Genomic DNA, 72,089 nt, shown 5'->3' on the forward strand with positions numbered 1-72,089 from the left:
ACTAACCAACGAGGATATATAAATGGTGCAACAAGCTAATCCATACACTTCAAAACCAAATAACCTCCAAGCCTAGACCTATTTGTATAAAAGGGAAACATACTCTTCACCATAGCGATGGAGACCTCTCTAACAATCTGTGTATACTTCACAGTGCCAGTGACACTGTGAGAAAGAGAAGAGTAAAAAGTCTCAATACTAATTTCATCATATGGGTTGTATGCCTCTATCGTCTAAATCATATGGCATAACTCAACTCTCATAGAAACAATTTTCTCCCTATTAGGGAGAGTGGTAGAAGCCAAAAGTGTAGAATCAAGAAACTCTACAGCATGAGATAATCTAGCAACTGTATCTCTAAATAAATGTTGTCTCTCCTTAGAGGATGATGTAGGTCTACATGTTGTACCTGACTCAACACTATGACCCCCTCCCTGAACACTAGCCTCCTTTGAGGATGTAGGTGCACCACTAGTACCAGATGTCATAATGATATGCAAAGAAGATCTATGCCGATAAATGCAGAGTTAAGATATATGTAAGTACATATAAAATTGAAAATCTAATTTAATTTAAAAGGTGTATAAAGTTGAATGTAACTAAAAAATATAGGTCATTGTTTTATTTAACACATTTGTTAAATATATATCAACTTGATGTGTCTAGCTCATATATGTGAACAAAAAATATGCACATGTGTATGTGTGATAAAAAACTAATTTGAAATTAAGTCAACTTTCTTCTACCTAATTTTTGACTACATGTTAAAGTACATAGGTTTACTATGTTAATGCTTTCTAAAATGTAACTAATTTTTAGCTATCTTGAGGTCTGAACAAGATTTTTAAGTTTCATGTACATGTATGTTGAATTATAGTTTCCAAGTTTTCTAAATTTGAAATTGGTTAAATTTTAAGTTTTCAAGTTTGAACAACTATCTAAGTTATTATAGTTTAGTTCTACCTAATGTTTCACTGCATGTTAACTTTATCTATATAGGTTTCTACTATGTTAATTTTTTCTCAAATGTAATTAATTTAGTTATCTAGGTCTCAACTTGAGTTTTCTATGTTTGATGTAAAATCTACATTTATGAAATTAAGTAAATACTTAATTAAAAAATACTATATAGCTCTTTATCTAACATATGATCTAACTATATTAAAAAAATTAACTAATCTAAATAATCAACTACTAAAACACTTAAAATAATATTAATTTGATTACTAAAACACTTTAAAATAATTAATTTGATTACTAAAACACTTAAAAAACAATTAATTTAATTACTAAAATACTTAAAATACAATTAATTTAAGTAATACTCATGGTTGTGCAAAGATTTGGGATGGAAGATTGTCACAAAGTGTTAAGTGAATGCCGCCTTTGTCAAGGCTCTTTAAGCAATGATGTTGGGGTGATATTAGAGTGGATGCAAAACTCCATTAATGGGTCTTAAATATATCTTTATATATGTATTACTGATACTCTAAGATGTATGTGGGCATGTTTTGGAAGAGGGCAGCCAGCTCATCTCACATGTTAATTTTGTAGTAGAATTTATAGATAGTCTAAGGCCATCACTCTATTATCAAATTTATATTATGTTCTCCTTTTTTTCTTAATGTTGGGTATATTTTGTTGTTACAATACTTGGAGGATTCCACTCCAGTATTGTGTTTGGTCTATCATTTTGTACATTTTTTAGATATATCATATCTGTTTATCATTGAATATTTTGCCTAAATATAAACTGTAAGATCGTAATTCCAATGCAGCATTCACCTGAGTTTTTGGTTCTGCAGCTTTTTGTCTCCATTCCTCTCAAATTGCCTGCACCAAACCCTGCATGGAATTATCCGAACTCTGTACAATTGAAGCTTTGGCATTATCGGTGGTCACAAGCATAACTATGACTGATTTTTATGATTTATCTATGCTCATCATACCTACATAAATGCTTACCTTGTTATAAAAGACGGCATGCTAGGTTAGCTTCCTCCTGAGCTTTACTTAAGGTAGGGTGTTAGAGTAATTATTTGTTTCTCTTATTAATTTATAGATCATGTGTATTTAATTAATCAAGTTCTTTATTACTCTAGTTACTTAAGCTTTCTCTTAGGTGCATATAATTAATATTTTATATTAATTATAATGTGCAAACCTAGTTTTCTTTCCCTTTAGGGTTTCATTCACCATTAAGGTTGAACTTTTGTACTTTTTGTTTTCATAACTTGGAATACAATTTTGCTCTCACACCATTGAGATTTTCCAAACTCTATTTTTTTCCTTTTCTGGCTTCTCTTCAGTACAGGTTATTTGCATGGAGGTGTTTTTTGTGATCTATGAAGTTGGTTTTCATAACTTCTACATGTGTAACATGCATGTATATATAATTTTAAAAAAATTAAATCTGTGTGTGTGGGTGTGTGTGTGTGTGCACGCACACGTGTGTCTCTCTAGACATAATCTATACATGTATATATTCTATAAGTAGATCAAGAACACACTAAAAGTATGTACATATGTACCTACAAATTCATGTTGTTTAAGTGCGCACTTTATACATGCTCTTGCTCCATCGTGCTCCCCTTTTCCATGTCCACTTTCAAAGCAATTCCACAAAAAACTAACATTGCTTCTAGCAAGTTGCATGGCTAACCAATTAAATCCTTTTGCAGATTTAAGTTGTCTTGTGAGTTCATGAAATGAGATTATTAAAAATAAAAATATATAGAAATCAAATTGAAATATGTGTACAAATCAATATAAGTTTTGAATTTAAAGTTAAATAAAAATGTACACATACATACACTAACCTACACAACCACCAGACCAGATCCATTGCTCTGAAACATTTATTCGACAATTTCTAAGATCTTGAGAGATCATTGCAAAAAATGAGCAACATAGCTCCTATCATGAACTCTATCATCACTAATATAGAAATGAACCTCCTTGATGATAATGTGTTCATTTTTCTCCGAACTTTCTATCTCATCCACCTCAAATTTTGCATGTCTATAAACCACTTGCACAAATATTGCAACTTGTTCAAAATGAAAATATTTTCCTTGAAGCTCTGTTTGAGGTGAAAATGTATAGTTCTCAGAGAAATCTACAACTAGAATACAACCAAGTGGAAAACAATTTTTTGAATCACAAAATTGTCTAGCTTGCCATCGTGCACCGTGACAATGTTGGATATGTAGATATATCAATGGACGAAACTTGTTCGCAAACTCATCATACCGCATTTCACTCTCCTTCAATACATTTTTTTTGGATTCAACTCCTGTCTTATTTTGGTATGTCTCATATTCATATCTCATGCATGAAACTGTTGTTGATTCATCAATATTCTCAATTTGCGATGGAAATTTAGATAAATCTCCATAATCTGGACATTGATTTATGATGCACTATACTTTGAACTCATCTAAATCTTCTAGTATATCACACAACATAGACTTCACAAATTGTGACGTACTGCTAAGGATGACCAAATTTGGATCAAGTACTGCCATAACTTTTTTTTATGATTACAAGTGTAGACCAAATTCAATATGGTTTTGACAACACCAAGTTTACGTTTCTTATTTATGCATACAAAGGAAGGATGTAGGCTCTCAAACATTCTCTAACATATTTTCACATTTGAAATTTTTTGCTTGAATATTTGAAATAATTCACTTTGTGTTATATCTATAAAATGTTTTGGATGTTCAATTTTTACCCCTGTCTCTTGATCTTTAATTTGTAGAGTATCATGTCTATTGGAAGAAACACGAGACAATGTGGTCCCAAATTCAATAATCTATATTTTTTTATATCTTCAAAAATTCTGCCTTTTCGAGGAGCTCTGCAAATATTCACCCAAATATTCTCAATGTTTTCATCTAACATATTTCTCCTCCTAATGTATCTCTGAATAGTTCTAGATATATGTAGTAAATCAAAAATTGCACGTACTTGTTTTCTATGTGTTAACTTTCTACTAGATATAATAGTCATCAACGCTCTATTTGTAGCACTCAAATCACCTCCTCGAGTTGTGTTGTCAATTTTGTTATAAGCAGTTTGCAAATTTTTAACTATTGTTTTATTAACATTATGTGCATGGTTTTTCCTGTTATCAACACCCAACAACTCCAAAACAGGCCTCATATATTTTCTCCTAAATAACTTGACAAATAATTGTGTCTTTCCAAATATACTTTTGTTTTTGAAATATTCATCCCACATGTTTTGACAATGCTTTTTAATAGTGTTCTCTTTTGCCATTTTTGTAGATGGAATTCGACTATAAAATAGGTCCTCATCCATATCCATCAAATTTCCTACACCTAATAATATGTTTCTATCATTAAAACTATCAATTTGTTCATCTTCATGAATCTCGTCCTCTTCATGAATCTCATCTTCTTCATTAACTTCAATAGGTTGGTTTTGATTATGTTTTGTATGACCCTTCATTTTGTCATCTCTTATTCTGTCGTATTTCCTTGATCTAGCCTTTTTATTACCTATTCAATACTTTGACGATCCTTTAATTTAGATTCCACTAGAAATATATTTCAATACTTCAATATAGAGTACATAAAAATAACTAGGTGAAAAAAAATACCTTATTGACGATCCTTTGTAATTGTCATTAAACTCTATGAAACAATTGATAAACACGACTTCAAAAAAATATTTATTTTTGAAAATGCTCCTTTAAATTTTGCAATTTATTGTGCAATTATTATAAATTGAAATTAAAAGAAAATTATTTTATATGAAACCACCAATGTAACCAGTAGCGATGTTTTGGGGCCGATAAGGGTTACGGCCAAAACCGTTACAGCCAAAAGAGTTGCGGTCGAAAGGGGTTTGGTCATAACTGTCTATGTGTCATCCTAAGTGGCAGCCACACAAACAAAAGATGCAATTTCTCGAAACTTTTCACTTTCAATACTAATTTCTCCATACAAAATGAAGTTTTTCTAAAAACTAAAAATACCCTTTTGAAGAGCTTGGAGTCAAGATTATGTTCATATAAATTTTGTGGCATTTTGATTATTTTAAATATGTTATATTTATAAAATATTACGAGTAGGTCTTTTAAAATTCAACAAAATGTTTGTTCAAAAAAAGGAAAAAAATAGTAAATCATGTTCAAAAAATAAAAACTTTATGTGTACCTCTACAGGAGAGAGTCATCTTCAAGAATATGTAATATTTTTTTTTTAAATGTGTATATTTGATAGAAAAAGTTTGGCGGGGAAAAAAACTGTCAATTTCTGACAAGTTCGACTTTGAACACTTATAACTTGAAACATATAAGTTTAAAATCTTTTTTTGTCCTCTAGGTATACAAGTCCACTATAACATAGTTTAAATTAGACCAACATATGATCATTTGCATATATTTGTTTGGTGCGAAGGAAACTGTATATTTTCAACATTTTAAAATAATTTAAAAATAGACTTAAATTTTTTTTTAAATGATAAAAATTTCACTCAATTAAAAAATAAAAAATTATAGGCATAAACTTCATCCAATTTTACACATTTCATTAGTTTACATCATCTTCAAATTTTAAACACAAATGTCCCTTTTCTGTCATTAAATTTGAACAGTTTAAATTTTGATATCATTTTCCTTTATAAAAGGGTGACACAGGTTTGTGCTTTTACCCTTAAGTCTAAGTAAACCCACAAAGGATCAAGAACAAGAAGGAACCAAGACTGGTAGGAAGTAATGATGATGTTATGAAGATGTTTTCATTGATGTCAAGGCATAAGAAGGAACCAAGATTGGTAGGAAGTAATGATGATGTTATGAAGATGTTTTCATTGATGTCAAGGCACAAAAAGGAACCAAGACTAGTAGGAAGTAATGGCCAAAAAGGCACATTAATCTTATAGGTGTGACTCTAGTTCACAGGGGTGATCAAAGAAAGATGAAGTACAAGCCTAGTAGAGGCAATGACAAAGGAGATCCACTTAGATGGAATTATGCTAAGTGAAGAGAGAATCTGTTGAAGGATGTCAAGCAGAAAGAATGTCAGATCAACTAGTGACTATGAAAGATGGCTTGGCCAAGTTAGCAAGAAAAACATGAAGCAAGATACCAATGACTGCGATGTCACCAAGTGGTTAGAACTGCACTCATCATTGCACTTAATGGTGATGGGGTTGACATATCAAGGAACGGTGGAAAGAATTCAAATTTGAATTCTTTCCAACAAAAGAAAGTCATCGAAGACACAAGACACCCATGACTCCTATACAAACGTACTACATCTAACAAGAGTGACGCACTACTGCAACGAGATTGTTGATTGATTAGCCAAAGAGTCAAGATAAGTGTAATCTAAAAGTGTGAAGAAAGTGACAAAGTGAGGGAAGATCTTACACCTAAGAATGTGTTGAGTATAATCTAGTGAGCCAAAACAACACAAGTGTGATCATGTGCGAGAGTGAGCAGAGCCAAGTCCACAAGTGATCGTGTATGAAGTTGATTAGCCAAGAGAAGATGGAGCATAGTTCCAAATGTGTCAGAATGGCTGAAGAGGGATCTATTTCCAAGCTAAGTGTAGTAGCTATTTTATTAGATCAATCCCTATTGTTTACTAATCTCTATAACAGAAAATCTCATTGAGAGTGGACCCTAATAGGGTTCTTGCATCAAATTCCCTAACAAGGTGACACATTAACTTGTGTTCCAAAGTCCTTTGACAGGGTTGCTCCTAATAGGGCAAGATTTTTATAGGCCTCATCAAAATCCCTTAACAATGTCTTTGTAATCTTTTAACACAGATAAGATTGACCAGGCGCACTTTAGGAGAGTGCAAGCTTTGTGAGGATCGACTTACACACTGTAGTTTTTACCCTAGCCAGATTTCCATGAGATAAATATTGTGTTATGTGTTGCTATGTTCATGTTCATTGTTTTTACTTAACTCTAACTAGTTAAGTTGTAGCAAGCACAAACCTGTAGACTAGTGTGAAGTGTGATATAAGCAAAAAAGTTGAAACTAGTATAGTATATTAATTCACCCCCCTCCCCCTCTCAGTATACTAATTTGTGTTTCGGCCAATTGTATTATCAGTTGATAAACTGATGTGGGCAAGAATAAAAATACAATTGTTAAAATACTTGATAAAGTAGTTAAGTATGGTATCTTAGTTCCTATTAAAGTGTAATCAATTGTCTAATGAAGAGGATAAAAGAAAGTTAGAGAAATGAGTTATTGATCAATTGATAAATTTTAGTAGAACCTTGGTTGAAATTGAAGATCAATTACTTGAGCATTGATATGGTATATTGGAGGAGAGATCGATTGCTTTAGACAAAAATTGGAAGATTAGTGAAGCATCACTACCTATAATGCTCCATTTAATCACTATTGATGAGATATGTAACATGTTGGAGCAAGCTAAAAGAAGAATAAGTATTTTCACAATTGAGAAGCAAAGGAAGTTACCGCAAAATTGATGATGTTATACATAGAATGATTGGGGAAGTTAGACCAGATGTTCCAAGGAAGAAAGAGCCAAGAACTAAGAGGAACAAAGACAATAAATTTGTTGATGATCAATTCTTTCACAGTTAGAGAATCAAATTTGTTTATAGCTAGAATCCTTGTTACAATTCATTCACATGAGGATATCAATTTTGAGATGAATGAGCTCAAAGATGTAGAAATTAATAAAGGCCAATCTTTAATTGACCCTATAAATATTGATTCTAGACCATAAAGTAATGTGCCTAATGTATTAGACAATTTGAGATCCATTTTAGTCATTTTAAATTGTCATTTTCAACTCAATGAAGTAGTATCTAATTCACCTTCTGCTAAAACCTTTTCAATCAAATATGAGCTTGAACCAAGTGGGTCCACTTTCCTTGGTGTAATCAAAGGATATAGCTCTATTTCCTAGTTCGCATAAATAAAGTCAGGAACACATTATCCAACATTATAACTACTATCAACAATCATAATTAATCTTACATATAAACAAGATTTATTGGAAGAATAACACAACACATGAGCATAACACATTGCCTGAGAAATTGTATGTCATCTCTAAGTCCTATAAGTCTGAGCATACAATAAGAATCACCAACCAACAAATGACAAAATCACAATGAAGATAAGTGCAAGCATCCATGTTAGATCTCTTAAGATCATTACTCACTTTCAACTGAGAAATGTTGTCCTTGCTCAAACTTAGATGCAATGTGTGTAACCTCAATTGGATAGTCAACTGTGTAGTGGTTTGGGGCAACCTCTTAACACCGAGTTGCAACAAAATTTTCATTGGATTTGGGATTAGGGCAATCAATGACCACGTGCCTAATGGTGTAACATCACCAACAACAAACGTGTAGTTCTTTGCTGGTACATGAGAAACCTAATTTGGTCATCCACACTGGGCTTTAATTTTGTGGTAGATCCTTTTATATGTTTAAATCTACCAAAATATATGTAAATGTTGTGGATGAAATATGGAGTAATTGTCAATATCCAAATGTAACCTAATGCATCACCAATCACCTCAAAACAAGAATCACTACAATAATGTAGTGGGAGATGTTGAACCCAGACCAAATTGAATATAGAATGATTCTACAGAAAGATCAAAAAATGGTCACAGTTTGACCAAAAGATATTGTTCCCATGCCTTTAGATTGTGGAGAATTGCATTACAGTCCTCAATATGATCACAAGACACAATTGAGAAGCCACTAACACAAGGATAAATTTCTAAGATTTCCTTCAAAATAAGCTTCTGGATATTAGTGATCCATTGATATATAGCAAAAAGAGAATGTCAAAAAATTAAGTGAACAAGAAAGTCATACAAGCCTTGGTCGATTAGCATCACCATTGTTGAGTTCCTTGCGTTATCTTTAAATATCAAGTATTCCCCAAGCTTTTCAAAAGAAATGATCACATAAGACTTTAGATACTATATCAACACAAATCCAGATCATATAGTAAATTTAAGATACTGTTAGATTACTTGAATAATTATATTGATGTGCTCTATAAAAACTTTAAAATAAAAACATCCTAAGAAAACAATCTTTTTACATATTGTTTTTAATACTTACATTATAGAAATTATTCAAATTTGATACTAATTATACTTGATAAAACAAATAAGAATTTATATCTATAAATGCAAGATAACTTTCCATTCTCCAACCATAGTAAAGAGATCCACTAAAGGACTAAAGGCGATGGGATGTCAACATCGGTCTTAATATGTACCTTTCTAAGATTAGGCAATCCAATCTTCCTTCGAATGGAAGAATTATTCAAAAATAAATATCTCGAGAAGGATAGATAAGTTCAAATAATGGAAGACATTATGACGTAGATAGAGATGAGGAAAATAACAATCCAATGAATACAAATTATTTAGGTGGATGACTTTATTAATTGAAAGGCGTATAAAAGAGAAATATTAGTTTTCCCATATTCAATGTGATTTTAGAGAAATTACTAAGAGTACAAATCTTAAATAAAAGAGTAAGGCACAAAACATAAAGCAGGTATATATGTACATCAATATATTTAAAAATATTGATGGTTATGGTACAATCCTTATTTTACTTTATTGATTTATGTGCGTCTGGTGTTTTATTATTAAATGATAATAATAAATTATTTAATTTAGGTTTGATTCTATTTGTACTTTTTAAAAATTTATATGTAAAATATCAATTATGTTTATATATATATATATATATATATATTAATTAACTTATTTGGTAGTCACGAATTGATTGGCTTGTGAGAATATTTAAATTGTGTGCTATATTTATGGAGGAAAAAATTTATTTTATTTTAAACATTGAAATGAGAGAGCATAGGTCATTTATAATCCATTGCACAAGCCTACCTCATACTTCAATATGTAGGAGACATCTGATTGCACTTCCAATATTAGTTGTACAAACCCTATCTCTCATACATTTGAATTCGTGACTTCTCTTACAAGAACACAAGTTTCTCACCATCTAGAGTTGGAGTATTTAAATTGTATGCTATGTTTATGAAGGATGAACTTTATTTTATTTTGAACATTGAAATGGCATAGCACATAGGTCATTTATAATCCATTATACAAGACTACCTCATACTTAAATATCTAGGAGACATGTTATTGCACCTCTAATATAAGGTGTGCAAACCCTATCTCCTATACATTTTAACTCGTGACCTCTCTTACAAGAACACAAGTTTCCCACCATCTAAAGTTGAGTATTGAATCATTGTTTTAGCTTTTTTTAACATTCAAAGAATATGATATTAACATTATTTCATCACTTATGCTTCTTCCAATGTGTATAGCACCACTTATGCTCAGATCCTAGTTGAGGTCAACATCTCCAAAGGTCTCTCAGCGAAGATTTGTTTGGCCTCTCTAATTGGATCTTGGATCCAGTGTCTTGATTACGAAGGTATCCCTTTTCGATGCAGGAAGTGCCACAAGACCGGTCACCTTGCTGCTCCTCTGAAAAACCTAGACAGAAGAAGTCTCCTTGGTGGAAGAATGTGTCGAATGATCATTACACTATCCTCAAAGCCCCCTCTGTTGGGGATGGTGACTCTCCTTAGGACTCTTTGGTGGCTGCCATGACTATTGTCTCAAATGGCTCTCTTGTGGCCCCTTCTTTGGAGACCTCCTCTGTTCTACCCTTGTCTACGAATGTCTCCCTTGCAGATGATTCTTCGGTGAAGGAGTTTGTTGTTCCTCGTGGTCCTATTGGGGGCCAGGACCCTGTTCCTTCTCTTGGCCCCGCCCTTGTTCTGGACTTTCCTCCTGTTTCAGTGGGGGGCCAACTGGCTTTGGGTTCTTCTAGGGAGATTGTTGTTTTCTCGAATTCTCTTGGGTTCCATTGTTTTGTTTCTTCTAGAGATCGGATTGCTGAAGCAACTAAGGTGGAGGATAGTTGGAATCCAGTAAAAAGAAAGAAAACTAGGCCATCTGCTCCTTAAAAATGAATCTTCGATCATGCAAGGGAGGCTCTAAATCAAAGGGCAAATCGTGATGTATCTGGCCCTGCCTCCTAGCTGGATCTTCTCTTTTGGCTGGTGACTGGCTTTTTGTCACCATGGTTACCCTTAGATTGGGGGGTGACTAGTTCTGCATTTATTTATTGTACCTTTTGTTTATGCACTCATTGAAAACTTTAGGCTTGTACAAGGTTTCAAGATCCCTTCAAACCCTGTTTTAGTTAATCAAAAACATTATTTCATCACCCTAGGATAGTACTGTTTGGTCGATTGCTATTCTTATTGTGCTTATATTAATGCTTTTAATATAAGGTGTACAACCCCTCCCCACTACAGATTTGAACATTTGACCTCTTACAAGAGCACAAGTTCTCTACCATCGACAATTGGCAAAGTATCAATTCATTTTTCACTTTCTGTATCATTCAAAGAATATGATATTAACATTATTTCATCATCCTAGGGAAAACAATTTGGATTATTGTCATCCTTCATCTTTGCTCCAGGCCTTTAAATCTATTCATCTCAAGGTTTGATGAATGGAGAAACTAACCTTGCCTAGTTTTTGTGTGTGCGTGTCATCATTTACAATTTGATGAAGCAAATTATGTCATGCCCTTACACATCAACAACAATGATTTTAAGTGATTGTCACTATTTTTGCACCAATAGACTCAACAAGACTTTGCATAAAAGCATGCAAATCAAAAGCCAACTAATGTTGTCAATCTTCAAATGTATAGCTATGGAAATAGCATGCAAATAAGCTCAAAATGTAAAATCATAAAGTTCACCCCACATGCAATATTCTGATATGTGCAGTTCTCTACCACTGAGTGGAACTTCGCTTCTTTGTGTAATGTGGAATACTATTGGTTATTGTCGTGACCGGCACTCATTGTATTCTCTAATAGCCACGGTGAATTGTAACTCCTTGCATGTGTGCCATACAGTGCCCATTGCTTATTTTACTACACTTGAACTCCAAATTTAACATTAATCTAAATTGCAAAAAGTATAAAACATATAGTTACAATGAAAATTGACACCAATTGATTTAAACTTGAAAAGGATGCCATCTGTGCAGTCCAATGTGGTCTTCAGCTGACAAAGAACTACATATTTAACTTTGATCTACATTACACATTATATAACACCATAACGTTAAAATGCCAAAAATAATACAACGATTGATTTCAGCATAAAAGGTGCCACACATGCAGTAACATACAGCCATTCAATTTATCACCAGCTCCTGATTATGGTTTCGTGAGTTATATGTTACAGCACATTGCATTTTTATGTTGTGAAATCCATTCTTTAATTTTTTGCGACTTTAATGTAATTTTGTACTACCAACCTCATGTGTCAGTCACCTTGTTTGACAATTTGATGACATAATTCTTTATGATACAAGTAAAGATCGAGCACATTTTCTGTATTACAGAAAAGTTAAATATGAGAAATGCCAAAATACATAATGTTCAGTAGAATCCAACTCCACTAAATAATGAGACATGCACTGATAGGCCATACAATTCACCTTCTATGTAAAATTATTTTGCGAGGCCCATTTAGATATAGCCTAAAATTTGATAAAATCTGGCGAATTTGCATGGCACCTGATGTAGATTCAGGTTTCTCAAAATTGACCTCAAGAAGGCAACTTCTAGAGGTGTATTAAAAAGATTAAATCATTAACCAATTTTTTTCATATCTACTACAAAATTACATTGGCTTTACAACAAATAAAAGAATGCATAGATTGAGAGGACAAAATTAGAAAATTCTCTCTGCACTAAGTCTCATGCCAAGCCAACTTCCTAAAAATACATTTGATATATTCCCGAATAAAATATTCTAGTCGGCCACAGTTAGGGGTCAGAACGATCTTGGTGCTTGAAACTTGAAATGCGGCAGACGACCTTAGACATAAAGCAAACATTAACAAATCAGGAGAATGTGTTGCTATAAAGGATTTCCCAAAACATGCACCAAGTTCTCCTATACACTAATGTACATACCAGGCATATCACTGAGAGAAGCAACAAAGATATGATACGATAATTCCAATTTTCTCCTCATGCTCATCATGAAATATCTATAGGGTACAAAGCAACACCGTTGCGAGCAGCTTGAATGCGACCCCATCTACCTAACCGAGGCTCCTGTTTAAGAAATTTCCAATTAGATAATTAGTGCTTGCTCTAACTGTTGATTTTAATGATTGATAAAACAACTTGAATTGTAATATATGAAGGAATCCGTACAGAATTCAAAATGAAAAGATATGCAGATGAATGTGAAAAATTGTACATTTAGCATTGGTTTGTAGCTATAAATCAACAAGCAAGGAAGCAAAAGTATAGGAGCAAATAGGATTTATTGAAACCAGAGCCCTCCCTTTCCCAAAGACATGTAACACCATATCCAGTACATTTAGTTTGGATATGTATTAACTTGTTAAATGTATTGGATATAGTATCACCAAAAAAATCAAGCCATGAACTAATTAACAATAGTGCAATGCAGTCTTTTATAACAAGGTAAGCATTTAAGTAGGTACAATGAGCATAGATAAATCAAAAAAATCAGTCATAATTATGCTTGTGACCACCGATAATGCTAAAGCTTGAAATGTACAGAGTTCGGATAATTCCATGCAGGGTCTGGTGCAGGCAATTTTAGAGGAATGGAGACAAAAAGCTGCAGAACCAAAAACTCAGGTGAATGCTGCATTGGAATTACGATCTTACAGTTTCTATTTAAGCAAAATATTCAATGATAAACAGATATGATATATCTAAAAAATGTACAAAATGATAGACCAAACGCAATACTGGAGTGGAATCCTCCAAGTATTGTAACAACAAAATATACTCAACATTAAGAAAAAAAGGAGAACAGAATATAAATTTGATAATAGAGTGATGGCCTTAGACTACCTATAAATTCTACTACAAAATTAACATGTGAGATGAGCTGGCTACCCTCTTCCAAAACATGCCCACATACATCTTAGAGTATCAGTAATACATATATAAAGATATATTTAAGACCCATTAATGGAGTTTTGCATCCACTCTAATATCACCCCAACATCATTGCTTAAAGAGCCTTGACAAAGGCGGCATTCACTTAACACTTTGTGACAATCTTCCATCCCAAAACTTTGCACAGCCATGAGTACTACTCCCTTGCACTAATTACAAAAAACAAGTTGCAATGAAAGATGTCCCAATAGAAATGTGGTTAAATTAGCATATAAAGGTAGAATCATATAAAGCGATTGGGAAGCATGAAACTATTGGAAGTAACCTAGAACCCTAATAAAAACACTTATATATTGTATGCAGAACTTCGCAGAGAATTATGTATCCTCTTTGCCATAAGTCACAACATGAATGAATGCATGTCTCAAGGTTCACCTTTTTAAGCTTATTATTTGAGTCTGTAAGACATGATTAAACTCTCCTTTCGAAACAGTGCAACAACTTAAGGACAATGAATTAGTGAACAGTAACCAGCCAGGAAGAATGGCACACATTAAAGCAATTTAAGCATAAGAAGAAGTTTCGTGCAGTAAAACTGAAACACAAAATAGTAATGCGTAATAGAGGAGTATATGTCCGTCAATGGAAGGGTGGTTTTTAGGCCTTATTTCTAGATCTGAAATCCTTTGACCTCTTTGCCGTTTCAAATTTCTTGTAGTGTTACTTTTAATATTTTATTGATCTGTGTTAGTATTTCTTTATTTAGTTATTAAATTTTATTTTTATTTCTATTGAATTGACCCACAAATCAGTCAGCAACCTTGGTTAAAAGCCAGCAACAATTCTTTCCAGCATATAATCTGATAGAAACTTATCTTCAAAATCAGACACGGTAGCTGAATGCAGAACATTAATTGAACCTTTGTGCAGATGCACAAGGCAATTGCAAGCATTTCTATCATTGGTTAAAATGAAGCTTCTGTACAGTAATACTTACAAATGTTTAACAGGATAAACTCAACCTTAATGTGTATTGATTTCAGCATCTGTGTAATTAGTAGACACGTATTAAAGAGCTCAGGAAATATTGAACTCAACCGCAGTGTTTTCAGAATTACAAATTTTATGGTAAGATTGTCAGTGTAGCATAAAACTTCCAAAAGATTCTACAAAAAAAAATGGTTTGACGGTGAAATGTTTGCAAATTAATGATAGACTACTTAATTTGGTACAAGCAGTTCTATGTCTTGTCTGAGATGCATGAGTTGATTTCTAGCACCACAATGCACAACATGGAAAAAAATTATCCTGTTTTTTGAGACAATTTGGTATGTATTGCCATCTCACATCAGAGTTAGGCAGTGAAAATGTCTTAAGGTTGTTCGATCCCAGTGATCTCTGCCCTTTTTTTTTTCTGGCATTGGTACTAACCAGTAATTGCTATTGGTGTGTGATGGGTACGCCAAAGAGGAGTGGAAGGTGAAATGGGGAAAATTTTGGTCTATTTTTGACATACGTTTTTGATGTATTATCAAAGTTATTGAAAACATGCTAAATACTGGAAATCTCAATACTCAATCTGGTCTTGATCTTCAATAGAGTTCTGTAATGACTGTCATTGCAGAGAAGCTCAACTTTTTCCATTTTCTTTCACATTTCTGATCTTTTCACAGTGGAGCATAGTTTGCACAAATGCAACCAGTACAGTGTGCAAGCTGCTTCCAGAGTCATGGGGCTTTATGTGTCTTGTGCACACACACCAGATGATCACACTCCAAACCGAAGTGTTAATAATGTTAACCTGATCACCTACAGGTCTGATAGTACATACCATAAATGTTCTTCTCAATATAATATATCTCTAAATTAGCATTTTATATAGGACTCTAAGGGCCAGAGACTTCTTAGGAAACAAGATTATAATGTTTAACCAAACTAACAATTAGTTTGTTAAGTGCTATTAATTATATCTTCATGAATCGCCGACTAGGAAGGAGTTTGATTAGTGCTCATTTAGGAAACGTTATGTCCCTCTAAGGGACATATCCTTTAGAAAGGATATATAGTAGGTTGTAAATGCAGTTTATATGGCACACAGTTACAGCAGTCTGCTCCTCCAAGCATTTTACATCCAGCGTATTCTAAATCAGAGATATTCTAATTCAATCAAGATCGATTGTAGAGTACTGGATCTGCATTTAGGATAAGTGTTAAATTCCTCAACAATCTGAATATTCATAATATTTAGAAGACCATTCTCAGCAATTCAAGACTGAACTAATAGTCTGATCCAAAGAACAAAGAATTAGCAGAAACTTTACATGGTATCAGAGCCAAGTTATCGGTTCTAGGGCTCTGCAAAACTCAGTTATCAAACTTCATATATATTTAGTAGCTTTCTCCTATCTTCAGTGGCATACACAATCAGACTTGAGGACAAGTTTGATGGAAAAGAACACTTTGAAGCCTGGAAATTCAGAATCTTGATGATTCTTGAAGAGAACAATGTTAAACAATTCGTTGACGGAGGATCCAAACAACCCCCAGTTGAACCTCACAAATCTATATGGCGAAAAGAAAATAGAAAAGCTATTCAAATCATCTTGGATGGAGTTAAAAATGATATTGTACCTATGCTTAAAAAACATCAAACTGCCTTTGATATGATGAACGTATTACAAAATGCATATGAAATAAAAAATGCAACCAGGGTTCTTGCACTAAAAAGGCAACTAAATCACATTCAAATAAAGAAAGGAGAATCGATAAATTCTTATTTCCTAAGAGTTTCCGGCATTAGAGATGAACTATCAAGCATAGGAACCATCATTAGTGACACAAAATTAATACTTATGGCTATACATGGATTGCCAGATTCATGGGAGACATTCGCACAAAGAATAAGTGCGAGAGATCAGCTTCTGGACTTTAACAAACTCAAGAATAGTTGTCTTCAAGAGGAATCTAGAAAACTAAAGAAAAGAGGGAAACCAAAAGTAGAAGATGAAGAACTTTACGTTCTTAATACAAACTCTTATAAGGGCAAGAAGAAGCATTTCAAGAAGAAAAAGGGAAATCAAAAAAATGTGAAGCCCAAGAAAGATCTATCTAAAATAAATAGTTTCAAATGCGAAAAATTTGGACACTATAGATCTAATTGTCTTAAAAATTCCAAACAACAGGCAAATTGTACATATGTCACTAAAGAAGAAGATACTAATGATCCTGAGAACCGTGTTTTGTATTCCTCTCTATCAAATGAAATTTCAAATAAAGCATGGGTAATTGATAGTGGATCTTCTACACATATAACGAGATACAAAGAAACTCTAGATTTTTTATCAGAGAAGGTTAATAGTGAAGCTAACATTGGTGATAACTCAGCACACCCCGTTGAAGGAATTGGAAATTGTACTTTGAAACTAAGATCAAGAAATACTCTTCTTCTTAAAGGTGTACTCTATGTACCAGGGATTAAAAGAAACCTAATCTCAATTACAGCACTTGAAGATGATGGACATAATGTTGCATTCATAGATGGCAAAGTATTAACTTGGGCTAATAACTCTTCTATCAAAAAAGAAAAGTTAATTGGTCAAAGAAAAGAATATTTGTATGAATTAAATACAGAATCTAGTCAATCCACTCAAGCCCTAGTCCATGAAGCTATAGATACAAATGAAATATGGCACAGAAGATTAGGGCATCTAAATTTTAAAACCTTATCAACTATGGAGAAGATGGTTACTGGATTACCCAAATTAAATAAAGACCATCCTAGTATTTGCAAAGGGCGTGCTCTGGGTAAAAGCACCAGAAGTCCCTTTCATGATAGTACTAGAAAAACAAATAATGTACTAGAATTAATTCATTCCAATTTATATGGACCTATGTCTATTCCTTCTCTTGGAGAATTTTGGTATTATATCTTGTTCATATATGACTTCTCTAGGAAAACATGGATTTACTTTTTAAAATGCAAGGAATTAGAAAAAATCCTACAAAGATTTAAAGAATTCAAAGCATTAACTAAAAAAATTTCAAGACATAAAATTAAAACCCTTAGAACTGATAACGGAGGAGAATATACCTCAGACTTGTTTAAAAGTTTTGTAACGAATCAGGAATTAAGAGGGAGTACATTGTTCCTTATAACCCAGAGCAAAACAGGGTAGCAGAAAGAAAGAATAGGACAATTATAGAAGCTGCTAGGGCTATGATTTTTGACCAAAATCTAGAATACTATCTTTGGGCAGAAGCCTCTTGTACTACAAAACAGAAGCCCTCACTCCTATCTTTAAGATAAAATCCCTGAAAAAGTATTTACTAAAGTAAAACCCAATATAAGTCCTCTTAGAATTTTTGGACGTCCTGTATATATCCATATTCCAAAAGAAAATAGAACCAAGTTAGAACCCTCTGGGAGGAAAGGTATTTTTGTAGGGTATAGTGAAACTTCTAAAGCATATAGGATTTTCATACCTGGACAAAAAACTATTGAACTTAGCAGAGATGTAATCTTTGACGAAGATCTTGCATTCAAAAGAGTCATAAGTTCTGATGAACCTTCTTCTTTATCTATTTTTGAAAGAAATAGTGACTTTGGGTCCCAGAGGGAGAACTTAGAAGAAATCAAAGATGAAATTCAAAATATGAACCTTAAAGAAAATTCAAAGAAAAGACCACTTTGGGCCATTAAAACAATTGAAGCAGCCCAAGACTTTGTTGCACCTTCCGAAACAGTCAGAGAAAGCAAAAGACCTAAAAGATTCTCTGGTTATACAGCTAACATGAGTGACTTATCCAAAACAAAGCCAACCAATCCCTCTGATGCTATTAAACAGATAGCTTGGAAAGAAGCTATGACAAAAGAATACCAATCTATCATAAAAAATGATGTTTGGGAAATTGTTCCAAGACCTAAAGAAAAACCTGTTGTTTCTTCTAAGTGGATATTTAGAATAAAGCATGTTGTTGACAGTAGTATTGAGAAGTATAAAGTCATATTTGTAGCCAGAGGATTTTCTCAGAAAGAAGGGATTGATTATGAAGAAACCTTTGCTCCTATTGCCAAATATACCTCCGTAAGAGCAGTCTTAGCAATTGCCGCATCAAAGGGATGGAAGGTACATAAGATGGATGTAAAAACAACATTCCTAAATGGAAATATTTAAGAAGAAGTCTATCTAGAGCAACCGGAAGGATTTGAAACTCATGATCCTAACGCTTTTGTTTGCAAGCTCAAGAAAGCTCTTTATGGGCTTAAACAAGCTCCCAGGGCCTGGTATGAAATAATTGATAAATATCTCACCGGCTTAGGATTCTCCAAGAATGAAGCCGATTCAAACTTGTATTATAAAAGAGATAAAAATGATATGGTAATTCTGATATTGTATGTTGATGACTTATTAATCAAGGTGATGATCATCTTATAGATCAATGCAAGAAAGATCTAACTAGAGAATTTGAGATGAAAGACTTGGGGCTTCTCCATTACTTCCTAGGATTAGAAGTATGACAGTATTCTGACAGTATCATACTTAATCAAGGGAAGTACACATCAGACATTTTGAACAGATTTAGAATGTGGAATTGCAAGTCTATGTCTTCTGCAATGGAGACTAATTTACATAAACTTAAAGAAGCAGCAGCAGAATCACCTTCCATAGATTCTACTCTCTACATACAGATGATTGGATCACTTATGTACTTCGTAAATACAAGACCAGATATTTTCTATGCAGTTAATGCCTTAAATCAGTTTATGTGTGAACCAAAGGAGATTCACCTAGTTGCGATTAAACACACTATGAGATACTTACAAGGCACCCTTAATTTTGGACTCAAATATGAGAAAGTTGCTTTAGATTTGCATGGATTCACCGATTCAGATTGGGGTGGAAGTGTTAAAGACGAGAAAAGCACTTCAAGATGTTGTTTCAATTTAGGATCAACTCTAATATCTTGGATATGCAAAAAGCAGTCTTTAGTTGCTCAGAGCTCCATAGAAGCAGAATACATTGCAACAGCAATGGCCTCTCATGAAGTAGTCTGGCTGAGGAAGTTACTTGTAGGATTATTAATTTACTTGGGCAAGCCATGAATCCTATGATTATTCATTGTGATAATCAGAGTTCCATCAAACTCTTAGTGAATCCAGTTTTCCATGACAGGTTTTAACATATTGAAATTTCTTACCATTATGTAAGAGATATGATAGACAGGAATTCTGTAAAATTGGAATACATTTGTACTGCAAATTAGATAGAAAACATACTCACCAAACCTCTATCTAGAGTAAAGATAGAACATTTCGAGAGGAGACTTGGTATGGTTGAGTTGTAATCCATTTGTACTCTTTTGATTATTAATAAAATAATTTTATTTTTGTCAAGCTATCGACTGTTATGGCTCCACCATTTGTATTCATTATTTTAAGAGGTGATGATCTCTGAAAAATAATGGACACTTGTACAAAACATTATGAGAGATGACTATCTCTTAGATAATGTGTTAAACATAAGAGTTCTACTGTAAGATCTAGATGAGTTCAAGATCATATTGTGATGTAGACATTGCTATGTTTATGAGTCACAAATTGGATAAAGGGAGAATTTTATTCTTCTCTGAGGTTATCCTATTTTTTGATAGATCTTAAACTCTGGATATTGTTGTGATACTAGTTTCTATGAAATCACAATTTGGATAAACGAAGAGATTACTCTTCAGATTTATCCTGTATAATATCACTAGTAGTAGTGATTTGTCATACCACAGGTTTAGTAATATGACTTTGTATCATGTGTTCTATGATACCATATACTAAGAAGAATCAAACAGATAGAGAGTATTAATTCTTCTGTATTGGTGTTGCTAGATATAATATCCCTCTATAGGATTATCAGTTTAAGAGGGAGTGTTAATAATGTTAACCTGATCACCTACAGGTTTGATAGTACAGACCATAAATGTTCTTCTCAGTATAATATATCTCTAAATTAGCATTTTATATATGACTCTAAGGGCCAGCGACTTCTTAGGAAACAAGATTATAATGTTTAACCAAACTAACAATTAGTTTGTTAAGTGCTATTAATTATATCTTCATGAATCGCAGACTAGGAAGGAGTTTGATTAGTGCTCATTTAGGAAGGGTTATGTCCCTCTAAGGGACATACCCTTTAGAAAGGATATATAGTAGGTTGTAAATGTAATTTATAGGACACACAATTACAGCAGTCTGCTCCTCTAAGCATTTTACATCCAACGAATTCTAAATCAGAGATATTCTAATTCAATCAAGATCGATTGTAGAGTATTGGATCTACATTTAAGATAAGTGTTAAATTCCTCAACAATTTGAATATTCATAATATTTAGAAGACCATTCTCAGCAATTCAAGACTGAACTAATAGTTTGATCGAAAGAACAAAGAATTAGCAGAAACTTTACACAAAGTGGGTTCAACTTTCCTAAATTTACCCTTGAATGGCAAAGGTACATCAAAAAATTAAAAATTATATCCATTTCCAGAAGTAAAGGGAATTAAAGGCAACATTTTGCATGAAGTATGGTATTGAGAATTAAAAAATTATAGTTCTCTCTAGGCCCAACAATATGCCAAGTGAGTATTGCTACTCAATTGAAAATATTTACACAAAGTTCTGAAAGATGAAATTCACTGTACAGGAAACCTGGATATATATTTGCGATCTCAAGTGAAACTATATTCACCCAGATTAGAAATTTTTAATATCTATTAAGAGATTAAATCTTTTCATTAAAGGTGAAAATTATGTTCACGGGAGAGTTACCGTAAGTGTTAGCCATTTTTGCCTCCCATTCAACCCACCATCAATAACCGATCAGGGATATCTTCAATGGACTATTTTCTTTTTGTGGGTTAACACATAATTAGGTTGGGGTTAACATTTTGTGTTAACTCAGTCTCTTCATGAACCAAATTGACTCGGTTCCTTCATCAATCGAGCTAGTTCAGTGTGTTCTTTGACCTAGTGAACTAGGTCGTCTCATTTGTCAAGTTGCGGGTTAACACACGTTTTCTGTCAGGGTTAACCATTTTCGCCATTTTAGAGAATGACTTTGCTCCTCTTTCCAAAATAACAAAATTTGCTATTTCGGAAGGCTTACCCTTTTGCTTTCATGAAATCGCATGCTGCCTCCTCCACCGTGCAATTGGGAATGTGTTGACCAACTGATTCATGCCACATGGAAAATTCTTCTTATGTTGGGTTGCTTTTGATCCAATGGTTTTTGTATTTTTGCATAGCTGCCTTAGATCTGGACGCATCTTTTAAAATTTATGTATGCATCTCAGCCATCCATTTGTTATGAAGATCTTGATCTACAGTTGGGTTTTATTCACTTGTTGAGGAAATTTCTTGCAGCATTTGGGCCGTCTATTTCAAAATGAAGATCTACATCGAGGATTCATCTTTTTTGGGGCAAATCAGATTTATTCCACGCGGGTTAACTCTACAATTTTGCTGCAGGTTAACAGTGCATGTTATCCCATCACGCGTTTTCTAACAGTGGTGTGAATTCATTTGTTGCGGCCATGACACATTACAAGGATTGTTCTTTAATGCTGAACTACATTCTTAGGCCTTGTTTGCACAACACCTTTGCATCTCCATGCCTCTTTATTGAATGTAATGATCAAATCTCATGGGATTTGATTTCTTACGGCTGGGTGCATTTGTTTTGCCCTTCTTGTCACTTCACTACAGCAAGCTGATTTTAAGATCAGATTTTACTCTGATATTCATTTATTGCTCTCTGCAATTCAACTCCACTTAAGTTGGGGTTTGAACTCCATAGTTTAGATCCGAGTTATGCCTGCTCTATAAAGACAAGTTGTAAATACTTTTTCTGAGTTCTTCTCTGTTCTTCTCTGGTTCATGACAACAGCCTTGTGCACTGTTATTGTAACTGCAACTTTGCCTTCCATTAATAAAACTTGTCATTTTCTTACCTATTCTTACCATTCTTCTCTCTAGTGCATGTATTTGCCTTGTAGTGAATAGTTCCTTTCTGTTTTCTTGATTCATATGTTGTGTTAAGTCTATTAGTAATTGTTGCATAGTGAAATATCTTTCCTTTCAGCACTTCAATCAGTTCCAAACCTGCATGTGGTTCCTTTGACATAGAATAGAGTCAAGACTAGAGTATTCCGGATTTTCATTGTTGTGTAGTGCAGTCATAGGCAGAGCTGTGACCACACTTCTATCTCGAAGCATCACCCCCTTTCCCTTTCTACATTCTCTTTCAGTTCTCCTTCTCCCTTTTCCTTGCCAGTTTTAGTTTGGGTGCATAATAGTAAGGAAGCCAGCCTTCTCCGAAGATTCAGCCTCAGAGCGCAAGTCACACATTTGAAGGTTGTTTCCATGTTACACAAGGTCGCTTGAGGGTCATACCTCAAGCAAGGGTGCAGACTTTTTTGTCAATAGTAAAGAAATTGGTAAAAATAAAATGATATTTCCTTACAGCAAAGGTAAACATAAGGGTCAGATATTTTAAAATAGGGAAAAGTGAGAAACCAATGAAGAGGGACCTTTTCAAGATTCAGTTGCAAAACTGAATAATGTTTTCCAGGGGAATCTGTTTATTGAAAAAGATGGGCCAAAAAAGGTTGCTTCTTTCTCGAAAGTCTGTAGGCTACAGGGAAGAGAAGATGGTTTTCGAAGTTCTGATTATAACAGAGAGAAAGGGGAATTATATTTGTGTTTTCTGCAGCTAGATTTTAATGGCAGGGTTAAAAGTGATCCAAGGATCATTTTTGTTGTGTATTGAAAATTAAAGAGAAGTTTGTATCCTAGATGTTTTGGTCCATATATTTACTTCTCTGATTGAAATAAATCAGTTGGTTGTTTCTTTCATGTTTTTTAATATTATCCTGTATCATCTTGTCAAGTAGATGTTTGCAATGTGAATCTGTTGGTTTATGTATACATGTTTTGCAGATAGAGATATTAAATTCCCTTTTGATTTCTCTGTAATAGGGAAGATTGAATATGTGATCTGTTGATCATTTGTTTATTTTTCTCTGAATCTTTCATGTAATCACATTCATTTCGTATTGATGAATGAATGTCAGTTGCCTTCGTGTCTTCTAGTTAAAGAAATAATCAGTAACTAATTCGTTGAATATCTTTTAGGAGGGAGCTATAGCTCTCAATTCAGAGGAAAGCTAGCAATTCCATGATAGTCTTTCCAACTGTTGGTTGAGTTTGTTCTTCTGTTAGGGCATTCAGAGTCTTTCTGTATCATTCATTTTGAAGGATAAATCTGTCAACCAACATATGGTATACCTTCTCCCGAATGTACTGTGACTGTTTCCAACTATTTGTTGGCCTTGATCGCTTGTCTTAATTAGGTGGTTGCTCTTAACTATGACTATCTCTAACATCTATTCACAACACAACTAGTAATATTCTTAATACATAATCGATTGCGTACTGCTGCTTGACAAAAATGTATCATCAATATCCATCGTTTGCTGTAGACGATGAACTACCATCACCACCTTCACTGGAGGAGAGTAACAGTTTTTTGGGTGGAATACATATATCTTCATTATCAATTTAAATATTTGTTTTTACTTTAGGTTATTGCGGGGCCATGACAGTCTGCCCTTCCCAATATTGCTTATCCTCGAGCAATCTCAAATTCAGACAATTGATGATCTTCTCTTTCCCATGTAGCATCTTCTATAGGCATGCCTTTCTCCACTGAACCAATAATTTGGGAGTCTTATTCTTTTATCTTTTCTTCCCCATAGCTCGGAAGTCTTATTCTATAATCTTTTCTCCCGCATAGCAAGGAAGATTTCAAGTTTCAAAAATAAATTTGCCTTCGATGGAAACATGAAATATATTGTGGATTCTAATATTTCCAGACAATTCCAATTCCAAAGCTATCACATCTCTCTAATAATCTTGTATTATCCGAAAAATCGAGCTTCCACTCCACTAGCCTTGATTGAAAATTATTTGTGGTTGTAACCTAGGATACCAATGTAGGCATTGTAGGCTTCCGTCCACATTTGGATGCCTGTGGGTGGCATCCGAGAAATTCCAGTCACATCCACGTGCGTCAGCCTAGAAAAACAAAAAAACAATGAATTTTCACTTTTACAAGAAAATTAAAACATGTACGTTTTAGCACTTTAATAACATTTTATTTGCCAAACCCTAAAACGGCCCTAATAGAGGCCTTTCAACCATTCAACTATCATTTTGTTGCAGCTGGGTTTGCTCTTCTCATTTGGCTTCCATTTTGGCCTTTTGAAGGCAACTTAATTATATTTTCAAAGAGGAATCATCGTAGGGCGAGAGTTGACTTCCACAAGTTCATTAAAACACAAAGAGGTAAGCATTTTATCCTATTCTTGAGTGTCTCAATGAAATTTTTTGAGATTTTGATGAATCTTTGGAAGTTTGTGAAGAAATCTTCCATGTTTGTTTCAATTTATTTTTTCTAAAGAAATTTAGAAACAAGTTTAGGTATCTATTCGAATGGTTTTGTATCATTGTTTTTTACTTGTATGCTTGATAATTGATATTCATAGTTTTTTTATTTATTTAAATTTATTTAATTTCTTATTATAGAAAGAAACTACATTGTATTGTGCAAGAATGGTTGCCACCGGTAGTTAGGGCCACTAGTAGTCAAAGTTCAGTGGGAGGGAGGGCAAGGTCAGAGTTCAATGGCAGGGGAAGGAGGGGATAATTTCAAAATTAATTTAGGGTCTCCTCTATGAAGACATGCAACAAGAATATCACAGGTTTCAAGTGGTGGCTCCTATAGTTGGAGTTGTAGTTATTATCAAAGTAACAAAAGAAAGCCTTTTAATAGCTCTTATTCCCGAGTAAAACTTCATTTTATGGGCCCAGTTCGTAGAGCTTTTGGAATATGCAAAGGTGCAGAGGGGAAGGGGTTGTTTGATGCACAGATAGCTTCGTTCATAAAAGAACAAGAAGTTGTCGATCGTTTGGTTAAAAGATGAAAAAAAAGTTATTATCAACCTCCTTCCTCAAAAATGAACAAAATGCAATCACCCATTGAACCGGAACCAATTGTATCCTCCAAACGTTCATTCATGCAAGTACTTGTATTGGGAGAGGAGGAAGAAGTAGAAAATAGTGCATCAGCCCAAAAAAGAGGCCCATTGCACTCTACATTTAAAATGAAGGCAAGAGACCACGCTAATGAAGCCATTGCACGTTGCCTCTATGCTAATGGCCTTGCGTTCAACCTGGTAAGATCACCACATTGGAAGGAAATGGAAAGAGTCATCAAAGAAGCACCAAATGATTACACAAGTCCTGGGTATGAAAACGTGTGTACCATACTCTTGCAAAAGGAGAGAGTTTCTATAGAGAAAGAACTTCAACCCATTAGAAGTGCTTGGAAAACTTTGGGTGTGACAATTATGTTTGATGGTTGGGAAGATACAAGAAACAGGTCATTAATTAATGTGATTGCAGTGTCCCCCAAATGGGAAATGTTTCTAAAGGCAATTGATTGTTAGATGGAGGTGAAGGATTCAAAATTCATCTCTAATATTTTCATTAAGGCCATAGATATGGTGGGTAGTGAGAATATGGTCCAAGTTGTTACAAACAGTGCCAAAAATTGTAGGGGAGTTGGTGCTTTGGTTGAGGGTCGGTATAACCATATTTTTTGGACACCATGCACTATACACTCCCTCAACTTGATCATGCAAGAGATTGGCACTCAAATAGATTAGGTGAAGCAAATATACAAAAAGGGAGAGGACACACAAATGTTTGGAAAAAAATCACAATCCATTTTTAGAACGTACTCAAAATTGGAGTTGCTGAAGGTAAATTAATTTTTTGTAATTATTAAATTTCATGGATTTGCAATTTAGTTAATATTTACACTTTTATTGTCAATTGACATATTGTTCACTTGCTTAGGTTGTTAAGACCCGTTTTGCATCTCATACTATTGTTATGAGACGACTTCTTAAGGTGCAAGACGCTTTGAGCCAAATGGTCATTTGTCCTCAATGGGGTATGTGGAAGGCTTCAAATACAGAAAGAGCCCTAAAGATTAGGGGTATGATCTTGGATGATTGTTGGTGGACTCGTGTGCAATACGTACTAGATATCACCGAGCCCATCATGACTATGCTTCACTTTGCCGATACAGATACACCTTGCTTGGCAGATGTGTACAATGGCATGGACACCATGATTGAGATGGTAAAACATTCTATACAAGCACATGAGAGTGACCCTACAGAATGTCAAGCCTTATGCATTAAAGCAGAAGCAGTAATTCTTCATCATTGGGAGAAGATGACTACCCCATTGCACCCCCTTGCATATGCTTTATCTCTCAGGTATTATAGTGAGGTGATACTTTCAATGCCAGATAGAATTGCACCATATGGTGATGAAGAGTTTGCTAATGGGTGCTCCAAAGCTTTTGCAAGAATCTTCCAAGATGATGAGATGCATGAAAAGGTGAGGCTAGAGTTTAACTATTTGCTTTCGGAGCAACACTTACTCCATTTCCAATTAAGGACCAAAATGAAATGGGAGCAATCACATGGTGGTACATGTATGATCAGCCATACCAACATCTACAACATCTTGCAATCAAAATCATCTCACAAGTAAGTTTTGATTTTTGTTTTTAGAATACAACTTGTATTCTACAATCTAGTGTTTAACATCTATCATATTGTCATTTGCTTTTCGTTTGTATGTTTAAAAATTAATTTTGTGAACACAATGTGAGTTGTGAATTCTTATGCTGCTGAAAGAAATTGGGCTACATACTCTTATATCCATTCAGTGAAGCGCAACCAATTGGGGTCAAAGAAAGCTGAGGACTTGGTCTACATTCATACCAGCTTGCATCTTTTGTCACATAAGGATGATGAATACTTGGATGGGGCAGCCAAAATTTGGGATGTACTCCCTCAGTGTGCAAACTTGGATGCAACACTTCATGATCTTACTAAGATGGTGGATGATGGTGATGATAGGTCTATGACACAGGGTGCATCTAGTGCAAGTGGAACCATTCTTGGTTCAAATGATATGGAGCTTGCAAATGTTGGAGATGAGGAGGATCCAGAATTTTTTGAGAATCCTTATGATTCTAATTAGTGAACATTGAATCGTGAACTATGTTTTTGATTTTGAATCCAAACGTTCCCTTTCCGAACATTCCCTTTCCGTACTAGGTATGGCTGGCCGTCCCCCTTTTTTGTTTACATAAAATTAAAAAAGTTTTAACATAAAAAAATATTTTAAAGCCTCCAACTTGGTCGGCTAGGTTGGCCCCACCCGTCCAAATGCCCTAAAAGGCAATAGAGGCAAAATAGGAGCACCAAGCTGCTTCATTTTTCTATGTTTTGTTTTTTAAGTTAAAAAAAAACATGATTATGATACATTGATACTTATTACTTTATGGCAGCCCTCTATCCTTTGGGCCTATAGCTTTGGGCATATTTTGATTTTGATTTTCAGATTTATCATGTTTATCATTATGACATTTTGATATTGACAATTGTTAATGTTTATTGTTCAGCGTTCACTGATATTGTTATGCATTTTGACAATTGGGTACTAAAATCGGATATTATTTCCTAGATGGCATTCAAATGTTGTATGTTATGGTTCTATAATGTTTAAATGACATGCTCATATGAATGATGTGTATATTTGCAAATTTCAACATATATTTTAAATTTTTCTATATATATATATATAGTCGTCCCCGTTTGCCATCCCCCCCATCCCCAAAATCACCATAAAAATTTGCCGTCCTGAAAACCCATCCTGCCATCGAACACCGTCCCTGTACAGGAAACTTGGGGGAACATAGTATAAATCATATGTTCTTTGCATGTCCTATTGTAATGAAGGATATTATCGGAGATCAATAGAAACCTCCTTAGTTGTTTCCTCAATATATTATTCGTGCACAATTCAAATGTTGCAGGGGCATTGGTCAAGCCAAAGGGTAGGACCAAAAATTCAAGTGTCCAACCTAAAAGTCGTCTTGGGAATATCTTCTTTTCTCATTTTTATTTGATGGTACCTAGACCTTAAATCGATCTTGGAAAAATATTTTGATTTGTGTAATTCATTAATTAATCTATTAATTCTTGGGATAAAGTAGGGGAGTTTTTCTTGTCTTTTTGTTTTAACACCCTTTTATTTATGCACATCTTCATAGTGCCATTGACTTTCTCAACTAGCACCAGGATGGATGCAAAAGGTTCAAATCCTCTCTTTGGGGGTAGTCCTAGAGGAATATCACCAAATACCTTCCTATGTTCTTTTTACATGGGTTGGATATCAATGTGAACTATCTTCCCTTGGGAAAAAGTCTTGTTAATAGTCATACATTGCACAAACCATGTTAATAGTCCCTCACTGGATTTGCGACATGGTTTAACAACCTCATGTGTCTTCAATAAGTCTAGTAGTTTGTATCAGGCATTGACAAGTCGATCACTTGGTGCAACGGCACCCCTAGCAGTTAACAAGTGATATCAGAACTTGGTCACAAGTTTGAATCCTTGCAGGTCGCAATGAGCAATGTTGGGAGGGGGATTACTAGCAATTGCATGCATGTGCTTGCAACGATAATTTGATAGGTGCTCAATAATAAAATTATTTTTTAAAACACAATCTTACGTGAACAAATTAGATTATTATTAATTTTTAATTTAAATAACATAACATTTTACTAAAATCTTTTAAATAGATAAATAATTATTATTTATTTAAATTCAATTTATCAAATATGAAGGCAAGAGCCTACAACATAACGGTAAATTGTGAGCCTCTTAATTGGGAGGTTTTGGGTTCAAATCTACTCAAGCTTAACTAATAATAAAAAATCTTTAACCACAAATAATAATAATTAACCGATAAATTTTTTGTAATCAAATATGAAAAAAAATTAAAATTAAAAAAAATCAAAAAATCTATTATGAAAAATTAATAAGAGAAATAAAAAAATAATAATATGAAAAACTAACATCTCTAACAAATATTCTATTGACTAAATAAAATATAGAAACTAAAAAAACTACACTAATATAAATATAATTTAAAAACTAAAATCAAAATCAATTTTAAAAATCAAAAGCTAAATAAATAGAGATCACAACATGAGCTAATGTGGAGATCACAAGTAATTATTTTTAAAATAAATAGGAAAAGAAAAACAATAGTTAAAAATGGAGATTTAAAATATAATCCTCTGTGAACAAATTAGATTATTAATAATTTTCAATTTAAATAACATAATATTTATTAAAAATCTTTTAAATAGATTAATAAATATTATTTATTTAAATTCAATTTATCAAATATGAAAAAAAATCATTTAAAAAAACCCCTTCAAAAAATCTATTATGAAAAATTAATAAAAGGAATACAAAAAAATAATATGAAAAAATAGCAACATCTCTAACAAATATTTTATTGACTAAATAAATTATAGAAACTTAAAAATAATATTTAAAGAAAAAAATAAACTAATATAAAAAATAATATTTAAAGAAAAAAATAAACTAATATAAAAAACAAAATAAAATAATTTAAAAGCTAAAACCGAAATCAATTTTGAAAATCAAAAGTTAAATACATAGAGATCACAACATGAGCTAATGTGAGATCACAAGTAATTTTTTTTTAAAAATATATAGAAAAAGAAAAATGATATTTAAAAGTGGATACAACAACTAATAGATATCTAAACAAGAGTAAAAAGTGGAGTGAGATAAAAACTGGTCGGTAAATAATTAACGGGAAATATCTACAATTTTTCGGCTAAACTGACAACTTTTTAGTCAAAAATTTAATTTCTGGGAACAAAGTTCCCACAAATAGCCTATCAGCTAAATTAGCAATAGGCCAACATCCCTCATTGGATTCGCGACATGGTTTGACTGACTTATGTGTCTTTTATAAGTCGAGTGGTTGTATCAGGTATACACAGGTCGATCTTTTGGTACAACCCTAGTGGTTAACAAACCACTCTTCTTCCTTTGAGATGAGACTACTTTTGGTAACTACTACTCCATTATGTTGGAAACAAATCTCCAAATTTGGAAGGTCAAAAATGAAACATCCCAAGGAGTGTATCCGAGTACCCAATCTGTCATTGGCATCTAATGTTACACAGAAATCCTCTTTGATGGGGTGTTTTCCTGGGGTAATTTCTAGTCAGGGAATTATCTTGGTAAGTTGACCCATTGTAAAATCATTGAAGTCCTTATCTCCAATTTCAATTTTGCAACTAAATCTTTATTGATCAGGTTGTAGAATGCCCCACTATCCAAGATCTGGAGGCTTGTGAGATGGTGGCTAAGTTCCCATGATCTTCCCTTCTTCACCCCATCTTCATTTGCTAGGGTCTTCTTTCCCTCCTTTCTATGTTACTTTGCCAGATAATGCTTCCATATAGCATGCTTGACTTTCCTTTCCACACATGTGCCTAGTATCGATTCTTATTGGTAGCTAAACACAAATTTTGATCTTCTCATTGTCTTTTACAAATGTATCCTACTTCCCTTTCTTCCTTGCACTTAAAACACAATTTGTTTTTCATAGACTCTTTCCTTTCTTTGTAAGGCATCAATGTTTTTTCCATTTGTCTTTATAAAAACTAAAAGGTTTAGGAGATTTTGAGTCTTTGTATGGTTCTTGTCCTTTGTAAGCATGATGACTACATTAAGTTCTTTTTGAATAGCATAGTTAACAGGTGTAGGCTTAAGTGCATTTACCAAGCTCCGAATACAATCTTTTAACTTTGGACAAATAGCTAGGTCAGTCTTCTATGAGATACTTTTGGTACTATTATCAAAAGGCACAAAGAAGGGTTGTGACCCAATTCTTATGAAAGGAGGTGACTCTTTCACCAATGAAGTATAAATGAGAAATTGTTTCAAGCATTCAATGTTCGATCATTAGAACAAAATAAAATAATTTAAAAGCTAAAACCAAAATCAATTTTGAGAATCAAAAATTAAATAAATAGAGATCACAACATGAACTAATATGAGATCACAAGTAATAGTTTTTTTAAAAAAATATATAGAAAAAGAAAAACAATATTTAAAAGTGGATATAACAACTAATAAATATCAAAACAAGAGTTAAAAGTGGAGTGAGATAAAAACTGGTCGATAATAATTAATGGGAAAGATTTACAATTTTTCGGCCAAACTGACAACTTTTTCGTCAAAAATTTAATTTCTGGAAACAAAGTTCCCACAAATAGCCTATCAGCTAAATTAGCAATAGGCCAACATCCCTCACTAGATTCGCAACATGGTTTAACTGACTCATGTGTCTTCTATAAGTCTAGTGGTTGTATCGGGTATTCGCAGGTCGACCTTTTGGTACAACCCTAGTGGTTAAAAAACCACTTCTTCATTTGAGATGAGACTACTTTTGGTGATCTATCAAGTAACCCTCTCAAAGTGACTACTACTCCATTATGTTGGAAAAATATCTCCAAATTTGGAAGGTCAAAAATGAAGCATCCCCAGGAGCGTATCCGAGTACCCAATCTCTCACTGGCATCTAATGTTACACGGAAATCCTCTTCGCTAGGGTGTTTCCCTGGAGTAATTTCTACTCAGGGAATTATCTTGGTAAATTGACCCATTGTAAAACCATTGAAGTCCTTAATCTCCAATTTCAATTTTGCAACTAAGTCTTTGTTGATCAAGTTGTAGAATGCCCCACTACCCAAGATCTGGAGGCTTGTGAGATGGTGGCTAAGTTCCCATGATCTTCCCTTCTTCACCCCATCTTCATTTGCTAGGGTTTTCTTTCCCTCCTTTCTATACTACTTTGCCAGATTATTCTTCCATATAGCATGCTCGACTTTCCTTTCCACACGTGCCTAGTATCAATTGTTATTGGTAGCTAAAATACAAATTTTGGTCTTCGCATTGTCTTTTACAAATATATCCTATTCCCTTTCTTCCTTGCACTTAAAACACAATTTTTTTTTCATAGACTCTTTCCTTTCTTTGTAAGGTATCAATGGTTTTTTCATTTGTCTTTATAAAAACTAAAAGGCTTAGGAGATTTTGAGTCTTTGTACAGTTCTTGTCCTTCGTAAGCATGATGACTACATTAAGTTCTTTTTGAATTGCATCGTTAACAGGTGTAGGGTTGAGTGCACTTACCAAGCCCCAAATACAATCTTCTAACCTTGGATAAATAGCTAGGTCAGTTTTCTATTAGATATTTTTGGTACTATTATCAAAAGGCACAAAGAAGGGTTGTGACCCAATTCTTATGAAAGGAGGTGACTCTTTCACCAATGAAGTATAAATGAGAAATCGTTTCAAGCATTCAATGTTCAATCATCACTCCAAAATCCAACAAAACAAATCCTCCATTCATCCATCAATCAACAATCCCTAAAGAAATCAAGCAAACAAACAATCAGTTAGGTCAATCAAATCATCATCAATCATCACTTCATCTTGTGAATAAGATAAAAACAATCCAGCAATCAACCATCACTTTACTAAATCAACAATCTTAGATCATCATCCACCAATACCTCAAATCAACAAATCAAAGGAATTCATTCAATCAATCATCACAGACATCAATTTGGAAATACAAATAGAGAGAAACAACTTGTGTGTGTGCGTGCATGCATAGGGGTGTGTGAGTGTGTGTGTGTGTGTACTTGTTACATCTGTTTGAGAATAAATCTATTAATTCATCAAGAGATATTTTGCTGGCAATGATAAAGAAATTTCCTTTAGGAACATATTTTGAAGTTCATGAGACCCAAGCATGCCCACCAAGATGACTGTTATGCTTGTAGGCCAGAGGCATTAAGTGCCCCTAAGTTTGAGGCCCCATCAAGTATGCCACTCTAAGATGGTTGGAGCCATTCTCATGGGTTGAGGCGAGTTGCATGCCCCCAAGTCAGAACAAGGACAGCAACCTCCAGGGTGGACTGAGGGATGGAGGAGACCTTACGCTTGTCATACATATGGACCAAGGGCATTGAGTGCCCTTGGGCTTGAGAGTCTTATCAAGTAGGCCACCTGGGATGGATGGATGTGAGCTCCGCGCATGCTCTCAGAATACAAAAACAATTATCCTTGGGATTGCAGTATGCAAGCTATTCCTAATACATTCCTAATATGATTAAATATTGGAATATAATTGCTTAAAATGAAATTGATGTGGAATTAGATATTAATATGGATTTATGTAATTAAAAGCTATTATGGATTATTAATATTTATTGTAGTAATATAAGTTTCTAGTGACTATTGACAAGTGCAGATCCTAAACCAAAAATAATTCCAATTAGGATCTTTAGAGTGGGAAACTTTATTACAAGTTTATGTCACTGAGCATTATGCATTCTCATCTTGAAGTTGATTTTTTATTTTTGGGCTTAATCCAAGTAAATCCCAAAAGGGACAGACATCACATGTTCACCTAAACGTGTAGGTCGACTTGCATTTACCTTGGATATCTGCATGTCCATAAGATATCTAGTGTTGCTGTTGCTCAAGAAAGGTATAAAAATGGTCCAACATTGCATTCAAAATTTTAATCAATTGAGAAAGGTTCATAAAAATACCAAATAACAAGTTGTGCAAACAATTATGAATTTGTGTTCACAAAAAGGGTTATTTATCATTCACGGTCATCCAATACTTGAGCTTAATGAAATGGTAAATCAAGATACAAGGTATATGGGTACGTGAATCTTTATCAGAAAAGAAACCTTGAGCTAGGGAGATAGAGGCATGATGCACATTTAATCTAGCAATTAAACAAATAGACTACCCCTTATAAATCAATGTTTCAGTAGTAGGAGAATAGGAAGTATTAGGTGCAACCACATAAATGCAAGACCACGTTTATCATTAAAGAAGAATGCTCCTACCAAAAAAATGCAATGTCAATGCATGTATGTTAGAAATTTTGGCATTCTTCTAGATTGTTGAATATTAGAAGTTAGAACAAAAACAGACAAGAATTCAACCTTGAGCTGTTGTTGCCCACCATAGAAACAACAAATAAAAACCTTCAATATAAGCTGAAAATAAAAAATACAATGGTTTTGAATCATACTGAACTCAGATTGCGTATAAAAATAAAAAGCGTACCTGCCCAACTCCAGCAATAAGAAATCGTCCAGACTGTGCAAACGTAAGTGAATTAACAAATCCGGTCTGTTTTCCACATAGCACAACAAGGCATCTATTCAGATAACTAACATAACATGAACATAGGCTTAATATTTGAAACAAAATAAAGTATAGCCTCAGAGCATATGAAATGCACAAAACAAGAAATATAGCATAAAACATAATACTAATGGAATCGTGATTGTGTACCAGCCTGAAGACCCAAAAATTTAAAATAAGAATATAATTAAATATCAATCTGAGAGAGAGAGAGAGAGAGAGAGAGAGAGAGAGAGAGAGAGAGAGAGAGAGGTAAAAAGACGATGGAGCGGAAAAATGCAGAGAAATGACAAAAAGATTGGGAACACAAAAAAATGGAGCAATAAAGCAGAATAATATATCAATTGAAGGAAAGTCTCAGGAGGCAAGAAGAGGAAGGGCAAGAGGTGAAAGTCCAAAATCTGCAAAAGGCTTCTTCCAAGTTGAGTGTGAATCAAAGATTCAAAAAAAATCAATAAGGGACACCTTGGCTAATGGATCAAGCTGGATTTTACATCAAGGATTAGGAGCCAAACTTTGACCCTTCTAACCACAATGTTTTGAATACACAATTGTGGATTAGAATGTATAACCGAACTCTAAAACTGGAGCTCTTTGCTCCTGGTAGGACTAGACAATTACCTATACACTTTCATAATGGCTGATAAAATAAAATCATGGTTATATGTGCACATTTGTGCCTTCCTAAACCTACCACACAATGCCATATTCAATTGGAATCCGGACCTAAGAAAGGAGCTGAATACAAAAGGATGAAGTCAAGGGTTGTCAGAGTTCTACCCTAACTGCTCAAAATGTGGTCAAATCAAAGAGAATTGCTAAAGAATTCAAAACAACTGCTAGCCTTGGAAGAACCGAGTCTCTCGAGAAATAAGAAACAAAATCAAACCCCAAAACCTGGCAATAATTAGGTAGAAATGGAGATTTGCAAATAATATTGCATACAAATCATACTTTGTTAGGGGGATATTTGGATATATAAGGACAATCTACCTTTGATATCACCTTGAATCTTTTTGGAGGTGCAAAAAAAGTAGGGGAATATTCACCCCTAGGGAGAAATGAGAAAAGGACAAGGAATCGATCAGCAAACAGCCCACCCAATTCCAAATGAAAGATAAGCGGATGCAATACAAGGAGAAGAATAGGAACAAGTGCAACAAGAGATCCTCAATTATCAAACATGAAATCACTTGGAAAGAATGACACTAGTGATGAGTAAAATTAGTAGTATTACCTATATCTTTGCTCAAATTGAATATTTTTCTTGATCAAATGTATATGGCCCAACTATATGCACTAATAAAAAGAGTTCGGGAACAAATTATCATCTTTATTGATACCATTCATGTAATGTCCCCTTTCAAAACTAATATTATATCAAATCGAATATTTTTCCACAATTAAAAAAGGATTCGAGAAAATAATTATCATATTTATTGATACTATTCACGTGATGTCCTTTTTCAGAACCAACTTATAGTTTGCTCTGAATTCACAAATCCAAAATGAAGCAAGAGCAAAAATGCAGTTAGAGTTGTAATTCTTAGCAGTTAGAGTCGCAATTCTTACTTAAATAAGATGAAATAAGTTGTATGAATACCGAAAGTCCAATTTTTCATATCAGCTTGATCTCTTAAATCAATCTCCTTTATCAAATGTTATTCTTCTACTCAGTCTACTCTCAAAATCTGCATAACACTCTTTTACTGTTATTCCTCCATTTTGGCTTGGAATGATAACTCTTGTATACTTTATTGGTAAAAGGGTCACCACATTTCATTAGAATTGAGTCAACACTTATCAATGCTGCCTTTGAGAATAATATAATATTCCCCAAATTGCTCTCCCTAAATGTCCTCAAATGAAACACTTGCCCCTTCATATCTTGCAATGTGAGCTTGAACCACACCTCTTCATCGTGGCTCCCTTTGCAAAGGTTTACCCCTCTTTGGATGAGACAACCCTTAATAATTATGCCTTTGGAAAGAGTCACAACCCTTGAAAATTGGCCCTCTTTCAAAGAGTAACAAACCTACAAAATCACCATGTTTTCAAAGAGTCACAACCCTTCAAGACTTTTGACCTTTGAAGGAATCACTTCCTTATTTTCTTCTCATTTCTATTTATCCTCTTCAATTAATCTTCCTTGCTTCACACCTTCCATTTTATACTCTCTCCCCCTTTCAAATGAAGTTCTCCTCCCACTATATATCACATGTTTGATCGAGTTGCACCTTTTCATTTCATGCCTTTTGACCCTTCACCAACTTAACTAAAATTAATTATATTATATATTAATATTTATTTTATTACTTTATATTTTATTTTTATCCTTTTATATTTTGATTTAATTATGTTAAATCCTATTTCAAAAAGGGGACATTACATGCCCTTCCCAAATTTGCTCATCCTCAAGCAATGATTAAATGATCATGGAATCTCATCCATATCCACCTTCCACTGCACAATTATTATCATATGTGTTCTCTCCCTTATTTTGAAAGTGAATTATGATCAATAGTAGAAACTTGACAAAGCTTGAGAGAATTTTTTCTCTCTTCTTCTAGAAAAAAGATCAAGCCCATCTCATAATGGTGTCAATTGAATTTGCAAATGCCAATGTTCGCATGATAGCATACCACAAATTCATATCTTTTTGTTCACTCTTAGTTATTCTCTTCTTCTAGATCAACTAAAAACATAAAGCAAAGCATGGATCGTACACTTGAAAACATGATGCATACACATGAATGCGTGAAGACATGGAGCATTCACAAAGAAAACAAGTGAATATATCGAAACAGAAAGCATAACATTAAAACACAAAACATACACATAAAAAAAATGGAGGGAACACATGAATATAATGTAGCCAAAGTTAACTTGGTCCACAAAATAGGTAGGAAAGTCCAACCAAGACTAGAACCATCTCTTAGGGTAATCAATTCACCACTTAGGCCACATGAGGCAATAACATAAAATCGGGACCAAAACCATCCGTTGGGGTAATCAATTCATCATTTGGCCCACAGGAGGCAAGGACGCCCAACCAGAACCAAATCCATCCCTTAGGGTAATTAATTTATCATTTAAGTTTTTAACCCACAAGAGGCAAGAATATTCAATCAAGACTAGATCCATCTTGTAATGTCCCTATCATAGATCACCACAAGTTGCAAAGAACATTAGCCTATCAATTAATATAACAACCCTTCATCATTTATGCCCTTTAAAAGGGTCACAACCCTTCATAATTGACCTCTTTGAAAGAGTCACAAGCCTTCGTAATTAGTACCTTTTCAAAGCGTCCCAACCCTTCAAAACTTTTGCCCTTTGAAGGAGTCACATCCTTATCTTTTAATTTCCTTTTTTTTCTTCTATTAATTCTTCCTTTCTTCATACCTTTCCCTTTTTACTCCTTTCTCTCCCCTTTATAATGAAGTTCTCTTCTCTATTTATATATGTCATGTTTGAAGGAGTCACAACTTTTCATTTAATGCCTTTTGAACCTTTATTGACTTAATTTTGTATTGTTATATTTTAATATTATTAAATTTTTATATATAAATTATTTTTGATTCTCTTATAATTTTATTTTATTATTACTTATTATTAGGTCCTATTTCAAAAAGGGGACATTAGAATTCAACAAAAATATATTATTAATGAGATAATTTAGCGGTTGTTAAGAAGGTGAAGCAATCATAACTGGACTTTATATTATTTGTAAATGGAGCAAGTTTACCAAACACTAAACTAAAAGATGCACCCTTAACTTGGATAAATCGTCATTTGAGTTTTTTTAATATAACTAAAGATACTAGATCAGTAGCAACTGGAAATCTTTCCCACTTGTGCATAAAGTATGCTTGTTATTCTTGGATCTGACCACTTCTCAATTTAGCTACTACACAAAGAAGATCAAAACCTAGATCAATGCCCGTTTGAATTAGAAAATAAGTGGTTCAAAGATCCAAATTTCAATTCCAGTATGGAATAACAACGAGCTGACGCTAAGTCACAAGGTTCTAATTTGGGTTTGTAATAATAAAACTAAGATTATACAAGGGTACAAATTTGAAAAAACAAAATCAACATTACAATCGCCTTATATAAATTTAATTATTTTGAAGTAATATATCCACAAAATTATCAAAATAGTTTAACATTACCTATAAGAGTTTCTGGATTAAATTGTGTCGAATAATTTTGCATCAATGTTCCAAATCACACTCAATTATCCATCATCAAGATGAAAATAAGAAAGCATAAGAAAAATAGGATAAAGTTACAAACCTAAACAAGTGAAATAGAGTGGGAGAGGTGGAAAAATACAATTGTAGAGAACTTGTGATGCAGGAGCATCCTGGGTTTCTTTATAATCCTGCAAATTAGTTCATTTTGCCTAGTTCCAATTGGGCCAACTTCGCTCACATTTAATTTTGGTATAGTCAAATTATATTTGATGAGGGCCGACTTGTGGTTTCTCCATGTTCTAGAATTATCCGTAAGCCATTTTGGCAAGTATAAGTAGGGTGTTTAGGTTTAGGGTTAAGGTAGACTTTTGGGGAGAGTTCAATAGAAAAGAGATATGTGGATTTAAAAAGCTGATTTGAAGATCTGGAAGTTGTACATTTGTAATTGGTCGTAACCCAAAAGGCCTTATAGCTGGGCATGTATGCTGAATATTTGATGAATCAATAAATATATCCTTGTTCTCCCTCTCCTTGGTGCTGTTCCTCGTGTTTGCTTCCGTTGTGTTAACTCTTGTAGGGTGGTTTTGATAGCTGGGTGTGCCTTTGGCCCTAGTTATTCATCCCTTGCCTGCATCAGTTGGTATCAGAGCCCGAAGTTCATCCTTGTGGAGATTGGATCGTGTAGAACCCTGATTTGGATCTGGTTGTAGGGTGGCAGATCTGTGGATTTGACCTATAACTTGCAGAGGGTTACGATCTTGCAGGAACCTAATTTGTAAAGATGGTTCGTGGTAGAGGAAATAATGTTGATAACGCTATATTGGATCAGTTAAGACAAATTGCACCCAGATTAGATGATGTGGAGACAGCCCAGAGGAGAGGAGCACATCTTGAAGATGTAAGTGATGATGAAGTAGCAACACTAGACCATAATCCAGAACCTGAAGAAGATCGAGATGAGGAAAGATTGTTGCGATTATTGTCTAGGGCAAATTCAAAGCCTACTGTAGAAGTTGTCCCTTATGATGGGAAATTGGATACAAATACTGTGCTAGATTGGATCTTTGATATGGAGAAGTTCTTTTGGTATGAAAACACTCCTGATAACAGAAAGGTGAAGATTGCAGTCACTAGGCTGAAAGGTCATGCATCATTATGGTGGGAGCACTTGCAAACTAATAGACAAAGGAGAGGAAAGGAGAAGATAAGAACTTGGCCAAAGATGGTGAACAAGGTAAAGAACAAATCCCTTTCTACTGATTACCAAGTTAGCTTATTGAGAAAGATGCAAAATTTGAAACAAAGGGACATGACTGTGAAAGAATATACCGAGGAATTCTATAGATTGGACATCAGATCTGGACATGTGGATGATGATGTTGAGAAAATTGCAAGGTACATTAATGGATTGAGACTCTGTATCATATGAAAAGTTCTAGTAACACTATGAGGTGTTCAAGTCATTTCAGATTGACAGGTCTAGAAAATGTGTAACTGCTATTGAAAACATCCCCAAATCCATCATAAGCCTCCATGCATGATACAAGTATTATGGTGAATGGTCATATCCCCCCCATAATATTGATGTAGCCCCTCTATCATATGGTGCGATAGTGAACATTGTTCCAAATATGCAGATTTTTCCAAATTTGACTTTATGATAGATATATTCTAGAAGTGTTTAATGATATTTGTCTCTTCTGAAGATGAACATGATTGTTACCATCCCTATTAACAAAACATTGTTCAACTGGATCACGTATTTCCTATCTCAGCTACCGCTGTGATGACCCCTTCCTTTTGGTAAGTTTTCTCTCAATTTGTTTAGGGTGATAATATAATTATCTTATTTTGACAATAGACGTTACACTCTTACACTCTTACTCATTGAATCAACATTCCCATTTCATACTTCCTTATCACTAAAATTATGCTATCAATTTCTTATACAACTGGAGACCATATTTTTGTTATGATGACATTTCCAAACCATTTTCTTCACAATAATCAATGTCCTCAAATATGATTGCTGTCTAGTTCGATCTTGGTTATTGACTTATCATAGATTGGGATGATACAATTGCAGTCTTTAATAGTGCCTTGTGTTAATTTGGATCAGTTTGGATTTTTCATTAAACTCCTCAACTAAGTAAGAAATGGACCGACTTCCTATGAGACCCCCATCATTGTTTGTTTATATGTGGCAAAAATACTGACCGTATGTTCTAAGTGATGAATTGATTCCCTTTTCTCCAATTCGGTGATTATATCAATAATAAGCATCACAAAATTCTTCTGTGTCTTCACCTTTCAGCAAATACCCAAAATAGTTGATTTAATATTATTCCTTGGGTCGATACTTATGCTTTGTTAGCATGTTATTTGTATATAATGATCATCAGTAGTTTCTGACATATGCTGAATAGACACAAAGTCTGAATCTTCATTCGTACCATTGACTATGTATTCTTCCATGTGTATTCCCTGGTTGGATATTCATTGTCTGATTATATTCCAATCATATTAAATATTATTCGATTTATAAATTGTAATCCCTCTTTTTCCATCATAGTCATCTGCGACTAATGAATTTACCCTAGAGTTGAATTTCTGTCTGATAGCTGAAAGAGAAACTGAGATTTTTTATGATATATAATTGTGAGGTTCTATACTGGTCGTTGATTCTGATTGGACCTGACTTATGTGATTCCTTCCTTCTTGATTATTTCTATCAATCATTTTTATTAATTGATTGAGGTGTCATCCTAAGCTATAGAAAACTGGATAATATATATTGATGTCTGAATTGAGTCTAATCATTGATGCTTATAGTACCAACACTGCCAATAGAGAATATTGCTGGAGCATTCGAATGAATCTCTGAGATAACTTCTATTAATATTCATCTTCCTTTACAATTCAGCAATGGTAGGTTTTTGTGTGAAGAGAATTTTGTTCAATTCTAGTTTCTGCACTGTGTATTTAAAATATGGTCTGTAGAACAAGTCTTCAAATGATAGTAGACCTGATTCTCTTCCATAGTGTGGATGCTCAATAATAGGTATCAATGTAAGTCTTGTTTGATGAGTCAATCCTTATATTCCATTGACTCGAGTATACGTGGTAGTAGGTTAATTGTGATACCTTATCTTCTTTCATTCCCATAGCTGAGATGAAGTTTGTTTTGCCGGCAGATACCTTCCATTTTTGTTGTTTGATAATCCTCTATGCACTATACATATATAATCTTTATTATATCAACATTGTATCTTATGATTAAATCAATCCGACTGTAGCTATAATCTTAACAATATGCACTCAAATGCAAGGAAAGTTTTACATCAGAAGTTAAAAAGGCAGAAAAGCAAGCCCTTAATGTAACATATATTTGCAATATGCAATAGTGCAAGACAATCATCTTTTAATGAGTCTAATTAGATAACCTTAGCATTTAACTTCAGCAATATGAACTTCCCACTAAAAATATGCTCACTGGTGCTATTTAAATTTTAATTAGGCCTTTTCTCATCTGACATTGACTTCAGAACAGAAAAAGGTGATCTCATTTCTTACCAAAGGTATATCATGCACAACTTTAAGGCTTTTATTGCTGTTCTCAATAGCCCACAATCGCACAATTCCATCACCAGCCCCTGATGCAGCAAGATCACTCCCTCTACACACTGCAAGAGCTCCAACCCAGGACTCTACAGAAGAGCTACTTCCCATTTTATGTGTTACGTTACCATTTCCTGCATCCAAGCAAAAAATTCAACACAATTTTTTAAACACATAAACTAGAGAAGAAAAGAAAGAGAAACAAATGAACCAAAACAAAAGCGTGTTAAAAACATAGACATCCAAAAAGCAGTAACAAGGTCCAAACTTGCAGGTCGTGTAATGTCTCCATTTTGGATTTTTTTTGCAATGCAATTGGTGTTGGCTTTGCAGGTTAGTGTCAGCCTGATCAGAGGAATAATTTACCAATGAGCTTAGATGGTTTAAAGGAGTCATTAGTACTTTCACATGTTATTTACGACTTCTGGTTGTTAATGTTTTCGAACCAGAATACAGGAATGCGATAACAAATGACACAATAACTTATCCTGAGAAAACCCTCCTACTCAGGGGTGGAAAATCCAGCCCCACAAAATATAGACCCTTTTATAGAAAGCTAAAACAAATACACAGGGCTCTTAAACTTCTGATTATCAATACCAAACAATCGATCAGTCAGTAGTATACGAAGTTTAATCACTTCAACTATGCAGATACAGAATATAAAAGTTCTTCAAATGAGATTAACTAACTCACTCAAATCTGGTTTATCACAGATCACATACATACAAATACAATATCATAAGATGCGCTTGATACAGAAGATTTACTCATATTTCAGACCACTAAATATCTATGCAGAAAAATGATCAAACACCCAATACTCTCTCTCAACCCAATTTCTCTCCAACTGAACAGTATAATAAAGGCACCAATGATTTATCAATTAATTATATCTCTTTGAATAAATGACATTATTTCTCTTGCAACAAATTTGGCTAGTTACAGGGGTTGTCTTTACAGTCCACTCATCCTTGATTTTTAAAAAAATATCTACCATAGAGATTCTGGAATAGTATAGAGAGAGAGAGAGAGAGAGACTTCAAGTTTGAAGAGCTGCAGTTGTGACACTTATTTTGCCTAGCATAATTGCTAATTGCACCTTCCTATGCAAATTAATTCATTTTGTTCAATGTTGTCTTTTTTAACCTTTCTCAATAGATCAATTATTTTTTTTCAATGTTGGCATTTTAATCAAACAGTGGCATGACATTAAACCCAAATTTCCAATTATCATTTACAAATTGCTTACCAATATCATTGCCATCATCAACCTGTGATGATGTCATTTCTTCTGGCTTTTCCTCAGCGCCATGATTCTCTGAGAGATGTTGAATACCCGCATGCCCATGTGCACCTTTTGCAATAAAAACTGGTTTTTTCCGCATCATGCTCCAAAGTTCTATGCTTCCATCATCAGAACCTGATATAAACTCTTCATTGTTGACAAAACAACAAAATTCTAAAGATGCTGCAGGTCCTCTAAACACTAACTGTGTCTCCTCAGGAATCTGCACACCAAAGTTAGTCATTGGGGATAATCTATTAAATAATCAGTAAACCATAACCATCACACAAGCACTCTAAAGAAAAAAGGCCATAAATAGATTTCATCATAAAAGTTGAAGCCACTGAATGGATGGTGATGGGAATTTCTAGTCTATCTGCCTTGAACATCATTAGTAATAAATGATCCATCATTTTATATAATGTCAACAAATAAAATACTAAAACTATACAGGGAAGCTAGAAAAAAGGGGTTAAATATTGTGAAAGATAAAACAAACTTTTCACAACCACGGGAATGCTCCATAATATAGACACTAGATTGGGAGAATGATATGATGAGCTAAGCACCTACACCATAAGATCATTCAGATTTTCTAGACAAGAAGTTTCAAAGCAAATTACAGCAGATCTTGGTATTTGTTTCATGACACACAACACATACTGATAGCAAAAATTTCAGAATACTATCATCAAACACCTCAAAAGAAGTGACATTATTTTTTAATGTAAACTTGAGCTACTATATAAAAAATTATATATGAAACAGGATATCTCTAAGTGCCTAAATCCTTCCACCAATACATTAAAATATACCTTCCATAAACGCAATGTGTGATCATGTCCAACAGAAAGAACTCGTTCTTTTCGCAAGCAATCTACCATTAGGATTTCACTTTGATGACCGTAGAGAGTATCCATGTACAATCTGTCTTCTGCACTCCACAATTTGATTGTACGATCAAATGATCCAGATATGAGTTGCTGTGTACCTTGCCGAAAAGCTAAACAAGACACAGCTCCCCTGTGACCTGGAAAGGCCTGCAGTAAATAGAGAAGATTAAAAATTGAATGATTGCTCTGCCCAGATTAATAATGGATAAGCACTAGAGGTTATGAAATTTGTACTTGAATATGTTCCCGTGTGTGGGTATCCCATAGATGAACAAAACGATCTAATCCTCCAGTAGCCATGTACCGGCCATCAGAACTGATAGCCATTGATAGAATATGTTTGCTGCGCTGCTTCCTATTTAAACTTTTTGTAGAGGCTTCCTTGCTGGGCCAGTCATATTTCTCACTTGCACCTGTTTCAACATCCCAATGAAAAATAGTACCATCTTTTGATGCTGAGAAACCCTTTGAATCATCTTCTCTTAGAGCTACAGCTGTTACAGACTGCTTGTGTCTTTTAACAACTCGCCACTCTACCTGATTGGAAGGCTTCACAACCCTGTTGAGAATTGACCTTTAGCATTCATTTATTATACGGAACCAAACTAACATACCACAACATATTGTCTTGAATTTCCATTTACTAAATGAATTCTTTTCAAAATTCTGAAGGGCTAATCAATAATTTCCTGTGGCACTTATTAGAGAAATTTGGAATTTGGAATAATTGTCCACTCAATTACTTACTACTTCAAACCATCATACGAGGCTATGCATTGAACTCTTTTACAAAACTCAGCACCAACCACACTATCAACATTTCTTTAGCAAAAAAAAAATATTACCAATAGGCTGGATAGCTATTCAAAATTCATGATATAAACATCAAAAAAAGAAACTAAAACAGCTATAAACATTCATGCGTATAGACTTGTTCCTTGAATGAAGTATGCACACATGTAACAGAATCAAACGACTAGGCAGTTCAGTTGAATACAATGCCTTTTCTGGAAGTAGAGAAAAGATAAATGCACCAGCAAGCTATCATAACATCTACAAAAAAATTATCTTTAAATTGTATTTTGTTAATATTTCATTGACAATCAAGTAAACAAGCAAGTATTTTTAGATTAACAATCTTCTGTTAATATTTCAGATTACCATAACTACTAATTTTAAGTGTTTGAACCATTCTCTGGTGAATGAAACTCAAAAACTTTAAAATAAAAGCCCTGGTCTAAATAAACACAAAGAATCACCTCAAGAAAAAAAGTTCTTATAATAAAAAATTTAAACACAAGAGGTTTGAATCTCCAGGCCATCAAGTTGCTCTTATTTGTCGCATCAATAATAATACACAACTAAACCAATATACAGTTGAGAACTCCAGACACCAATAAAAATAACTAAAAGATCATTGTAATTTGACGGCATACAGTCAACTGTGACTTATTTCTGGTGCAAAAGCTTAAGCATCATTTAGAGTTGGATCCACACCCAAAAGAAAAATGTGCAGAACTTGTCCCAAAAAGATAATTTCTGCAATGTCCCTAAATTTAAGTTCCACTAAGGCCATAGCTAAAATAAAAAATGTATAGTACTGCAAAAATGCGAAGTACTATAAAAAAAATTTAGGTACTATAAAATCATAACTTCAACTTGAAATGTATAAACTTACTGATAACCAAAGCAGAGTATATCATGGTTTAGAGCCCCATAAAAGCATAAATTGTTTGGGGAGTAAATCCACAAACCAGAGGAGTGGGATTTTTAAATCCGCAAACCAGAGGAGTGGAATTTTGGAAAAAATCGACAAAAATCAGATATAGACAAAAAAATGTGAAAAACTCAAGAAAAGCAGTCAAGAACTGCGCTTCTTTTTTAATTAAAGGACATTTCCATAGAATGGATGAAAAGGGACATACATAATGATTCAAAGCACTTGCACAACCTCCTGATATATTTTAAACTTGGAGTACTCAAAGTTTTAACCGTGATATTGTTTGTTTAGAATTCAATCAAGCTATGATTTGAACAACAAAATATGATGTGGCCTTTCTTATTTTTCAAAATCAGAATGAAGCTACGAAAATCTTCATATTCATTTAAGTAGAATTTATTTGTGATATTGCTATCAAGATTCGTCTGTGTAGTTTTTGAGTCAAACTCATTGACCCAAGTTTCATGAGTAGTAGTTTACAATATTCCATCTCACATAAGAATAAATGGAACACTATGCACTCATTACATCCAAGTGGTGCTCACAAACGTGAACCACTAGGACTTCCCAAAAGGTCACTCATCCCAGTACTACTCCAAGCATAAGTGCAATTAACCATGATTGTACCTTAAGAATCATTCTTTAGAAAGCCTCTTAAACTCATCAATTGATAAGTGGGAGATGTTTTCCACAGAAAATCTAATCGTTATATTTACTATCAGGATTCATCTATGTAGTTTTTTAGTCAAACTCATTGACCTAAGTTTCATTAGTGGTTCGCAAGAACCCATCTCTTATGAGATTGAATGGAACAATTAGCATTCATTGCATCTAAGTGATAAAGAGTGAAGCACCAAGACTTCCCAAGTCGTCACCCATCCTAATAGCGGTCTAGCTCAAGTGTGTTTAACAACGAAGTTTCCTCCAAAGTTAATCCCACTTGGCTTGCAACCCCATTTACATAACCTTCAATATGTGTTGTGCCTTATGAACCATTTATTGGAAAGCCCCTTATACAAATCAAATAATAAGTAGGCCATATTTTCCACAACAAGTCAAACTATGATATCTCTATCAAAATTCATCAGTGTAATTTTTGAGTCAAACTCATTGATCCAAGTTTCTTGAGTAATGGTTCTCAAGAATCCATCTCTCATGAGAATGAATGGAACACTTAACACTCATTGAATCTAGGTGATGAGCAGAGGTGAAGCATCGGGACTTTCCAAAACATCACCCATCCTAGTACTATTCCAACTCAAAGTGCACTTAACCACAAAGTTGCCTCCAAGGTTAGGCCCACTTTGTTTGCAACCCCATTCACAAAACCTTCAGCAAGTGTTCTGCCCTATGAAACATTCATTATAAAGCCCCTTAAGCTCATCAAATGATAAGTTGGAGATATTTTCCATAAGTTAAATTTTGATATTGCTAATAATTTTTGAGTTAAACTCGTTGACCCATGTTTTGTGAGTAGTGGTTCACAAGAGCCCATCCCTCATGAAAATGAATGGAGCACTAACCACTCGTTGCATCTAGGTGAAGCTCGTAGAGGTGAAGCATTAGGAATTCTCGAGAGGTCATTCATCCTAGTATTATAGCTTTGACATGCTTAACCATGGAGTTTCGTCCAAGGTTAAGGCTACTTTGCTTGAAACCCTGTTTGCAAAACCTTTAACAAGTATTGTGCCTTATGAAGCATTCATTAGGAAGCCCCTTAATCTCATCAATTGATAAGAAGGAAAATTCATTATTTAGAACTCTCTCAAGTTCCTTTCATTATATACACTCAACAAACAATTGTATACAAAGTTGGCATGACATACACATATGTGAAGTGATACATACACGTGTATATAACAAAACAATTCTATATATGTTGAACATAAAGACTGAGCTGCGTGAATTATAAATTTAATTTAAGTTATAAATATTGAGCAATTTCATAAATCATAAGAACTTATATGTCATAATTGACAAGCCTAAAGTGATTTATATAATTATCGACGGGTTCTTTGTTTTCTCTAAAATAGATAGTGAAAAACAATGTTACCCTGCTCTTTTAGATATATTGCAACAAATAAGGAAGCTTTGTTATGATCTTCTTTTGCTTCATATTGCAACAATTTAAATATTTGAAATTCACATAAACAAAATCAATGTTAGAAAAGAAATATTATCAATCAAGTTATACAATATATTCAATGCTGAGAGGAAAAATTTCTTTGTAATTGCCTATCTCTCATGCCACTTCCCGAATCTACAATACTTCGCGACTACGCAAAACTTTCAACCCCACTTTCCCAATTGCATCTTGAACACCACGCATCAATTTCGTAGAGAAACACGTCATATTTTTGCAAGTTTTTCCCATCACAATTGCTATTAGAGTTTTTGCTAGTTTCCCGTAATTATTTTGCTTATCAAATTGTCACTTTTTGCCAATTAATCATCTATTAAATTGCAAAAAAAGTTGAAAGTCGTTGACCAAAAATCCTTGATTTTTGGGAGAATGAATCACTGCACATGCCAACTAATGATTAATCACACATAATCATGATTTTTTGTCATTTTTTGCTTCTATGCTATTAATATTTATTAATAGACAATAACAATTAATATTTTGAAACTACTTTGTAATATTAATTATAAACTATAAGAGTTTGTTGCTTCTTGTAAAAGGGCAATCTATAATAGTCATAGTTACACCGCCTTCGGGGACAGGGGGACAGCAGAATTGGGGAGCAAGTTCCTAGGACGGCTTACAGAGGGGCCTCAATTTGGGGACAACGGGGAGACGGTGGCAGGGGACGGGGCGTTGTATATACTATACATACGATACTTAAAATGCTAGTTATGAAAAGATGTATTGCAATAGAAGATATAAACATGTAAAAGTGTCAATACTTGAACATTGCATTGAGTTGGAACATCGAACATTGAACATAAATAGTCAAATCAGCACATAGTAAACATTGGACATCCCCCCATCCTCAGTGAAGGTGGCAGAAATTGACGGTGTCGCTTGGGATAGGGGGACAAAGTCCCCAAGTACCTGGTGCATCCCCTTCTTCGAGATGTGGGGCAAAAGGGGAGGGACGTGTCTCCATGTTACTATGATAATAGTGCATAATAATTATAGTTTCATAGCCCAAGTCCCCGGTGCATCCCCGTCTCTTCATAGCCTTTGCTCATTATAAATTAGAGGTTGCTGGCATTTGGAACACAAATACCAATCTGGCAGCGCTTAGTACATTTGCAGCGATCCTTCACGAAAACCAACAAATAATGCTCCTCAACCAAAAGCCAACTACTCTACAATTATTGGTGTTGTCTATTATGATAATGGTCAAGATAAAGATGTAATCAACACATGCACCATCCTTCATCTCCCCCTTAAAATCCACTATTATTAGATGCATTTTCCTTTTACAAGTCACTTCAATGACTTTGATTGATCAACAACTAAAGGTTTCCATTATTCCATCCATGATATGGATACCTCTACCTCATCCCACAAATTACTTATGGGCTTCAATGGATCCCTTACGAGGTTCTTCTTTTGCAATTAGTTGTCACATACCTCAAAACCTAGGCACTTGTACCCTTTTCAATCTTCATTAATTTATCTGAGCATTTTTTGCCAACATGGTGAGAAGAAAATGTTGAAAGTCAATCCCTTTGCATAGATACATCTATGAATGTGATAATTGGCAATCTCTCGAAACTCTTGTAAAATATCATTTCCAGCTATTTGATTTGGTCTCGTGTAAGAACCATGGATTGTTCTTTAAGTGTGGCCAAAAGTGGGCAATTCCTCTACCAAAAGTTCAAGATCAGATGGAGCAAGGGGGCTCATTTCTTGAGGCCCTCTCCACAACCCAAAACACATGTTACATCACCAAATGTAAAGAACTAGCCTATAGAGATTACTATAACAGTGTGTCATGGTCCCCAAGAAATTGAAGATGAGGATATTCCTTCCAAATGTCCATTTAGCTCTTCTAGAACCCATATGACTACCATTTCCCCACGTATATAAATCACCAAAAAGTGTTATACAACACAGCTGAGATATTCCCCACATGCTAAAAGCTCACCACTAGTATTAACGAGAGCCTCAACATGTTTTGGATGTGAAACATTGACATCTACAGCATGGCCAAGTCTACCTCCACAAGCAATGCTCCTATACATCAAGCACTACAGCTAACTTCTATCACAGACTTCTGTAACTATTTATCTACCCCCTTTTACCTCATTTCACAGTTCTTGTATGATTTCTGCATGTTTTCCTCTATAGAATCATATGCGACTATATTTGAGGATTGTTTTAGGTTTGAAAGTTGCCTTTTAATGAATACAGTTTTGATTTGAACTATGAAAACTCTTCATGCCTATGACTATATAATTGCATGCTTGTATGTATTACTCATCTTGACAGATTCAAAGGAACAAAAAGTTTCCATATTTCTGAAGGAATTTAGGCAACTACTACAACCAACCATATGATACAACTTTACGTTTGCAATATATCATGCCCATGCTAGAGATCATGTTCTTAATAAATAAACCTAGGATATACAATAAAATATAATGGCAATTCATTATAATAGGCCACCGCCAACCATATCTACAAGAATTAAACAGAAGAAATTTATTTTAAAAGGGAAAGTAGAGTTAGAAGAAATTATAAAGCAATTTAATTTTTAATAGGGTTGACTGGAATATTTTTTATCATTAAATAGCGGCTAGGGGCAGCACCCTTGTAGTAATATCTAAAAAATCACATCATTGGGCAAGAGACTGTATTCAAAATGTCCTGATTATTACTTCTATCTGTAATTCATCTACCCCTCAACTGAACATCTTCTATAAATCCTACTAAACAACAACCCATCCAGGCATTTCCTTGGCAGCACAAACCTTGACTAGGCATCCAGGGCCACACTTAGAATGAATGGCCAAATCCTCTTTCACAAGTAGCTCCACACTAGAGGAGGCAACACTGATATCTTTGACCTGAACACTCTCCTCATCCCTAGCAAGACCTTCCAAAATGAATTACTTCTGCAACCAACCAGGCCACACTCCTTTAGTAGGTCCGTCAATTTCTTCAGAAAGGTATTGCATCTTGCCACCATCCACCGCTACACAATTCTAGAACCATCCACCCAGCAAAGGGGATATCTCTTCACTTCCTTCCGTCATTGACATATCACATAGTAGACTTTTAGCAAAGCGATCATCTTCTTTTCATCAATGTTCTCCTGCATATGGTCTAATTCATCAAGGAAATTTTCTTGAAAAGCTTCGTACACAATGCAACCATATCCTTCGCTTCACCAACATTGTTCAAGACTGCAACAAACATTGTCGTAATATCCATATTCACACAACAACAATGCTCAGATGAGAGAAAATCCCCGCCCAAAAGCCTATGTACTGCACAGACAACCAGCCCATGGCTGTAGATCAGAAGCTTTTCAGCCATTTCTCTAATTAAAAAGCAGTGCCCCATTATGGAAAGGTGTGAGTCCCCCAACTCTGGAAGCTACAAGGGTGAGCAAAATGCATTTGTATATGGGAGCATTCAAGACATTTTTGGAATGGAAATCGAATAAGCAGATCAGCAATTTGGATTATATATGAGGACCTATTAAGGAGTGAAAGACAAGTCAATATTAAGGAAGAGAACTGCAATCAGCAATGACACAGCAGAAAACTCAGATGAGTTTTCTTTTCAGAATTATTGAGTTGAATGATAATTAAATTTCATCATTTTTTAATATTTAAGATACAATACAGTTTTCAACCTAAATAGGAACTATTGTTCTAGGGCAAAAATAAGAAATGTCCCTAAAGAGAAAACTACACAATATTGCCCATGTAAACTGACACTAGTTCTGTTGCTCCTTGCAATGTCTATCTTGCTTCTTTGAAACGCTGTCGTGCTCAATTTCTACCTTTAGGACTGTCTCTTAACCAAAACAAAAATCAAGTGATTTCATGAACTCCATTGCTCCATGTTCTTATCAAGAAAAAGTTTTCTCGCACGTGATACCTTCAAAATCATCCTCCCAATTATTACCTTAGCCAAAAAGAGAATTTTATCAATCCGATAAATAAATTTAAATGAAGAAGGGAAATACCTCGAAGCAAGAAGATGCTGCACACGGCCGCTCTCTTCGAGCTGCTCCTGCTGAAGAATCTCGGCAACAAGCGAATCCCGTTTACCCCTCCGCCCTTCTTCATCTTCATCTTCTTTGTTTTCCTCATCCTGATCTTTTGTTATTTCCCTAATTTTGTCCAGATAAGCTTTGGCCAACTTAAGTCGCTTATCATCAGCAGTCTCTGTATCTTCCAAGGCGACGTCTTCATCTTCTTCCTCCCCATTTCTGTCAACAAAATCGTCGTCGTCTTCTTCGCTGCTGTGAATCTCCTCCCCCTTCCCTCTTTGTCATTTAAAGGTTTTATCGTTGAAAAATGGGTCATTGCCAATTGCAGGAGTTTTTCTTTTTCTGTTACTTCCTCCTCCTCGTCCTCCTCTTCCTCCTCCTCTGGATACATTGCTCTTATGGCGCTGCTGGTTTTTCTTCATATTAAACATTGTCGGAAATCTTGATCCTTTCAGCTTTAACAATGGCGGCACCTTCCTTCAGAAACTCTGTGACTGCCACTGCATTTTTTCATCGGCTTAAACCTCTGAAAATAAATTTTAGGTTTTGGGGGACTGAATCTTGCCTATGCGACCGAAAAGAATTAAATTGGATGGAAGGAATATTTTTTTTTTATAATTATTTAACATATACTTTTACAAATCTACATAACTATATAAATTTTACAAATTTACATAACTATATAAATATTGGTAGACATATTACAATACTTTTCAGATTAATTTGAAGTTGTTTTCATTTAATTTTTGATAACTAGTTTTAAAAATAGTTTCACATATAAATAAGAAATCTATTGGTTGTAAGTTGAGTATGATCTTCAAGTAGGCCTTCCTTGTGTGTAGAAGGTCATTTTCTATTAATAGCATTTATTTCCTTATCCAACCTTTTTTTCTATAGGGTCTTTATTTCCCAATGGCCAACCATAATCAAAGTGTTCAATGTCTCCAAAAATCGTTGGTGGTCGAACATGCGTCTTTCAAGGAAGCATTACAAGAAACCCTCTCAATCCTAGATGGAGCACGCTTCTACAAGTAGTGATCAACCACATCCACCTCTACCAAGGACTTCAATGGGTGTAAGGAACTACCTACCAACGCTTAAACCTAACCAACAAATGGTCATGGCTATTGATGTAGAAAAATCTAAATTAAAGAGCTCTATTGTATTTCTATCAACCCAGGAACTAACTAATCTGCCTTCTCAAACTTTTTAAAATGAGTGGCTTCATAAAGTGTGGGGAAAAATATTAGTTTTTCACTTTTCATGCTTTCGTATGTTACATCAAGGATTGTTTTGGGGTTTTCAATAAACAATAATAGCGAAAAGAAAAGTATTAAGACAGTTTTGGAGGATAGGTGCCTATAACTTTTGGGTCATCTCATGGTCTCCATAACCTATACAAGAGGAGATTTTTGCCCTATCCTGCCCTTGGTGGCTCTCTAATGAAAACGTTCCTCCATTTTTGTTCAATATTGTACCTCGTGCTCTTTAACTCATTATAAATGTTATAAGGGTTGATAAAAACTAATTATCTTCTCCTCCATACTAATGCAAGGGTCCTTATATCTCTCAACCCTAGTCTAGACATCGCCAAGGGGGGGGAAATGATTTGGATGATCAATTGGTTTCTTGTTTTGTTACATTCCTTGGAGGAATCAATGTGTGCTTCTTGTGTAGGACAAGACGTATGTGAAGCTCTTGTCCACTAATCAAAAGAAGCTTATTGCTAACCCTAAATCATTAGAGACTTGCAATGGTAATTCTTACCTTAATAATCTTGCCAAGAATACTCCAAATACATAGCCCTTTAAATTTTCTTCTCATACCCCCTCTAAGACATCTTCCATCAAACTTTATGGTCATTTCTAAAAAACTTGACCACCTCAAAGTTGCTTTCTCGAAAAAGGTGAACCTGTCGCTTTGTACACCAGCTAGACTCTCCCTAGGGGTCAAAACCTACTTAAGGCCAACTCTTGAAATTTTGGTTTGAAGCCCTATGATCCTCATCCTAAACACGGGACTAAGAATGCTCAAAAAAATTCTATTGAAAAAATCACAAGGGTCCTTGATCCTATGTTTATTAGTAACAGATCCTCCAAAGGTGAAGGTTCCTCACCCCACAATCCTACCTCCATGGACTAGGAATCTTTGGAAAAACATGTCATTTCACCCTTAGTCCTAGATAAGAATGGTAGCAAGGTTGGAAGTGTCCACAAGGTGACTAAGAACGAATCTAGGATTTTGGGTAGGGTTAAGAATTTAAACAGCGATACTAATATTGTAGTTTCTTGTGATGGCTTGGAAGCCCTTCAAAATATGTATGCTAAAGAGAAAAAGCTCTCTAATTTCTCCCTTGTGATCATCTTGAATCTTCCTCCCCCACCTCCCCTTTGCAAGCATTTCATTTTTGCATTTCCCCTTTATGTCTCTTCTAACCCTGGTACCATTAAGATTCAAGAGGTAGAGCCAAGTGATGCTCGTTAAGAGATGTTTCATGCACTAAAATTAGGTAAAGAAGATATTAATGAGATCATTATTGTTCTCGTAAATGCCACTCAAGATGAACCTAGCATTTTTATTTTTAATGCTCTAAAAAAGAAGGGGAGGGAAAGGATCAAAAGGTTAAGAAACACTTTAGAAACCCCTACTCAATACTTGGACCCCTAAGAGGTTGTGATTAAGAAGAAGAGAGGGGGATTGAAGGACTCCTTTAATAACAATAAAGGGAATAAATACCAAGGAAACAACTCCCAAGCTACTATAAGAGCTTTTATAACACTCATGGATATTGATTTTTAAGGTTGCCTATGGACTTGAAATGTATGTCATGGAATGTCATGGCCCTTGATTCCCCTAATAGGAAATATATTATTAAAAGATTTCTTATGATGAATAGAGGAAAAGATGTTATCCTTCTCCAAGAAATTAAAGTTGTTGATTTTTATCAAGATGTATCCCTAAAATGCATCTCAAAAGATCTCAAATACTTCACCACATCTCGCCATAAAGGAAAAGTGGGGTTGTCATTTTAGTTGGCCCTAAGTGGAGCAAACATATTACCAATTGGGAATGTCCTCCTTGTCATAGATTAATCTAAATAATTTGGATCATTTTTAGATATAGTCATGAAAAGATTGGCACCTATAATGTATATGCAGAAAATGACCACATAGAAAGAACTAAGTTGTGGAAATGGATTTTCCAACTAAGAAACAATTCATGGATTTTTGGAAATGACATTAATATGATTGAACCCCCTTAAAATGAGGTTAAAGGGTGTCATTTTGACTAGAATGGTGCAGACAGATACTTTTGGTATAAAAAGATCAATAAACACAAGCTCTTTGGCAATTTGGATAGCAATAAGACTAACAACAAAGCTATATTGTATACTGAGTCCAATCTTTAACTAGGGGATAAAACAATCTTTTGCAAATTGGATAGATTCTATGTTGATGAAGATAAATTCAAAAGGTTAGAAGTGAATGGCACTAGATCCTATTATTTTAAACTTCTTGGGTCCATTACACAAGGTTGTGACAGAGGACCATCGTGGGTGTAAGACCAATCTTGCATCACCCAAAAATATTTCCTTTCTATTTATTGAATAAGGGTTGTCTTACTGCAGAGTTGTTGTTTCTAGAGATTTTCTACTTAGTAAATTAGTCATACAAGCTCGAAATGTCCTAATTTTAGAGGTGGATGTTCATCTTGGATATATCAGCCTATCAATTAAGGCTTAGTGCCATATGATAAGTATTTGTGGATTTATTAGGTATTTTTGGTGTGTAATTTTGGTATAAAAAATTCAAGCTCACCGTTGAAGCCCTCGGAGACACTAGATGAGCTTTGAAATGGGGTCAATTGGACCTTCTGTGTGTAAAGCCTTGCAAATATTAAGCCAAGGATTATGAAAAGTGGTTATAATAGCCAATTAGAGCAACGGTTCAAAAATTATGGCCTTCTGAAGTAGGGTTGACCAAAATTTCCAAAATAAGTGTCAAAAGTGTATCGGGCCTATTCTATATGGAATTTTAAAGTTAGTTAGTCTCAAGGGTTAGGGTTTGATGTTTAGAAACTTATAATTTTTGCTTATGGATTTGATTGTGTTTGTTTTGTTTAGCATCAACGTTTCAGATCACACTCCATGACCCATCATCAGGATGAGAGAATGCAAGAATGGAATTGTAATCATACGATTCCATTCTTGCATTCTCTCATCCTGATGATGGGTCACGGAGTGTGATCCGAAACATTGATGCTAAACAAAACAAACACAATCAAATCTAGAACTATTCCATTCTTGCATTCTCTCATCCTAATGATGGATCACAGAGTGTGATATGAAATGTTGATGCTAAAAAAAGCAAACACAACCAAATCCAGAAGAAAAAATTATATGTTTAATGGATTGTGGAAATCTAATAAGATTGGTCTAGAAACTTCTCGGTTGGTGTAAATATGTCTATTTAAAGAATGTTTGTACATTATCTAGGACAACTCTGGGTGATAGTTCATAGCTCTATGTTGCAAATTACTAAAAGGAAAGTGCCCATGTGGGTTTGCATATTGTATTTCAAAATTTTGTAATTATGCATTTGCGGTGACAATAAGAAGCATGTTGGTCATTTTTGCCTTCTCGCCAGAATCACCACATTTGAATTCAACGTAGTAACGTTCACAAGTTTTAAATATTCAAATATTCAAAAGGGCGCAAAATACTTTAGGCTAACCTTATGATATTTCTTCCTTGCGCATTTTAATATTTCTACGGGCCTGCAAGTCCCCATCGTCAAATCTAAGGAAGATCAACAGTTGGTGCTATCTCGCTATGGGAAGTTGCACGTTGTTTTTCCATAGGAACATAGCGCCTTTTGGCCGTGTGTCGGGTGGGTCCTCCCTTTCCTTGTTGTTTCTCCAACGCTGAGTTTTGATAGATCCACGGTGGGTGCTATAGCACTATCAAAAAATTTGTGTTCCTCGCCGTTAGCGACATAGCGCTCGGACGAAAAATGATATTACAGCGACATCAGAAGCAAGGCGAGTCCCAAGCATGCCCCGTTGGATATCAGTGATGAAATTTAGCGCAAATGGTGGGACCTCAGGCAACGTGGAAGGATGACTGTGCTTGGAACAAGGCTTTGATTCATCACCAGTTGGGCAGTTCGTTGATGTCAACAGTTACCTGGACCCACGCCCCTTTTGAATGCATGAAGATTTCCTCACCCTCAGATCAGTTTGGATCAATGGTGGGTGTTATCTCGCTATGGAAAACTGTGAGGAAATTATCCATAGTGATATAGCGCCTCGACAACGCGTGGCACAGACGACATCATGGGCATGCCCTTCTCCAAAGTAATATTATGGCTCTTCCTTGATGGTAATTTTCAGGTGGGTCATAGTACAGTGGTGATATTTCATTGGTCCACTCAGCCAACTCGGTGTGCAGTCGTGCATTTTTGTTGATCACCATAGATCTAGGGAAAATCAACGGTGGACGCTATCTCGCTATGGAAAACTATGAGGATATTACCCATAGCGCCATTGTTCCACATGGATCGGTAGGGCCAGGTTACGCCAAGATGAAGATAACAGGAGGTTGCCAAGTGGTTTGTGGGCCTAGGTTTTCAAGTTTCTTTTAAGGAGATAGCGCAATAATATGGCGAGTCTTCATGATCGTCAGATCAGTCTAAATCCACAGTGGGCGCTATCTCACTATGGAAAATTGCTTGGAGGATATGTATAGTGACATAGCACCTCAGTGACATGTGTCCTAGTGGGTCTGGTGGAGGCAATAACGGTTAGATGCGTTGGCAGTTAATGTGACCATCGTAGTTGGAGTTTGAGGAATTGGCGCAATTAGTAAAGAAAGATTGGTGAACCTCGGGAAGACCTTGTGGGGTGGCAAAGTGAAAAGAGATTGTTGGTCCATGTGGCTCATTTCAGTGCCAAGGTTATGTTGACCTGCTGACCACGCTGGTTCATGAACTAGGAATAGGGGATATCGAAGTTTTTTGCATAATCTGATCTTATGATCGATTCCAACCACCCTGGAGTAAATATGAAACAAAGAGGAACACTCTACCCCCCAATCCAACTTATCTACCTGGTCAAAGCACAATTATGGTGTCATTTCTATCTTTTTGAGGCCCTATTTTAGTTAAAAATCAGATTTCATGGTACCAAAAAGCTATATTCAGATCGGATTTTCCTTTGGATCCCCATGATTGTTCTATGTAGGACTTTAATGTAGTGGTTGGGGAGTAACTTCAGTTGGAGGACATCTCAGTTATGCCTGAGCTATAAAGGCAACTTCTAAAAAATTTTAAGGGGTCAACCTTTCTCTGTTTTCTTTGTTATTGCTCTGCAGATTCTTAGTGTAAATTCCCCTGTGCCTCTGAACTGCATGATTTTCTGCCTTATATCTTTCATCCATTGTTATGAAAGTGCAAGAACTCTTTGCCTCTTACTGATGTTTTGTATCTCTTTCCTTGAGACATTCATCTTGGTCTTTTGATCTGTATGTGATTATTATATTAAAGCAAGTCTGAATGTGTATGTCCTTAGTTTCATTCTGGTTCAATAGTGCATATATCGGCAGAGATTGGTCTGAACACTCTATTTTGGTGCATCACCTCTTTAGATTAGATTAGATAGATTCACTTTCATGTTCTCCTTCTCCCTTTTCCTCTCCAAGAGTAGTTAGGTGCACCCTGATAGTAAGAGGAAGCCGACCTTCTCCAGAGACTCAACCTCATAGTTCAAGTCCCACAGCTTGGAGGTTGTTTCCATGTTTCACTAGGTTGTCCTCATGCATAGGCTTTGGACAAGGGTTCAAACCTCAGTGACAACAAAGCCCATGTTTTGTTCTCACAAATTGTTGTTTTTTTTTTTTTCTATTATATGTTTATGGTATTAAGAGGAGCACCCTTCATCAAGTGGTATCAGAGCTGGAGTTCCTAAGTGTGTAAATAGATCACTGACTGTGAGGCGATTGCACCAAGACCATGGTTTGGGCTGAGCATGTAGATAGATCGCCAATTGTGAGGCAATTTGCACTAGGATTTCTATGAAAGTGCAAAAATGCCTCCATGAAGAGAGTGTGGTGGAAGAGTCACATGTGTTACACCTAAGGGTTTTAGAATCCTTTAGAGACAAATGCAAGCATTGACAAAACATATGCATAGAGGCATAAATCTTATTGTAAGAGATAAAATCAATGATGAAGGCAAAGAAGAAGAGCCAGTTATGAACCCCCAGGAAGAAAGATTTTCTAAAGCCATCTCCAATATTAGTAAAAGACCTAAGTTTGAGGTTCTCGCATTTTTGAGAAACCTTAACCCAGATGAGTTGATCAATTAGATCAATGAATTGGAGGAATAGTTTGAGTATGAAGATATTGAGGATCCTAATAGGGTCAAGTTTTTGAAGGTGAAATTGAAGGGACATGCAAAGATCTGGTGGCAGGATATTCAGTTGGAGAGAAATAGAAAAGGAGAGGAAAAAATCACCAAATGGTAGTTAAATTGAAGTGACAATTCATTCCCATGGCTTATGAGCTTGATCTGCTAAAGAAAATGCAAGGGTTGAAGCAAGCGGAAAGATTTGTTCAAGACTATACTAAAGAGTTCTATTGGGCCATCCAAAAGTTGACAAGGAGAATTTTTTTGTTATCTTAATGGGTTAAGGCCAAGCATTTAGGAGGAGTTGAGTCTAGTTTGAATAAATAATATTCAAGAGGCATACTACTTTTCCCTAAGAGTTGAGGAAAAGATAAACAAAAATTTTGATAACAAGAATAGTAGAAGAGGTTGCAATGGAAGATTTGGTAGATGGTCTTATGGAGGCCGAAATGATGATCAAAAGAACAAGGACGAGGCGAGTAGTAGTAGTCAGAACTAGAGGGGAAATAATTACAATCACTTCCATGACTAGAACAACAAAGATCAGAGAGGAAGAGGAAGAGGGCAAGGAGCTGGAAGAGGAGGTTTTTGCGGCAAATGTTTTCACATGGAGAAGAAGGGCATAGAACATTTGAATGTTCCCAGTGCCAAGGAAGAATAGATAGAACAACTAAAGGCTAGGCCAGAGTTGTGCATGTTGATGAAGATGCCAAATCATTGCATTATGAAGATGTTGAAAGAGGAGAAGTCCTAGTTAATCAAAGAGTCTTATTGAGTGGTGAGAATTAACCTAAATCAAAGGAGAAATTTGTTTCGCACAAGGTGCAAATGTGAAGATAAGTGTTGTGATGTGACCATTGATGGTGGAAGTACTAACAATATAGTATTAGACAAGATGATGATCATGAAGTTAAATCTCAAGAGGCATAAAAATTTGTGTCTATATCATATTGCCTAGGTGCAGGATGACCACAAGGTCATGGTCAATGAGCAGTGCTTAGTGAAGTTCAAGATTGGAAGCTACCAGGATAAGTTGTTGTGTGATATCATACATATGGACATATATCATATGTTGTTGGACATGTCATGGCAGTTTGACAGACATGTTGTACATGATGGGCAAGCAAATACCTACACTCTAACAAAGGATGGAGTGAACCATAGGTCAAAGTTGTTGAAGGAGAAAGAAGAAAAGGTAGGTAGTGCTACTAGAACATGTTTTGTTGATAGAATGGATTTTCTCAAAGTCATAAAGCATAAGCAGATGTATTTTGTTGTAATCCCGAAAGATGGTAAAGAAGAAGTAGAGGAGATACCTGCAGAAGTTGAAAATTTATTGGGAGAGTTTCCTAATATTGAGTCAGATAATGTACCTAGTGGATTAACCCTAGTGAGGAAAATCAGTCACCGAATGGATTTGATTCTAGGAGCTAGGTTGTCAAACAAGGCAGCGCACAAAATGACAACAACAAAAAGTGAAAAATTAAATAGACAAGTTCATGAGTTGTAGAAGAAGGGATTGAGTCTAAGATAGTCTAAGTCCATGTGTTGTACTAGTAATATTAGCACCAAAGAAGAATGGATAACGGAGGATGTGCACAGATTCACATGCTATTAACAAGATCACAATAAAGTATAGATTTTCATTTCCAAGAATGGATGATATTATGGACTGTTTGAGTGGAGCTATGTATTTCACAAACATGGATCTGAAGAGTGGGTAGCATCAGAGAAGGAGATGAGTGGAAGATTGCCTTCAAGACAAGGGAAGGATTGTATGAGTGGTTAGTCATGCCTTTTGGGCTAACCAATGTATTGAGTACTTTCATGAGGCTCATGAAAGAGGTATTGAAGGAGTTTGTCATTATTTGTCTAGATGATATTTTGATCTTTAGCAAGACATTAGAAGAGCATTTGACACATATTCATGAGGCGTTTGATAAGTTGAGGGAAGAAAATATGCTAATAACTCTACAGAAGTGTAGTTTTGTGAAGGAGGAGTTGGTGTACTTGGGATTTTTCATATCAACAAAAGGTTTGAAAATGGACCATGAGAAAGTGAAGGCAATCCTTGATTGACCTACTTCGAGGAGTGCAAGTGAGGTAAGATCTTTTCATGGACTGGCTAGTTTTTACAAAAAACTTATTAGAGGTTTTAATAGCATTTGTGAGCCTTTTTCTGAAATAATGAGACAAAATAGGAAAGACTTTAAGTGGATTGTAGGAGCATATAAAATTTGTAATATGTTGAAATAGAAAGTTACAAAGCATCCTATTTTAGCGCTTCCAGATTTTAACAACGTGTTTCAAGTAGATTGTGATGCTAATGGTACTGCAATATGAGTTGTTTTGAGCCAATAAGATAGACATGTTTCTTATTTCAATGAGAAGTTGAATGGCATCAAAAGAAAATATTATGTTTATGATCAAAAATTTAATGTTATAGTTTAGGCATTGAAGAACTGGAGACACCATCTTCTTCCTAAGGAGTTTGTTTTGTATCCTAATTATCAATCTTTGCAATATTTGAATAGTCGAGGGAAATTGAACCAAAGGCATTTGAAGTGGGTTGAGTGTTTGTAGAGTTATCCATTTGTTTTGAATTACTATAGTGGGAATTCTAACAAATTTAAAAATGCTCAAAGTAGAAGACAATGTTTGCTGATAGAGAAGCAGATTGAGGTGGTTGGGTTCAAGGAACTCAAGACTTTATATCCAACATATCTTGATTTTTGCGAAGCTTGGGAGGCTTGTACAAAACTTGTTACACTTGAAAGGACAAAGTGGTTGGATTTCATTATCCAAGATGGTATGTTGTTCAAAGGATGTCAATCGTGCATTTCTAGAAGTTCTACAAGAGAGAATCTCACCAAGGAGAAGCATAGTGGAGGATTAAATGGACATTTTGGGAGAGATAAGACCATTGCTTTGGTTGCTAAGAATTATTACTAGCCATACTTGCAGCAAGATGTGATGAAGTTTTTAAAGAATTGCAGATTATGTTAGATGGCAAAAGACATGAAGAAAATATTGAGTTGTATCAGCCGTTACCTGTACCAAAGAAGTCCCGAGAGGATGTGAGCATGGATTTTGTTCTTAGTTTACCAAGGACCCAGCGAGGGCATGATTCAATATTTGTGGTGGTTGAAAGATTTTCAAAGATGACACATTTCATTCCCTACAAGAAGACTAGTGATGTTGTTCATGTAGCAGAGTTATTTTTCAAAGAAGTGGTAATACTACATGGTTTTCCAAAGAGTAAAGTTTTAGATTGAGATACCAAGTTTGTTAGGTATTTTTAGCAAAAATTGTGAAAGAAATTGAAGATAGATTTGAAGTTCAGTTCATCACATCATCCACAGGATGATGCACAAACAAAAGTTGTGAACTGGAGTTTGGGTAGTTTGTTGAGATGCTTCGTTGGAGATAAACCAAAGGGTTGGGATCTAATTTTATCAGAGGTAGAATTTGCATGCATTAATTTTATCAACATGAGTACTTGTAAATCACCATTCCAAATTGTATATGGGAATAGTCCTAGAAATGCTTATGAATTGCAACAATTGAATAAAGGTTAAATAAGTAGTGCTAAAGCAAAAGAATTTGTTGAACATTTGAAGAATATCCATGAGTAGGTGAGGAAGCACATTATCAAGATGAGTACACATTGTAAAGCTAAGGTAGATATGAAAAGGAGGTATAAGGAATTTCATATTGGAGATGAAGTCATTGTTCATTTGAGAAAGAAGCATTTTTTAGTAGGTACATATAATAAACTGAAAATGAAGAAGTTTGGACTATGCAAGATAGTAAAGTGACATGATTCTAGAAATGCCTATGAAGCAGAGTTTCCTATTGAATTGAATATTCCACCAGTATTTAACATTTTAGATTTGATAGAGTATTATGAAGGAGGTGATGGAGATGAAGTTGCAGAAGCGCAGTGGAGTATTCCAGCAACTAGTTCAACTAGAAAAGAGATTGAAGAGATATTAGACAACTGTATTGGCAAGAGTACAAGGAACAAAACTTATGAAGAGTACATGGTCAAGTGGAAAGGTATGCTAGTAGAAGATTCATCATGACTAGCAAGGGAGGAGGTTAATCGTCTTGGCTTTTCTCTGAACACCTGAGACGTGAAGGGGTCACTTCTCAAATTACCCTAGGTGTCTAATGCATGAGCATCCTAGGTGTAAGAGTAATCTTGCATCACCCAAAAATTGTCCTTTTTGTTTCTTGAATAATGGTTGTCTTAGCATAGAGTTATTGTTTCTTGAGGCTTGCTACTTAGTAAGTAAGTCATACGAGCTCAAAATGTCCTAATTTTAGAGGTGGATGTTTATCTTGGATATATTAGCCTACCAGTTGAGGCTGAGTGCCATATCATGAGTATTTATGGATTTATAACATAAGCGTTGGTGTACAATTTAGTATAAAAACTTCAGGCTCACCGTTAAAGACCTTAGAGGCCCTGAATATGCTTTGAAATGGGGTCACCTTCGCTAATCAAGACTTGTAGATTAAAGCAGAGGGTTCTAAAAAGTGGTTATAATAGCCAACCAAAGAAATAGTTTGAAAGTTGTGCCCTTCCAAAGTTGGGCCAACCAAACTTATCAAAATAAGTGTCAAAGGTGTATTAGGTCGACTCTATATGGAAATTTTGAGTTAGTTGGTCTCAAGGGTTAGGGTTTGATGTCTAGAAACTTTGCAGGTGGTATAAAAATGTCTATTGAATGAATGCTCATACATTATCTATGATAGCTCTGGGTGATATTTTGCAGCTCTGTGTTGCAAATTATTGTAAGGCACTCATGTGGGTTTGCATATTATATTTCAAATTTTTGTAATTTTTCTTTTGTGGAGATAATTAGAAGCCCATATTTTGTTCTCAAAAATTGTTGTTATTTCTTTGTCTTAGTTATGTCTTTGTGGTATTAAAAGGAGCACCCTTGATCAAGCTGTATCAAAGTTCCTAAGTGGGTAAACAGATTGCTGACTATGAGGCAATTGCACTAGGACCATCGTTTAGGCTAAGTGTGTAGACATATTGCCAATTGTGAGGTAGTTTACACTAGGGTTTCCACAAGAGTATAAAAATACCTCAATGAAAAGAGTGTGGTGGAAGAGTCGCATGTGTTACACTTGAGGGTTTTAAAGCCCTTTAGAGACAAATTCTATCATGTGCCCTTTTCAAATAATTAAAAATAATAATCTCTGCTAAGGCAGGCAGGCCCAAAAAGGTGAAGTTTCAGCAAAAGGGGCTAATCTTTGGAAACCAATGGACTAATAAATGAAAATTATTATTAAAATATATTTTATTAAACCCTCTTGGACGTGAGTTAGGGTTATGCCCTCTTTTAAGGGATTTGGAGACATTTTGGGCTCATTCCAGAACTTGATTTTTGTTCATTGCTTTGTTGTTCTTCAGAGGTTGCCAAACCTGTGGAGAAGGAGACCCAAGGACGGGAGTTTGTAGGTTTAAAGGAAGGCTAAGGATGGGATTTTAAAGCCATTCCATGTGCAAGCTCATGCAGAGTTTTCCCTTGTGTTGAACAGTGCAAATTTGTGGGTTTTCGGGTGTGTTTTTGTAAGAGTTTGGTGTTTTCGGTTGAGTATTTATTATCAGTTTGGGTTGCTGCTATATTTCAGACATTTAGATGTTAAAAAAGAGATGAATATATGTATTTGGTCATGTTTATACTTCTGTGATAGATTATTAGTGTTTTTGTGGTGTTTTCAAGCTATTTTGTGTTATTTTTGGGAGCCCGATGAGCATTGTTTTTGTCCTCCGTTTGGGAGCTGTTGTGTAAATGCTATACAAATCGAGAAATGTCATTTTGTAGGCCGTTATGCTGGTGAATTTTTTGTAAAAATGTCTACTTTCAAATTTATTAATAATATGTGAAGCTGTGAAGTTTTTGGCACTATTTTGGGCATACTCGATTTGGGTTTTATTGAGAAATTGGTGGATCTTTGAAATATTGGTTGTTTGATTTTAAAAACCTTATTAGAGGTTTTAAATATCAAATAAAATTAGTAAGGGGACATTTCAAATTCAAGCATTGGAAAATCAAATGCGTAAAGGGATAAATCTTTTTGTAAGAGATGAAAGTGATGATGAAGGCGAAGAAGAAGAAAATGTTGAAGAAGAGGTGGTTCTGAACCTCAAAGAAGAGTAGAATTTTTAAGGCCATCTCCAAGATTGGAAAAAGACCTAAGTCTGAGGTTCCCACATTTTTGAAAAATCTTAACCCAAAGGAGTTGATCGATTAGATCAATGAATTGGATGAATACTTTGAGTATGAAGATATTGAGGATCCTAATAGGGTGAATTTTGCGAAGGCGAAATCGAAAGGACATGCCAAAATTTGGTGCCGGGATATTTAGTTGGAGAGAAATAGAAAAGGAAAGGAAAAAATCACTAGATGGGACTGGATGGTAGTTAAATTGAAGCAACAATTCATTCTCATGGATTATGATCTTCATCTACTAAAGAAAGTACAAGAGTTGAAATAAGCAAAAATATATGTTCAAGAGTATATTGAAGAGTTCTACCGAGTTCTCATTAGAACTGGCCATGTGAAAGCCAACAAGGAGAAAGTTTTCCATTATCTCAATGGGTTAAGGCCAATAATTTAGGAGGAGATGAGTTTAGTTCAAATGAAAAGTATCGAAGAGGCATACCAATTTTCCATAAGAGTTGAGGAAAAGCTAAACAAGAAGTTTGATAACAAGAATAGTGGAAGAGGTCACAGTGGAAGATCTAGTGGACGATGTTATGGAGGCTAAAATGATGATAAAAAAGAATAAGGACGAGATGAAAAGTAGTAGTCACAACTAGAGGCAAAATAATTCCAATCATTTCCATGACCAAAACTGTTAGACTAACCGATAGTCTTCTCCTTTAGGATTCACGACATGACTCGACTGCCTCCTGTGTTCTATAAGTCGAGTGGTTGTATCGAACATTAATAAGTTGATCTATTGGTACAATGACAACCTTGGCTTCTAACAAGTGGTATTGGAGCTCAATCACAAGTTCAAATCCCCTCAGGTAACACTAAGGGGGGAATTGTTGGACTAATCGACAACCTTCCCCTTCGAGATTTGCTACATGGCTTAACTACCTCTTGTGTTCTATAAGTCTAGTGGTCATATCAGACATTAATAGGTTGACCTTTTGATGCGATAACAACTCTAGCTTCGAACAATAGAGATCAGAGAGAAAGAGGATGAAGAAGAGGAAGAGGGCAAGGAGTTGGAAGAGGAGGTTTTCGTGCAAAATGTTTTCTCTACGAAGAAGAAGGGCATATATCATTTGAATGTTCCCAATGCCAAGGAAGAATATATAGAAGAAATGAAGGCCAGGATAAAATTATGGATGTTGATGAAGATGCCAAATCATCATATTCTGAAGATGTTGAAAGAGGAGAAGTCCTAGTTAATCGAAGAGTCTTGTTGAGTGGTGAGAATGAACCTTATCAAAGGAGGAATTTTTTTTACACAAGGTACAAATGTAAAGATAAGTGTTGTGATGTGATCATTGATGGTAGAAGCACTTACAATCTAGTGTCAGAAAAGATGGTCACGGAGTTAAATCTCAAGAGGTAGAAACACCCATATCCAAACCGTATTGCCTAGGTGCAAGATGACCACAAGGTCATGCTCAATGAGCAATGCTTAGTGGAGTTCAAGATTGAAAGCTACTAGGATGAGGTGTTGTGTGATATCATACCTATGGACATATGTCATATTTGTTGGGTAGGTCGTGGCAGTTTGACACACATGGTGTACATGATAAGTGAGCAAATACCTACACTTGACAAAAGATGGAGTGAAACATAAGTTGAAGTCATTGAAGGAGAAAAAGAAAAGGTATGTAGTGCTTCCAAAATATGTTTTGTTGATGGAAAGGTGTTTCTCCAAGGTATGAAGCATGAGCATATGTGTTTTGTTGTAATTCCAAAAGATGGTAAATAAGAAGTAGAGGAGATAGTTGTAGAAGTTGCAAATTTATTGGGAGAGTTTTTTGACATTGTATTAGATAATGTACCTGATGGATTACCCCCAATGAGGAAGACCATTCACTGGACAGATTTGATTCTAGGAGCCCATTTTCCAAACAAGGTAGTGCACATAATGACACAAACAAAAATCGGAGAATTAAATAGACAAGTTCATAAGCTATTACAAAAGGTGTTGATCTGAGAGGGTCTAAGTCCATATGTTGTACCAACAATATCAACACCAAAGAAGAATGGAGAATGAAAGATGTGCACAAATTCACGGGCTATCAATAAGATCACAATAAAGTACATATTTACATTGCCAAGGATGGATGATACTATAGACTATTTGAGTGGAGCTATGTATTTCACAAAGATAGATCTAAAGAGTGGGTACCATCATATTTCCATCATAGAAGGAGATGAGTGGAATTATCCCTCCAGGACAAGGGAAAGATTGTACATATGGTTAGTCATACCTTTTGGGCTAACTAATGCACCAAGTACTTTCATGAGGCTCATGAATAAGGTGTTGAAGGAGTTTTTGGGTAAGTTTATCATTTCTTACCTAAATGATATTTTGATCTTTAGAAAGATGTTAGAGGAGAATTTGACACATATTCAGAAGGTGTTTGATAAGTTGAGGGAAGAAAAGCTACTAATAAATCTAAATAAGTGTGGTTTTGTGAAGAAGGAGTTGGTATACTTGGAATCTGTAGTCTCAACAGAAGGTTTAAAAATGGACCATGAGAAAGTGAAGGCTATCCTTGAATGACCTACTCCGAGGAGTGTGACTGAGATAAGATCTTTTCATGGACTGCCTAGTTTTTACAAAAAGTTTATCAGAGGTTTTAGCAGTATTTATGAGCCTTTGACTGAAACAATGAGACAAAATAGGAAAGATTTTAAGTGGATTGTAGGAGTAGATAAAAGTTCTAATGTGTTGAAATAAAAAATACAAAGCAACCTATTTTAGCACTTCCAAATTTTAACAAGGTGTTTCAAGTACACTGTGATGCTAGTGTTACTGAAATAGGAATTGTTTTGAGCCAAGAAAGTAGACCTGCTGCTTATTTTAGTGAGAAGTTAAATGATGCAAAAAGAAAATATTATTTTTATGATCAGGAAGTTTATGCTATAGTTCAGGCATTGAAGAAGTGGAGAAACTATCTTCTTCCTAAGGATTTTTTATTTTATTTTATTTTAATATTGATCATTTTTTGTTAACAACTTGTCTTCCTTGATTTGGTTTATGCCCTGAATCTTGATATGCCCAATATGGTGAAAGAAAAATTTGTTAGTAACATAATGGATCTATATAGCTATTCTATCAAGGACCCCTAAATTGAAAGGTACAACTCCCTTATATCAAAATATTTGCAATGAATGTTTTTTTTAGTAGATCAACATAATTTAAGGGCATGCTCGTAACCAGAGAGTAGAAGAGGTATGACTAGATTGTCTGAAGCTCTCAAACAATATAGGTGAATCTCAGATGATGGCTCACAAAGCTCCACAACTATGAATGCACTTGAGTCACCTTAAGTTCCTTTGATACCCAAACATAGCTTATTTAATTTATTGAATAAAAGATGCAACAATGCAAGACTAACTAATAATGCATACTACATAAGAAGAAAAAAGAAAATCAACTTAGCAATGTTGTGATTGCCTAAGTTACTGAGGTTTCACAATAACAGTTTGCTTCTTACTTAGTAGCCTACATTATTAAATATCGAACTTCCCATACAGCCATGAAGATGCACATAAACTAACTTATATAGAGCATAAGGAATTAGATAACACTACAAATAATGGAAATAAAGCTTACATCCACTGATAAGGAGGAAAAAAAAACCCAGTTCATTTACAATCCTACAATTTTATTAATAGCACATCTCATTCCAACCACCATACAAGAACTAAAACTAGACTAATATGAATGACATACTTAAAATATGGATGCAGAGTCACACATAGTAGTCCTAGCTACAAGAATTTGCCCAAATCCCAGTTTTTCCAATTTTATTTACTTCTCAAAAAGATACATTTATAGGCCCCTTTAGAATTGGCTAGTTACATCTCACGATTACATAACGGAGCATCATTGAATGATCCTAATAATAGGATTGAATCATTAGTCATCCATTAAAAAACTTTATCCATGAGGAGAATGCCAAATATGGCTACAACATTAGAAAGTGATAAAGAGAGAAGAGGTGACACTTGTCATATTTTTGTAGGAAGAATGTAATATTTTCTCAGAGCATTAGTTTTTCTTTGGGGTTACAACCTTGGCTATGTATGTTTTCATTACATCAATTATACTCTTTAGCTCATGGACACTTAGCATGAGAATGTTGTCAACTCTAATCATTTAGTAATCATGCATTTCGGTCAATTCTTCAACTCTGGAGATCTTTGATTGGAGCTTCTCCACTGCAGGCTTCAAAATGGAAACCATTGTTGATAGTTGTGGAATCTTTGCCAACTAGAAGTTTCATGGACCAGTAGCCTCATCAAAAAATACTAGAAATTTAGTCTTCATCCATTCGATGTCTACCAGTTGACCATTACTAGTGACATATGATTCAGTGTGCAAAATCATTAATTTTTCAAATGTCTTGTCCATTACCTTCTTCATTGAATCATATACATCCTTTAGCTCATGCTCAAACTTTCCTGAGCTCTCAACTTTGAACTCCAATGTTTGCTTCCAATAAAGCAATGGTTCTTGGCCTGTTTTAAGTATCCCATGGGTGATAACAACATTAGTTTTCATATCAATCACCTCTTGCAATAAGGCCAGTTGCTTGGTTAGGCTCTTTGATGCTTTGTGCATCAAAGTTTGATTTCTTGTCATTACTTCTCTCAATTTTTCAGTGTCTAGCAACATATTTCCAAGGTTCTCAATGAAGGGGGACCTTGGGCTTTCAAGTCATCAATCTAGACATGGTTAATTTGACCAAACTGCCTCTCCTTTTGTAGCTTGAGTAGAAAATTCTTATTCTCCTATGTACTTGGGTCAAATGTGCTTGTAGAAGTGCTTCCAAGTGCAACTCTAACAGAGTTCATCAATTCCTTATTTAAGGTTTTGAGTACCTCTTTTTCTAATCTCAATTCTTTGAGTTTTTCCTCAATCTTATCATTAGTTGATTTCCAAATGTTGACCATAGAATCGGGCACTAGAATGCCTATTTTAACCATTTTGATATGAAAACTATTAGTAGTTAGCTCATCAAACTTCCCCTCCTTCTGAGGTTCTACAATTTCCACTAGCATGAGACCAGTAGAGGAATATGTGGTGAATGTTGCTATAGTCTTTTGCTTCTTTTCCTTCTTTGATGGTTGTTGAGTTGAAGTTGCTTGCACGATGAGTTCCTTAGATGGAGAAGCCTCCTCACATCTTCTCTTTTTGCAATCAATAGTCACTTCCAACCAAGACTCTGTTGAAAGCATATTGAGTGTCGATTACAGAGTTATAGGATCAAATAGTGTCCTCA

The 72,089-nt window shown here is 34.8% G+C and overlaps 1 pseudogene; it reads right to left on the bottom strand.

The window, feature by feature from the left end:
* Positions 1-12,422: 12,422 nt before the first annotated feature.
* On the bottom strand, positions 12,423-53,740 carry LOC149558791 (U3 snoRNP-associated protein-like EMB2271; annotated as a pseudogene).
* Positions 53,741-72,089: the final 18,349 nt, after the last annotated feature.

The sequence above is a fragment of the Cupressus sempervirens genome, chromosome 5 (genome assembly GCF_028749045.1).
Source record: "Cupressus sempervirens isolate cs-2001-9-10 chromosome 5, ASM2874904v1, whole genome shotgun sequence".
Classification (NCBI taxonomy): domain Eukaryota; kingdom Viridiplantae; phylum Streptophyta; class Pinopsida; order Cupressales; family Cupressaceae; genus Cupressus; species Cupressus sempervirens.